We start from the raw sequence: 72,089 nt of genomic DNA on the forward strand, positions 1-72,089 counted from the left end.
ATAAAAAATGGAAACCCAGACTTAATGTTTTTGAATAAAAAGAAAATGCCTCGCTCAAAAAGAAGGAAGACGCTGCCGTTAGAGGCGGAACGCTAGCTCGGAATACGGAAGGATGGAGAAGGAAATCGGTCATGCCCTTTTCAAAAGAACCATCCCGGCATTTGCCTCGAGCGATTTAGGAAAATCGAGAAGAACGTAAATGTGGATGGCGCAGAGGGATCTGAAGTATCCTCCTCCTGAATACGAGTCCAGTGTCCTAAGCAGTCCGCCAACTCAGTCGGTTAACGGAGGAAAAAGTAGTTGAAAATTGAATTGTATCACATTACGGGTACCAAACATGGGCCAGGAGCAGAAGGTAAAGGAAAACCCTTGAAGACTTTTAGGTGTGACATTGGAGAAATCAGTTAAAAGATAAAATGGACGGAAAGAAATAACCAAGCAGGAAGTCCTTCAAAGAACTGGTGACGAAAGAACATCGAGGAAAACAATCGAACGAAGACGAAGCCACAAAGATTTTGTTGTAAATATTCTACAAAAGTCAGTCTAAGGAACTAAGCGCAAGGAAGACCTGATGGTCATTTTTAACACAAGCCATAAATTATGCGGGAGTTAATAACTGTGCCGAAATGAAGGAGTTAGCTTGTAAATGATACAGATGGAGAGCTGACAACCAATACAAAAAGTGATGATGAAGAAAAAAATCGTTTCCGGAAGGATTGTTCATTTGAAATAAAAGTTTTTACTTTTTTTTTTTTGCTAGCGATCGATTTCGGCATTTGCGCCGTTGTCAAGTGGCCATGGATTAGAAGATTCTTGAACCAAGCCCACGTCAAAAAAAAAAGTCGCGAATGGTTGGTACACCGGCGTGCATGACAAGTGAAAAAATGGTTCAAATGGCTCTGAGGACATCTGAGGTCATCAGTTCCCTAGAACTTAGAACTACTTAAACCTAACTAACCTAAGGACACCACACGCACCCATGCCCGAGGCACGATTCGAACCTGCGACCGTAGCGGTCGCGCGGTACCAGACTGAAGCGCCTAGAACCGCTAGGCCACACCGGCCGGCCATGACAAGTGAAACATGTGCCTAGATGTGCTCACAGTCGAGTGAACAGAGTGGTCACTTCTCCGCTCACATTATAGGTTAACATATTTCGGCGAGTGTGGACTCGTATACATACCTATTATACTGATCGTAGGAACAGTTTGTGGTTTTTAGTTGGGATGTGCAGCTACTGTAAGAATGCTTTAATCCATGCGCGCTTGGCAGTGGCGGAAATGTTCAAACTATCGTGTCTGTTTGTGGAGATGTGTGGGCGAGGAAGTAACGTGTTGCCTGACCCATCTTGGAAAGAAGAACTGCAAGCCTCTTCGTGACGCACAACACATCTCTTGTATCGTCTGCCACTGGACTTTGACGAAGATCGAAGTAAAACACTTACTAAACGTTTTTTTGGATCTTCCCTTTCTCCATCCTACCTGCTAAATGTAGCAGGCTGACGAACGGAACTCAACAACCGGTCGATTGAGTGCTTTGTAAGTAATTTATCTCTTGGATGGATTACATTTTATCCTGACGAAGACTGAATTATATCGCGGGGTCGCGCACCCAAGAGGAATTTTATCGGAACATGAATTAGATTTCCTTAGCAGTTTTCCAATGAAATCCTGCCTGGCATCAGATAGCTAGTTTTGTGTCGTCATTCAGTTTTAATTCGTTATGGACAGCGGAGGTATCAAGAGCTCACCAATTTAGTACTGGAGGGCAGCGTGGAGGGTAAAAATCGTAGAGGGAGACCAAGAGATGAATACACTAAGCAGATTCAGAGGGTTGTAGGTTGCAGTGGGTATTGGGAGATGAAGAAGCTTCCACAGGATAGAGCTGCAACAACCAGTCTCTGGACTGAAGACCACAGCAACAACAACATGGACAGCTTCTGCTATATATCTTAAATGTTACTTTTCCAAGTGCTTTATCGCAAACAGTGAAATAGAACATTAATGGGCACTCCGTCTATTTATTAGAAGTATGTAATTGCGTAGGCTGCCACGGAAATGGTAACTGACATAATTTGTGGACGTTGGGTCAGGCCATATTATAAAGTAACTGTCACTAGAGGGATAAAACGGAAGTTAACGCCACGGTTGTACTGGTCTTCTCATGGCCTCGTGGTGGACTATTTGTATACACGTTTTTCAGACAGTGCAGTCTCTCACAAAATTCTTTGTCAGATTGCTTAAATTATTTTGTGTTACAACACGTTTCGAAATGAACAATATCAGGCAAAATGGTAACATAAAAACTTTTAACACGAATATACGTAGCTCTCAATGTAGTGCGGCGCAATCTACTACACAGATGACTGGTACGTAACATGAGTGTGCCATTCACGGGGAAAGTTGTTGTATTGTCGTTTTGCCTGATGGTTGGGTCATACCTCGAAACATGTTACAATATTAAAATAATGTAAGCAACTTAGTGAAGAACTGTTTGACCAGAAGCAGTCTCTGAAAAACGTGTTTAACGAATTTTAATAAACGATGGAATAACCGATGGAGAAAACCGAATATATGGAAATAGATCGAATCATAAACCCAAATCCTTACTTTGAAATTGACCAACATTCTAAATTCAGAAACGTTCTCCAGTTTAAATACCTTGGATCACGTTTCAACAGTAAAAATATCATAACAATGGATATAAATGAAAGAATAGCCTCAGGGTCAAGATGTCTGTACTCACTAATCAGCCCACTCAAAAGTAAAGCTTTGTCAATCACCACAAAGATGAAGATATACAACACTGTTATCTGCCCCATAGTACTGTACGGTTCAGAAAGTTGGACGCTTACAAAGAATGAAAGAGAAAAACTGAATGCTTTTGAAAGAAAAATAATGGGAAAAATCTGGGGACCTGTGTTGGAGAATGGCGTATGGAGAATTCTAAAGAACAATGAAAATTACCACTTAATGAAGCAACCCACTATCATCCAGAAATTAAAAAGTAGGAGACTACAATGGGCTGAACATGTGGCCAGAATGGAAAACAACATAATCACCAAGAAAGCATTTGAAGGAACTCTCCAGGCAACAAGACGATTGGGCCGAAGTCGTACAAGGTGGAAAGATGACATAGAGAAGGACATCGCAGCATTAGGAATTTCCGCAGGGTGGAGAGAGGCTGCGAGAGATAGAAGGCGATGGAAGGAGATCGTTGATGCAGCACATGGTCTACAGGGCCTGTGATCGCTGAGAAGAGAGAGAGAGAGATATGGAATAACAACTGATTACTAGTGGAGAAACTTCTCCGTAACATCGTGACGCTGCTCCACAAGGAGAAAACTTTTCTTCTGTGCGCAACAGGTTACCTCTAATTTCCAGTACCGTAATCAAAGCCGTCGCACCGAGGACTAAACGGGGCAGAGATCAGGCGGTTGGACAGCTCGAGAATGAGTTTCACCGAGGGCGGATAACCGCAGAGGGAAACAAAGGCGAGATAAGGGAGGGGGGATGAGGGTCGCGTCATTTGTTGTGCGCGGGCGCTGAGGCGCGGCACGCATAGCGGGAGACTTGTTGAGTCTCCCCATTGAGGGCAGCAGCAGCGCCAGCGGAAGAGGGTGGCGGGGGCGCCGGAAGTCGGGGGCGGACGCGCTCCGCTGCCCCGTGCCGGGGGCAGGGGGCCGCACTCGCGACTCGCCGCTTTGTACTCCGCAATTACGGGGGCCACGCAGGTTATGAGGGAAGCAGCGTTAAGGGGGTGGCCATTAACGTCGACTCGATACCTGGTGGGAACGTCGCAGTCAACATATGGTGGAACGGTGCCCTCCTGCTGGGCTGTTCGTGAATTCGTCTTCTTACACGAAGCAGTTCGTTGCTGGAAGACTGCTCGTATGTGTAAAGCGTGATGAAAGAAGCAAGCAGGGGATAAGAGGAGCACCACAGGGAAACAGAGTATCCCTCAGCAAGACAAGTTTATTATTTTCAAACAGTCTTAATTTAGAATGTCATACGTCAGAATATACGTGTGGAGCACAGCACTGAACGGAAGTGGAGCACGGATTGCGGGAAAATGGCAAAAGAAAAGCACCGGAGGGACTGAGATGTGGTGTTACAAATGGGTGCCCAAATTTCAGTGAAACGCCAAGTGAAGAGGACGTTTTCTGCAGTACGAAGAGGAAAGAAATATGTTGAAAACACTGACTGGAGGAAGGGACAGCGTGGTAGATACAAGAAATAACTTCCAGGGTACCAGAGGCAACCGTAAAAGGAGATGTAACATCTGTGGTGCAAGCTCGTGACCGGAATATTGGCCTCATTGCCGATAAAGTGCAGCGCCCGACCCAGAGAGAAATGTAGAGCGCAAGTGTAGGGGAATTCTGAGATCGGAATATATAGGCCTACAGAAAATTAGTGAAAATGTTAGATGTAGGTGCTACTCTGCAAAATTACCGGAGGGAAGGGAAATCGTTGCTGCCGTCATCAAGCCAGTCAGAGGACTAATGAAAAACAATAATAATAACAATATATAAATAAATCAATAAATTACTGTAGAAGACACTTCAGCATGAATCAGTGGCGTATTTTGAGCATTCCGAAGACGGTCAGAACGAATGTTGCAGATGATTTTCAAAGATTCGAAAGAACAGAAATTTTTTTAAGGAAGATGACAACTAAAAAAGTGTGAAATTTCAATTGTTTCATCAAATTTCGGGAGAACTGCCGGATGTTGATAACTTGCTTCACAATATTTCGAAGCAGAGTCTTCTCATCATCTTCCGTTGTATGCTCTAACAACGCGGGCGCTGACGGGGTTTCAAATGGGTGGGGAGTTCAGTGGACTTTTGTTGTTACACACCTGAAAATGGCCAGAAGGTTCTGCACTGAAATATCGCGGTAGCTCGTTGTTGACGTCCAGCAGTTCGCATGAAATGTCTTGGAACAACTGAGAATGTATTTAGGTGAAGAATCACATTTCATTGGATGTTCTAGGAACAAATTGCAGTACGAATATTCTGCTCCGACCGGTATTGGCAAAAATGTATACCTCACTTAGAAGCTTATTACAGACCATCCTTCTTACTGTTTATTTGAAAGACAAAAGAGAAGAAACATTAAAAAGTAGCTTTATCTAATGTAATTTCATAGGATATTACTAGTCTGGCATTCGACAATAGCTAATTCGAATTTGTACTAAAATTTTAGATAAAGAAATAAACGAATTCTTAGCACAAAGTTCACTAGGAACGAAAGGAATGCTTTAAGTGAATAGTTAGACTACGTATCAAACCCGTAGAAGAACTGAAAAGAGAGAAAAATTATTTATTTTTCGTTTAGGGGTATACTATAGGACAAGAGAAACAATTGTTAGCAAATCAAATGTTGTTTAGTTCTCTCAATGTAGTGGTCCAAAACTAATTCACGAAATTAATTGTGTAGTATTTTTTCAGATGGCGACGCCTCTGGTGCCTTTACCTTTTTTTAAATTTCAGAATGTAGATGACGGAAAGAAATAAGTCCATTCAAAGAAAATCTGTGGAAACGAAGATACTAAGTTTTAAGAAAACCTCACAAATTTTATATAAGAATTAATAATGAATTTACATGAAACTAGTTATCAGGAGTACTGCAAGAGTTAAGCGCATACGATGATGAGAGGAAAACCACCACAAGGAATATCTTTGATACAACTGCAGACTATAAATTATGAACACGATAAAACCTGCCTGAGTGGGTTTGCTCACAGGTACTACGGTAGTCTGTAAAGTGTTCGACCTTTGTAGAGGCAGAACATCCCGCGTGAAATTCAGTGCGCTTACAAATCGTCGAGGCAGACTAAGACAATTTGCCAGAGTGGTACTCGAAGCCGAGTCTCCCCCTTACGCTGACAACGGTTACCAACCGAAGCACCCAAGCAGCTATTAGTAAGCCACTTCCGGCCTTACCTGCTCTATAACGCTGCAAGCGCTGACGTTTGCCGAAGTACGGATCATATTTTACCCCGTACAGAAACAACTGCGCTAAGTGTAATAAAGCAATAATCTCATTTATAGAGATGGAATATGTAAAGTTCATACTTAGCGTGATTATGAAATACATGCGGAAACTGACACCAGTAGATTCGTCGATAGCTCGCTAACCTCAATCACTCCCCAAAGATATAAAAGGAAGGGGCCATGATGTTTCAGGTGCATCGTAAACGACATACGTATTTAAATTTCAATTTCTATTGACTGTTACTATACATTCGAAAATACGTTTTTATAATATGATATGATTACATTAAATTTATTTGTTTTTGTTGGTTATTATAGCCAACACTCTACAAATGAAAATTCTGCCTGAAGCAATGTTCTGTATATTAATTTCATAGCAGGACCAGTACGGCTTGATGTGTTAAGTTTTCTGAAGTGATTCGTGTTGCAACTGTGCCTAATATTGAGGATTTCCTAATTTTGTAATTTAACAGTTTGAAAACCAAAATGAAAATTTTAGAATGGACTTTAATACGAGTAAATCAATTGTTGAATTACTTCAGTCAGTGCGTTCGAAACATTTTGATTCTCTTCATTTTCAAGTGACAGAATTTCACAATGTTACATCACTTTTGGGAGAGTTGTGTAATCCTCGTCACCTGCCAAGCTTTCAGATAAAGCGACTAAAAATAATTTCAGAGTCTGATCCGTAACTGAGCTCGAGTTCATTTTAATCTTATGGTCAGTATAAAATCGTATTTTAAAACAAGGACAATTTATTAAACAGACCACTGCTTAAGACCGTATCCCTCCCATCGCTAAAAAGTTGGCAGCCATTTGAGAGGGTGTCCAAGGCTGTGGATAAAAGGTAATTGTACACACTAAAAACAAATGTATCTGTTTTTCTGATCAACAAGTTTTCAAGGAAGCATTAAAGGGACGACTGATGTGGAAAATCCTATACAGTGAGCCTCCTGCCTGTCTTGGTGACGAGAAGAGCAAGGGATGCTCTGGAGAAATAGCCACCAAATAAAAATGGCCACATATTTCCTGGTTCTGAAGAAGTTTACAATACTGTCTGAGATGTCATACTCAGTGAACACGACTGAATTAGCGTTGCTGCGCTAAAAACTGCAGAAATTATTTTTTTCTACATATCCAGTGCCGAACCGCGGAGAAAATAAAGGCTTATAAGCGTGCGTGCCAACTTTTTGTTATCCTAATTTTATCTCCAAAGTGGGAACGGAAGCGACCAACAGTGGACTGGAGATTCCTCTCAGAAAGCTACTTCTTGGAAATTTCTGACGTCTGAATATTACACGCGATTTTAAGAGCTTTCTTTGAATTTCTGTTGTGGGGAATGCTTATTTCCCTGATGTGCCTGCAATGCCCTCCTGTGTTTAGTATGACTCACCTGATCGCTAAAAGACCTCCGGTGGGTATGAGTCACTGAAATAACTGGACACTTCCCGTCTATGAGTCCAGCTGCAGGTTTCGAATCCCCGAGCGCTGCCGCCGCTGTTCACAGCAATTGTCCACTGAAATTTTCTGCAAATTATTGCACGTCTGTTACCACAAAACCTTGCGCGTACACTTCAAAATGACACAATGTAACAAACAGTAACTGTCTTCTGTCCTACCTAGGCAATTTTTTTCCTCCTTTGGGCTCCCCGTTCGTCGTATTTCACGTGTATTTTTCTTCCAGGCAGAGTTTGTTATTACACCGATAGCCCGGTTTACTAACTGATATTTTCTTCAAAATAAAGGAGACCGTATTTTTTCCAAACCAAACTGGCTTCGCCGACGTAAAGTTTCAGTGGGATGTTCGTTGTTATTTCTATGAATTTCCATAACATTACCGCCAGTGGTGAACGGGTCAGAATGTAAGAATTGCGAACGGGATCTACAAAAAACGTGGTTTAAAACAAACGCAGGAGCGTCTCTCGCTCGAAGTGGCGATTAACCTTTCCAGACCCAGAGATTAATGTGAAATCAGGAGACGGCAAAGCCGTTTTATATAACATCGAAAAGGCTGTGAATAAACTAATGTTCTTAGAAGCAACTTTGAGAATGAATATGATACGAGCTTAAATGTTTTGTCATACAACTTTACTTACGCGTGTTGCTTTTGTTTTGTTTGAATGCCTCTTTTCCCTAGTCGCAGTTATACAAGTAATATCTGTATCGTCTTCTGCGATTGTAATAAAAGTCTTATTTAAAAGAAACGCGTTTCGCTTTATTTTAAAGTATCTAAAATGGTCAGATTTCTTTTGTTTCCTGGTGCCTTCTAGAATAGGTGTTCAACTTTTAGTACCCTGCACTTCACTGACACTGAATACATTTTCGTTTCCGTGTTGCGTAGATCCATTTACAATTCCTGTCTTGAAACAAAGTGAAAAGCGTATGGCCTAAATAAGGCATTTATTACAGTAGCAAAAGACGGTGTGTAACCTATTTTACTGGTAATGTACTTGTGTTTTACAATAGAATAAAACGAAACTCACTGAAGATGGTGTTACATCACAGAAACATGTTTGGGCAAAGTGAGCAAAAAATGGATTATATTTTGCTTCAGGCAGTGTCTTCAGTGTATGGTTAATGCGAATAAATTTGGCGATAAAGCTGAAAAAAATATTTACCCGTGTTCCTAAGTAAATCTTCCTTTCATGTTGATCGTACTGTGAGATGCTGGGTGAGATCCCAACGTTCTTAAAACAAAGGAAACTCTTATCAGAAGCAGAACACCCTATATTGAAACATGTGCATCCCCTCGCTCTAATTTTATTAACACCTGCGGAATATTATAATGTAAGCTGTGGGAAGTATGGAACAGTAAATCTGAAGAAAGAAGACTCTAATGTGTTGTACAGCTGTGCTCTCGAATTCTGGCTGAGCATCCGTCAGATTAAGAAAGACTAGGAGAGGAGTGTCTACCGGAATATGTAGTGTTACTGACAGAAAGAGAATAGGAAAGAAAATTTGTTATTCTAATAAGAAAAAGGCCATCAGCGCTCCAGCCGAACGGAGTACCGCAGCGCCCTAGCATGCTTGGATCTGCTGAAGGTAAAATATCTTGTCTCTTCCTGACTTGGGGACCACTTTATCTGATCATTTACAAGTTGACCAACAGTTACCGTCTGCGTCGAATCAGAAACGTGGTATGGATTAGCATTTGCCGAATGCGGGAAGCTTTGCCAGAGGTGAAAATTCCATTACAGTTAAATTAATTAACTCTGAATTTGTTAATCTTTTGCTCAGTAAGCTAAACACAGGTTAGCATGTTTAGAACAAATGTTTTTTACAAAACATTAGCGCCTACTTCTAAGCGGCAACTTTCCAGAAAATACTATTTCTCGTGTTTAAGTTCTTGATACGATTCGGTAGTTGGTGTGCAGAAAGCTAGCTAATGCGTGCACACTTCTGTGTCCATGTTGAACGCGCAACTGGTGTTGTGATATCTATTGCACGATGTGTTTTGGACTGAGAGTCTCATCTCGGATCGAATTAGCTGTTAAATTCTGATACTGATATTTCTGATTAAATAGAGTTCCATTTTGTGTTATTATATTACCTCATCGAAGTACCGGCTATCGTTGATGTTACACTTGGTATTGTAATAACCTCCACCAAGGTGGAATATTTCCGAAACTCTAGTTAATATAACTATTATTTGAAGACAGATCCACTTGGGTACAATGCACAAAACAAATTATTCTGAATCTTCCGGATATTTACACTGTCGATTTGTAATAACATAACTTGTAAACCATAATTTTTTTAAAATTATTACTGTTGTGATTTTCCTTTGTATAAGAAATTATGTTTTTAATGAAAAATGCTAACTACAGAAATGTTCAGGAAGAGATGTTCTTGTGATGAATCATTTTGTCTGATTTGAAATGTGATTTTGTGCAGATGTAAATTTTTATTGTACTGTTACTGCAAAATATCTGTGTGTGTATTCTGATTAATGGGAGACTTATTGTACACCGAACTTGGTGTGATGGCATTCAGACACTGCGCCATCATGGAAAACTAATCGACCGTCATTTTTAACTGTTAAAGTGTTATTGTTGCACGAATTTGTGAGCTACGATCAAAACGTTTATAAGCAACGAAACTTGCAAGGGGACGAATATGAAATTCGGAAAACGATATTTGCTGTCCAGTTTACATGTGAGGCCAGAACTGATTTTGATAGTTCGTTCGAACAGTGGTTTCGCATGAATGAGTTGTTGTGCGCGAACGGTGTTTGTAAATCAGCTGCAACGATTTCGGTAACACGGTAAAATGAAGTTATCAGAACTTCCGTAATCTGTTTTGTTTGATAAAGAGAGAGTATGAATTCCATACGGACGTCAGTGAACCTCTAAGGAAGGGAATGCGGAACTTGTATAAGAATCTTAAAGGAAAGATGTTTACAATAATCTTATCGACGCCAATTAATGCGTGCGCAACTGTTTTACTACACTCACCTAGATCATTCACGTCATTGAAAAGTATTAACCGATAACTGGTGGAACATTATTATACGCTAAAGTTCTGGAAACATTTAACGTCTAGAAAAGTTAATAAAGAGAAAAAACACTTGCCTTATCCTGCGCAAAGAACTGGCGATTATTTTATCAACAGCTAATCATTGTGTTGGGAGCCTTTTTCAACTAAAAGCGAGACAGCGTATAGCAATTTACAATTTGGAATGTCTAGAAAACTTGATGACGAGAAAAGGAGAAAAGACACTTTCTTAACCCTGCACATAGAATTAGCGATTATTTTGTCAACAGCTATTTGGGGAGCTTTTGCCACTAAATGCGAGAGTGGGTATAGTAGTTTAGCATTTATCCGGCTACTCAGAATATAGGTTGTTGCCAAGCAGTTCGAATTTGCTAATTCAGTAAATACATTAGAATTCATGTATCCCGATCCGTAACACGAGGAAAAAAAAAATACGCTTCTCGCCAACGAAGGAAATTAGTACCTTACTCGTCAATTCAGTGCTACTTTTTCTTTACTACACATGAAATCGCTTCGCTCACAGTAACCAACATTTTAACAATCCGACAACTTAATCACGGCTCAAATACTATGGAGCGTTTATATAAGACCGAAAACGGATTGTGAGAGCTGGAGGCCAGAAATGCATTTCCAGAATCGGCAACCGAAAGGGGAACTGAGAAATCGGCTTCAGAATATCGGTTCCGGAGCCCGTGCAAGTGTAGTGAAAGAGAGATTTCATTACTGAGTTTAGAACGACGTTACGTACTGAAACATTGTACCGTGTGTTAGGATTGCTGAGCCGTCTGGTCTGGCCCGTGTTATGGGGAATGCGACCCCACGAAGACGTCTGTGCACGGCTGCGGGTTCTCCCATACGCCTGCAGACTACTTAAACAGCGGCGCAGGGAAGGCGAGCTACTGGGGCAGTAGGCGTAATTGTCCCGGACCACTGCGGGCGGCGTTACGTGCAAACCGGCTGCCGAGGAGACGGGCAGCCTTCATTAAGGAGGCTCTGTCAACGTCACTAACAACACGGGCCGGGGAAAAGGAGAGGCCGAGTAATTAGCTTCGTTAACCAGTCCTGAATCACAAAGCCGGACGCGAGCGGCAGAAGCGCGGCTCGGGGAATTAAGACCGCCGCGACTCGTTACGCAACAGAATATTCCAGTGTGTCACGCAAACCAGAATTTTATTCTGTTCGCGATCCAGATTCACTACACAGTAGGCTAGAGGCAACACTTTGGCGATGGATGAGGCTCGAGCTACAGGTGAACAAAATCAACAAAATTTATGGCAGTACATTACAGAGACTTGTGAGATGGAGTTAGGATTTGTACTGTAAATGGAATTGTGCTAGCTCATGTTCAGAGGGAACACAAAACACAGAGATTTGCTGAGAGCGACAGCAGAGGATGCTGTTGCAGAAAAAAAAAGAGGTATGTCAAAAGATATCAGGCAAGCAATAGGCACTTTATCTACTTGTCAAAACACTGTACTAGTAGCAACAATATGAAAGGTTGAAGAATATGTCACTGATGACTAAGACGATAAAATAAATTTCCGTCAGATTTTTAATGTTACTCTTGAACAAAAATTGACTTTTAGGGAAGAACAAGACAGAACATTAAAAGAAAAGAATTCAGTTATAGTTTCTCTTAATAGCTGTGTTTGCATCTGGATGAAATTTTCCTTTTCCTTCAAAGAAACCAATGTTTAACCAACCCAACTTATGGTGTACACACCTTACATGTTTAAATATTACTATGTGCTAGTAGCAGGTAGCTTTAGTAAGAAACATTTCTCAAGATAAGTTTTTTGTGAGGTGCTAGAGCCACAATGCGTGTAAAACGCAATTAATTAGCACTGAAACCAATTAAGGTCTAAATGACAAGTATCTAAACCATTTCTGGACCTCTCACTGGAAGAACACCGACCGCCCAGAGAGTTCAACCGCTTCGTTTTCGTACTTCGGGCCTTCAAGTGCATATCCCTAAAAGAGGCAGGACTGCTACGATTCTGAACACGATGGGAAAGCAACAGCGGGTGTCGGATGCAATGTTGTTGAATGATTGCAAGATTCACAGAAAAAGATCTGTGAGCATAACGATACTGTAACGTAGATATTCACTATTACTTCAAGCTTCTCACTTCACGTAAATAATAAAGTAATTTACGGTAGTGTTCATCATTGCTTAATTATTATTGGGAAGGTATCAGATAAAGTAGCATCTTATTATTTCATCCAAAGTGTAGTATTATATGAAAGTTAATCATGGACAGCCAAAATCAAAGAGAAAACATACTTTTTGATACTTCTGGAATGAGGTCGTGGGAAAAGATGCTTAAAGTGAAATGGATTAATAAAATAAATAATGAAGCAGTACTTCTCAGAAAAAAAGGGGAAGGAAAACATGAGACTGGGGGAAGCATTATTGATGGGACATGTAATGTGAATTAAGTTGTCTGTAAGGAAGAGTCGCCGAAGGAAAGATTGCAGGGAGGAGAGAAAGGTAAATCCTTGGAATGCTGGACTACAGTTGAAACCGAAATTAGCAGAAAATCAAGGAAGAGGCACAGGGAAGCGGAACGTGGTTAACGTGCAGTCGATAGTGGAACGACTAAGCCCGAAATGACGGCTTTACGTGGAGATTGAGGAACCGCTCGCGATTTAAGACGTTTCAACGGCGTGATTGCTGGAACATATGTTTGTCGGTGTCGAGAAGGGATGCTGATTTTTGCACAGACAGGTTGGAGACGAGGCGCAGAACGCATTTATATGAGAAGTAGAGCAAGAGGTCGTTAGTTGACACATTATGCATAAAACTGGCTCCGAAGACCCGGCTGCACTTCTCATAATATAGCTGCTCCTACCTCTCATTTCTCTTGTTAACTTGGTAACGGCTATACGTCCTGCCGAACAAGTTGAGTCTGCTGTCAATGAAACCCGTGAGTAAGTGTAATAGTGGGATCTGGACATCAGAATTAGAAGAGGGTGAGCAGGAAGCTGGTGAGTTGGGCGTTGTTCAGATCTGCACGGCGTTTAGGAGGACAGAGAGTGTGTCCTCCTTCAGTGGCGGGGTCAAGCAGGGACTCGGCGCTGCCCGCTGCCCCCCTGTCACCCGACACCAAACACCCGAGACGGCCACGCCGCGCCTCACACCTGTTGCTGTCAGCCGGGACGTCCCAGCACTCGCCAGCGGAGGCCACAACAAAGAGGGCTGTACCGAGCGGAGCTGGTCAGTTTCCTCTGCAAGGCCGAAAGCGGTACGGAAGCGTTGGAAAACAAGGCGAAAGCTATAGTCTAACAGGGAGATTCCAAAAACCTGTCCCCAGAGACGACCCAAAATGCATATTCCTGTCTCAGCATACACAGAAAGGCCACGATGGACACAACGACCGCTTTTCCGCCTACGACTCGTGAATGGAACAAGAGTGCGGCTAAAATGAGGTGGTGCCGCGAACCCTTTGTCGCGCACAGAGTGTAGACGTGCAAGATCAAGTTAGGGGAAGAACTTAAAAAATTAAAGAAAAATACTGCGTCTGCATCTTTTAAGATGGTAAACCACAAGGAACAAGTTAGAACGCATCAACGCAATTCAGAGGAAACACAGGTAGCCCTACAGAGAAACAGGTGGTCGTTGTGGTTCGCTCTTAATTGACTGGCAAAGTATCCTGAGTCTTGGGAAGGAAGATTTGAGTCGAATCGCATTTCAAGCCTTATGCACAGTGCTGCGTTGGCAAATGGATCGAGCTGCCATCGTGAAAATATACTGAGCAGTCCGTGTGGATATGACACACAGTAGATCCTTGAAAACGATGATAATGCATATCTGCGAACCCGTGGGTAATAAGTACGGTCTGTTAAGTGAAAAGGGCTGAATGATAGATCATTCTGAAGGGCATTGATTGCCTAATTTTGTGGACCAACGACATTAAAGAAACTTTTCAGTAGGTGATGCTACACGGGCTGTAAACATTAATTTAAAATCATATGAAGTCGCACCATCTCCGGCTACGACGAGTCACTTTCATTTTGGCAACAGGATGATTAACGGACCGTCATGAGAAACGAATAATTTTTTTATGATTTAGCATTTGTGTATGATTACAACCAAGATGTCAAAAAAGACCTAAACGTTGATGAATAAGTTTCGAAAAAAATTGCAGAAGAGTCTGTGACGAGTTTGATAAGTTATTGTACAAGGCTTAGGAGATTTTTTTGGAGTAATGGTTGGAATGATACACGAATGCGGAGGTGATATATGCTTTTCGTAGTTGATGATCTGCTACGATTGGATCTGGATGCAGAAATAGAGTCCTAGCAGCAGAGAGTGGCTCTCAACTGAAACAAACACTCGTGTTTGCTGTACGTCTGATTACACAAGGCGACTGTTTACCTATAACACGGTTTATTCACAACGAAACAAGTAGAACACTGATTTTGTAAATCCTCGTAAGTTAATTTTCATTTTTCCTCTGACTGGCTTTGTTCAAATAACTGCCGTTTTGACCATTGTCTCGTTCTCTTTCGCTACCGTAGGTCTCGCGCTAGTGCGATGCTTGAAATGATGATCTACTGAGAAGTGTTATATTTCTTTAACAGAATGAGGACTCCGTTACCACATTACAATATCATATATATCGTTTATACAACAAAAAACAAAAATGGTCAAATGTGTGTGAAATATTATGGGACTTAACTGCTAAGGTCATCAGCCCCTAAGCTTACACACTACTTAACCTAAATTATCCTAAGGACAAACACACACACCCATGCCCGAGGCAGGACTCGAACTTCCGCCGGGACCAGCCGAGTTTATACAACAGCTCGCTTCTAGAAAGATCTGTACCCAAAGACTGGAAAGCTGCACCAGTCACACGAATACCTAAGAAAGCAAACAGGAGTAATCCACTGATTTACAGACCAATATATTAACGCCGATTTGCAGTAGGATTTTGGAACATACACTGTGCTCAATCTTCATGAATCATCTCGAAGAAAACGACTGGCAAATAGGCACCACGGATTACAGAATTATCGTTCTCGTGAAACGCAATTAGCTCTATATTCTCACGAAGTAATGAGTGCTATCGACAGTGAATGTCAAATTGATTCTACATTTTTAGATTTCCTGAAGGCTTTTGACACTAGTCGTCACAAGCCAATGTAGTTAAACTGCGTGCTTATGCAGTATGGTCTCAGTTGTGCGACTGGATTCGTGATTTCCAGTCAAAAAAGTCACAGTTCGTAATAACTGAGAAAAAGTCATTGAGTAAAACAGAAGTAATATCTGGCGTTCCCCAAGGAAATGTTACAGGTCCTCTGTTGTTCTTGATCTACATAAACGATTTAGGAGACATTCTGAGCAGTCCTCTTAGATTGTTTGCAGATGATGCTGTCATCATGTAATCAAAATGAACTGCAAAACGAATTAGACAAAATATCTGTTTGGTGCAAACTGTGGCAACTGAATCTAAATCATGAAAAGTGTTAAGTCCTCCACCTGAGCACTGAAAAGAAACCGATAAATTTCAGTTACACGAAAAATCATACAAATTTAAAGGCTGTAAATTCAAGTAAGTGCTTAGGGATTACAATGACGAGTAACTTAAATTAGAATGATCACATAGCTAATGTTGTAGGGAGAGCAAACCAAAGGCAGCGATTTATTGGTAGAATACTTAGAAAATTTAACAGGTCCACTAAAGACACTGCTTAATACTCTTGTCCGCTGTCTTCTGGAGTACTGCTGTGCGGTGTAAGATCCACATCAGATAGCATTGACGGAAGATATCGAAAAAGTTCAAAGAAGGGCAGCTCGTTTTGTATTATCGTGAAATAGGAGAGAGAAACAGTGCCACGGATATGATACAAGAATTTAGGGTTGCACTCATTAAAACAAAGGCGTTTTTAGTTGTGGGAGGACCTTCTCGTGAAATTTTGATCGCAAAATTTGTCCTCAGAGTGTGTAAATATTTTGTTGGCGCCCACCTACTTAAAATGGTTCAAATGGCTCTGAGCACTATGGGACTTAACTGCTGTGGTCATCAGTGCCTTAGAACTTAGAACTACTTTAACCTAACTAATCTAAGAACATCACACACATCCATGCCCGAGGCAGGATTCGAACCTGCGACCGTGGCGGTCGCGCTGTTCCGGATTGTAGCGCCTAGAACCGCTCGGCCACTCCAGCCGGCCCCACCTACTTAGAGAGAAATGATAAAATAAGAGAAGTCAGAGCTCGCACGGGAATGTTTAAGAGTTCGTTTTTCCCGCGCCATATTCGAGAGTGGAACGCTAGAGAAGTAGCGTTAAGGTGGTTCGATGAACCCTCTGCCAGGCACTTAATTGTGAATTGCAGAGTAATCATGCAGACATAGATTGAGATATTCGTAAATCATATAAAATTTGTTCTGTGTGCTTGTGCTCTTTTAAATGACTTCGTCACAGTTCCGAGGTAAGGATCGGGAAGAAGCATAGTGTTCTCTGCGTTGGCAACACACGCGGTTGCCAATATAAACCGCGGAATCTGCTATCGTTTCCAGCATTTTGCCCCGAATCTTTTGCAGAGCCCCAAAACCACATGGCAACGGTTGGGAGCAGCTACGCATTCAGACGAATAACGAGCTATGTAAAGTGGAAAATTGGTAGGACCATATGGAAACAACGGTTCCAATGCCGCCACACTAGTGAAATTCAACAGAAGCCGTTGTTAACAAAGTCATCTCTTTCGAGTGAGACAGACCTCGTTTGCGGTGGGGAGAGGAAGGAGTGGCAGACGCAGCAGGTGGGACGAGCGCCACGTGCGTCCACACTTTGCGGGGTGTCGGCGTTCGGACGGTCTCGCCCCCGCTCTGCGCCGAGCCGCGGCAGGTAGGCGCACAGTGCGGCGGGCCAGCGGGCGGCCGGCCATTGTCCGCAGGCTCTGCCAGCGCCGGCGCGGCCGTGACGGGCATCGCCGGCCGCCGCTTTGCATACTCCGAAGACTCCGCCGTCATAATAAGCGCTTGTTTACAGCGGCCCGGCGCTCCGCGGAATGAAAGAACAGCTCCCGGCTGATACCCATCGCCTCGCCGCTAAGTTATTCTCTCAGCTCGCCAAAGGCGCGGTACAGAAATCCTAAAGCCATAGAATAGCTGTAAATGTGATGCAGTCGTCACTAATAAAATGGGAAGTGTTACAAAGTCACTAGTCTCATTCGTATTATACGAGGTGACGTACATGAGGAAAAATAATTTTTTTTTGTAGTGGCACTCACTGAGCCACAAGTAAAAAATAATTTCCCCCAAGTTCCAGCGACAACAAATGGCAATGGAACTAAACATAAAATCGAGAAATGTGGATGAACTTTATTGTGATCCTATGGGCCTATATAAACCAGGAGGAAAGGGTACCTAGAAAGTAAATGTGGACACGTTGCAGTAGTAGGAGCTGTCGGTCGCTATTTCCGCTAAGAGCTCCAACTTGGCAACACATGAACTGTACACTCAGTCATTGTCGGCATCGTGTGGCTCACAAGTTGTCATACCGTTTCTCTGAGTTTTTTACCGCATATATTTCTAGCGCTGCTGGTCCCGGCGGAGGTTCGAGTCCTCCCTCGGGCATGTGTGCGTGTGTGTTTGTCCTTAGGATAATTTAGGTTAAGTAGTGTGTAAGCTTAGGGACTGATGACCTTAGCAGTTAAGTCCCATAAGATTTCACACACAGTTGAACAATCTAGCGCTGGCTTCTATCAATCAGGATTTAGATATGTCATGTTAGGCGTCTGTGGGAGAATAAACATACCGATTTCGAGGTTCTCCAATGTCTCGTTAAATTCTCCGTGTTTTCTGTCTATTTTGTAACCGAATAAGTCTAGCACAAGAAAAAATAACAAGTGTTCTTGATTTATTATGCACACCAGCAAGCGGTCATCGCAATATTTTTCTGATTTAGACTTACCGTGTGTATATAAATTAAGGATTTGGCTCATTGTCTTACCTGTAATGTGCGATTGTTTTATATACGTCGCTGTTATCTATGTGCAAGAAGTATTCGTTAAGGACTACGGCTGCTATGTTCAGTTAAATTAGCCTCCAGTGAACATTGGCACCTAGCTCTTAATGTTCAGAAATTTTTACTTGACGCTTTATAGAGTATAAAATCATTGACTTCGCTACAGAAATCTGACCAAAAATCTTTCCACAGCCACTTAGTAGTATGAGACGTTACTCACTGGGGAAATACATTGACTGCAAATATTCCAGTTGACGTACCACGTAAGTTACACTGTGACGCGATATTTGTAACCCGAGCTGTTTCCGCCAACATTGTCACTCGTTAAAGATCGTTCATTTTTGTGCATCCTAATGCAGAAACTACGTGTGAGTAGTATAGCAGCTGATTTCGACTCATGTGTTTTGAAGGCAGAAGCATCTAAAGCTGTCTGAGGATGAATTTTGAATATTAGAAATTAGTACAAACGTATTTTTAGTTTGTATTTTATAAAAAAAGCCACTTAGAATGAAACTGAATTTAATCTGTTTGCTGCTCTATATTCTGCAAAAATGTTGATTTTTGACAAAATAGCCATTTGAGCTATTCATTATATGACTGGTTTTGAGCTCTCAGTGTCACAGTTTGAAATGGTTCATAAACCAGTTATCTAGTAGCAGAAATCGACACTGTCGAACAACTATGTAATATATTCAGAACATCTCTGTACACGCTTTTCTTAGAGGTAAGTATATATTTTAGCTACGAGGTAAGTAGTTTACGATGCAATTGAAAATAGGGCATCAGGGTCTTGTAACCGGTCATGTAATAAGTTCAAAGTGGTGAGAAGAGATGTTTGATCAAAGCCGTATAATATACCAGACACGTACTAGCAAAATGCCACTTCAAAGTAAAGTAATTGTTGTTTTCACAACACTATTAATGAGGCACACCTCTTATCGGTGACGTCAGCTGGACTCAGTTAACCGTGACGTTATGGAGGTGATCAATGTCACAGACTCAGTCGTTCGTAAAGACAGCGCTGTGTTTCGAATCTCGTGTAGGAGACTGGGAAACAACACTACTTCTTTGAAAGGTGTCGCTTACGAAACGGTTGTACGAACTGTACTAAAATACTATTCAAATACGTGGGCAGCATATCGAGTCGGAATACAAACCAGCAAATGTCGAGCTTATACCCAAAATACTCCCAGACGTGTTTGAATCGAGAGGGAGTGTGACTGACAGCAGATTGTGAGTTGGCATGTATTCGACGAAACACACGTTAATTTTGGAAAAAAATCTACGCAGCAAATGGCAAGAACTGGTTTCCAAGCCTGCTCTGAATATTTTCCAGCTCTCTGTTTACGGTGTCTGTAGCGGCTGTGAAGCTGAAAGCACAGCAATAGTCGGTCGCAGAGAGGCATCTAAGTGATTGTTCACCCAACGTTCTAGTTATGAACTGAACGGAAAAAAATACCTTACCAGTTTCATGTGGCACACTAAACAGTAACATCTGACATTGCTGTAGTGATTTGCAGCATCTGATGTGGAGATAGGAACAAAAAAGTGATACATGGGGAAACAAGTCTTAGTTTCTGTTTTGTTGGAAGAAGTGAGGAGAATGATAGCGCGAGCTTTGGTAAATACTGACAGAATAAAATCTTTTGGAGAGACAAAAAGTTCACGAAAGATTAACAGACAATTTTGAAGTAATTTTGTAGCATTTGATTAAGCTAATGCCTTGAGAAGACATCATCTTTCTGCTGGCAGAATAAGAAAGAACATTTCTCCGTTACTCTACCAAAAAAGATGCAGTCATACAATTTGGTTTTAGAAATTCCATACAGAAAGCCCTGGGATGAGCAACTTTAGGTATGCTTGACATTTTAATTGGTTTGTTTTACAATCTGCACCTCCAAGGAAACTTGTTTCATATTTGTGACGTATAGAGGTAATACTGAGCTCGGTTTTTACTCCCACACACAGTGCCCATCTACTTAGACGAACCATTCATCTACAACGCAGTGGGATGTTCTGACGGGTGCATGCTATGAATAGAGGTGACAGATGTCCACCGTCGGTACATCTGAAAGTGCTTGTGTAACACGTACGACGAAGTGCACAAATTTTACAGTTTGTGAATAAAATGGAAGTGCGGGAAAGGAATAGCAGCAATAGACCAAGTGTCCCTGACAGCAATATTGACGAATTTGACGTGGGGTTGAAGGTAACAATATTTTTCCGATAAGTAGCCGGTAGGACATTAATGCTTACGGAAAGGGAAACACAAACTCTTTCGGTTAATGACCACTTTCAGCAATATCGGAAGGACGAAATTTACTCTGTTTATAAAATATCCGCGTCACATATTTTTCTTAAGTTTGTACACTTACAATGTAAACGTTTATCGATAGATGGTGTTATTTGGTCACATATTTAGGTGTCATTCATATGTTTTCAATGATGTCATTCCTAATGTACAATCTCAAAACTTTGCTACTGCTGAGGCATCATAGTTCTGTAAATTTTGTGCCGCAGCGCATTACCCGATCTGTCCCAAAAGAGTGTAGACATCTTTCCCTGAAGCCACGAGGTTATGAAGCCAATAATAAAACATGAAATTAATTTTCACTCTAAATATTTCAGTTTGAGACACGTCTACGCAGCTAGCCACTGCGAGAGATCGCACTGTCTTTTGCAGACAGCAGCACAGTATTCGGAAAAAGAGCGAACACGCTAACCGATAACAAGCCACTGGGTAATTTCACACTAATCCACCAGAGCTTTCGAAAACAGTTTGGTTCTCAGCGTTTCTATAGCGGGCTCCCACAACTCTACGTTGTATTGGAATGGAGCTGCTACAGCCACAGTGACCAGACCGTAAAAAAATTCCCCTTTGTCCCTCTAGCGTCATTACTTAAGAAAGTATTTTTGCCAGGACGTGGAGCAAGCGTAGGGAAATCTAAAAAGCAGTGGGCGGCAGTTCAGTGACACGGGTTTGTTGCCTTGTCACGCATCGCAGGCTCCAGCTAGAAAGTCAGCCCGTGACTCACCGCCGCTAAGTACGGACCTCTGATTTCTACGCGCAACTAGCGAACCCCAAACAGACTAAGTTTTCAAGTGGACTCTGCCGCTCCGATGCCGAAGCGTTTCATTGTTAACTACATACTATCGGTATCATATGACACTAGCTAGGTTTCAGTACAGCACAACATAACACAGGCATAGACGGTAAATTTTTGTCATTATTATTATTATTGTTATTATTATTTTTCTCCTTCCTTGAAAACCTACCGCTAGACCACATAAACTCTTTCAACGACAGCAATAATTGTCAACGAAGATAATTCTATGCTGTTGCTATGTAAAAACAGATATCGCTTCCGGTTTTGAACAAAAGATATGAGCTTCATTATAACTTGACACGAGCTATCAAGAATCATCCTGTTAAGCGTGTGTTCACCACAACGGTTTCGAAAATAATCACTTTTTGTAGAGCACACGTGTGGTGTCGGTTTTTATAACAGCAATTATACTAGCCGTTGACAGTAATTGCCCGGAACCTCTGCTCCTGTCGGGGCTGCAGTGGCACGCTGCGGTTACGCTTTCTAGCCGGCGCGGGTCCGGGCGGAGACCGCAAGCGCTGCCCTGGGCCTCTGCTATTTTTAGCCTGCACCATTCTGGCGGCGGCTAACCTTCGCGCCTCGGAGAGCGGGGCAAACCGGTGTGCTGTCAAGTGCATCTCGGCGTGGTCTTCAGTCGAGCACGCAATGCGATACTCCGCGCCGTCTCGCCTAGGGTCGGCCAGGCGGATAAGATAATGGGCGGGCAGCGCTGATGCGCTAAGTGTTGCTGTTCCGACCACGCGTCGGAGTCTCCACTGCGGAGCGGCGACCACCTGTAGCTACGAGTTCGGCCCAAACTGGGCCTGCATCGACGCTTGCTGAAGATGTGTCACACGGTTCGAAACACGTATTATATGCATATACTGCGGATGATGTCCTTGTACAATAACGGGCGCAGCCTCTTGCGTTTGACAAATATTTGCACAGTGACAAAGTCAGACGCTATTCTTTCTCACGAAATTCGACCCTACAAGGTCTGCAAAGACAGGTAGTACAGTAATTGGAAAATCTCACTCGTAGGTCAAAGTTGACGTCGGCACTCAGGTTCATAGTGATACATATAATGTGAAAAAAAATGAATCACCTGTGTGACAAATCCAGATCAACGATCCCACAAAACTGATGGCTTTAGGCACAACAAACGCTCCACTTAGAAGGATGCATCACTGAGAAGAACGCTCCAGCTAGAGCTATACGCACCACTGGGAAGCCACTCAGACACAGATCTCGGTGACCACCCGCAACAGCACGATCCACACACAACACTCGAAGAGCGCAACAGCGCGCGTGCGTCTCCGCAAACACTGTCAAAGTGCTTACCTTTTCGGAAAAGCGCCGAGCCGCCGTGGATGAGGCACTGGGTCGGCGGTTTGGTCGTCACGGTGGGTATCACTGAGTGCTGGGCGCGGCGAGACGCTCCGAGTCACATGAGGTGCGACGCGACGCGAGCGAGTAGTTTTTCCGGTTGCCCGAGCGCGCGCGCGCGCACTGTACAGAACTACACACGCGACTGCTGGAGCGTAGTGGCGCGGCGTGGCGCACCTGGGCCGCACCGCCGCCCCCACCGCCGCGCGCGCGCCCCTTCCCCCGCGGCCCGCGGCCTCCCATTGGCCGACACCTGCTGCTGGCCCCGCCCCCCCGCGGCCGCCGCCGCCCACACACCCACACAGCCGCCGCCGAGCCGCCGGGAGGACGCGCCGCGGCAATACGCAAAAACCTCCGGCCCGGACACCTGTTGCACCGCGGCGCCGCGGCGGCAGGCGTCGGCTCCGCCGGCGACGCTGGCCGAGCTGGCGAGTGCGGTCCCGCGTGGCCAGCCGGTGGCGACCGTCCGAGGGCGCTCCGCGGGCAGAGGTCGCCGGGCTTCCAACTGCCGTCTAGTGCCGTCCGTTCTGCGCCGACCCGCTATTGGTAGCTCTGCTTAGTTACCCCAGTTCCAAGCGACGCGCTTGAAACAGCCTGGAAACCACGCACTGTGATACGTAACGCGCTATCGGTAACTGTGTGATTTCTAAAAGTAATTATCAGTTATGTTTATTTGTATAAAAAACTGTGTCTTGCATTGTTTCCAAGAGACAGTACGGACTGTGCATGTGACTGTGAACTGATGTAGGCCATCTGGACGAAATAACTGTGAGAACTCGTAGCAATTGAAAGAGGAGAAGAAACGGGAACGATTGAGGGTTTCTTTCTTTTTTTTTCTTCTTTTCTTTAATTTTATAGTTATCACATATCGTTTCGAACTCTGTGCACCATTATCAGGTGATGAACAAGGCTCCCTGCTTCCGATCCAACACGGTAACTCGTAGATGCACACAGAACTCTGCACTCTTTTGTGGCCGAATACGTCTACAAACGAAGCTGGAAAGACTTGCCACTATTACCAAAGGCTTTTTAGTCAAGAAAAGGAATGGGAGTTTGTGTCATTCAGAACAATGTAAATGTTATGGTGGCGGGAAGTGAAGCTGCCCGACTTGGGTATCACTTCATGATGAAGCATAGGCTCTGAAAGGTATTGTGTTGCACTGAACTAGTGAGGAATAGTGATCGGTTATAGTTCTTTTTCTCCTTCGCTATCAGTTGATATACACACAGCAACGTAGTTACTTTCAGAATGACAGACATGACTCGCACAAATTCACAGTAATCATTAGCAGCTACGAAACGTTTAGAAGGGAAGTTCTGTAAGATGTCTGCGGAGAGCTTTGGTCATTACGGAGGCCTGCTGTTATACGCAGCCCCTGCAGTAAACAAAACTCAGATGATTATCTCCGCTAGGTCAGAAAGGTAATTTAAAACGAAGGACATCCAGTTAACGATCTCAACAGACGGGGTACAAATGTACAAAATAAGTGATAACTACGTCAGAATCGACTTGTTGACTATAATGAAGACTCGCATGAATCCTTAGTCCAAGAAGCAAACTGTAGAATAATTTTAATAACACGACCTTCACTTGCCAATTAATGCACGTGCCTAGTAAAACACACATGTAGTTCATTACGAGACACACAATTTGAGTTAACGCAAAATATAGAGCAGATCGATAGTAAACAGCTTCTTGAGAGTAACTGCTCTTCTCCGTTGGAATGAAGTGTAACTTCTTCTTTATTTTCCGATCTGTGAAAGGGGTACACACTTCTATTACGGGGAAAGGTTTGCTCTAAGATGCCAACGACGTGCCCTTCTGATCAAATTATGCTTTCACTTTCTGCGTTGGAGTTCGAATACCAATGATCTGATGACAGTCTGAAAGTGGTGTGTGCCGGAACGTAACACGTTTATTGTGTACTCTATAATAAAACAGATCTTTCACGGCTCTCTGCCTATTTGTAGCGTGTTATGGAATAATTACTATTAGTTAGGGCAACTAAGAAGTTTAAAAAGTCTGAGGGCAGAAGACGACTAGTGTTAACAATGACGTAATTGTCACAACAACACTGGGAGAGACTCTTATTCCGTGGACGAAAGCTCCATTTATTTAGTAGCGAATGACAAATTTAATTATGTGCAAACATTCATCCTATATATTAACTAAATCTATAGGAACTTAGCGTTAGAGACCCATACGTAACGCGCTGTTGGCGATTAATCTCCATTTTCTGACGAGTCTCTATTGTGTCCTTTGGAACAGATGGTGAACATGTTGTTATGAAATATTGTTTACCCATATAAAGGACTGTCTTGCGTCAAATAATACTGAATACGTTCAGTGTGTTTTCTGCAACGCTTCAGTGCAGTTCGAGGCGGGTAACTTTATCCTACAAAATATCTGATAGTAACGGATTTGGTAAGAAAGCTGTCCAGGTGTGATAAAGTGTATCGTGTTTCCAGATTTTTTAGAATATTTTCCCGTTTATGGATACACATTTCGGAGCGAGGTGTTTTTGTAGAAAATGGATGAATTCCTGATTTTTTTTAAGAGTTGGAAAACAGTCGGTAATCCCCTTGCGAACTGTACAACAGAAAAAAGTTACCGAATTCCCCGATGGCAGAGAGAACAGCAAAGCAAGTGCAGACAGTGCGAACAGCGGCTGCGCGTCTGCTGCGAGTCTTAACGAGGGCCCTGCCGCCCGACTTCCAAGGCCGTGTATACGGCAACTTCCTTCCACGAAGACGACGCCGGGCAAACTAATTAGCTACCCTACTGTCCGCCAGTCCTTATGATAATCGTTGCAAAGGGAGGAGAGGAAAGAGGAGCAACGACTGAAAGTTAAGAATAATATCCACTAAAAATGAGACTTTTACCTAAAGTAGTCGGATTGTAAATAGTCATGTACATAATCTAAATTAACATCGGATACAAATCGCAATTGGTTTGCTGTCCGTGACTATCCACTCGATCTGTAGCACAAGACAAGTGACGTTAAATTCACTTGTTTAAACACTCACCGCCAGCTTGCATGCGAATCTCTTGATCGTACAATGAGTTTCGATCTACAAAGTGATTAGACTACAAAATTTTGCATTAATGTATGTATAATCTATCGTAATTTTTATAGTGCGCGTTCTGTCTCAAGTTTAAAATATGTAAGGTTTCATTTGATCGTAAATTCCTGGCTTCGAAATGTCATATATCAATAAAAATCACAAGCTGAACATGTGCAATGTACTTCACAGCTTAATTTAAAAAGCCGACACCTCCTCACACACTTCTCTGCTGGCGTCAAATGCCAGAAACTGTGGAAGAGCAAGATATGCATGTCAGTTTTGTCATAGTTTGAACTGTCTGACGTTCAAATCTAGACATCATCGTTACAGCGTCCAGCGTTGCATGTTATCACATCGCGTTTTAAAGTATAAACAGAATGGTCGTTATCGAAATCGCGATGTACTATACTTACAGACGGTAACGTGATATTTTGTGATCTGATGATTTCCTTGTAGACTGCTCGCACAATAATGAGATTCACTTGGCAGCTGTCAGAGTGTTTTCCAATGCGACTTTTACACAATGAAATACTCCACAGCTGTGGAGCACCGTCCATCGAAAATATTCCACACATGATGCAGTTTCTGTACTTTGATTTGATGTTTTCTGATAGGCAGTGTAATTGCTTTACAGTCACAAGGACGACCAGTACTCAGATATATGCATTTGCTGGTTTCCGGTAGTATCACTAAAATTGGGGCGTGTTTAAGAAGTACCATTCGTGTCAAAAACAGTTGACTGTCTTCGTCCACCTTATGCTCCCGAACAGGTGTCAAAAGAGAAAAGCTACACCACGTCTTCCTGGATTTCAGCTTTACTTTCAACACTCTGCCGACTAACATTCATACAGTCATATTAACTGTCTATTCTTAACTACTTTCGACACTTTGTCGGCTGACATTCATACAGTCGTATTACCTGTCTACTCTTAACAAAGGCCAAGGCAGGTGCCTGCGGAAGTAGGAAGACAGACAATGGAGTGCTATTCGGAAGGACGATGGTTCAGATTTACTCCCGGTAATCCAGATTCAGGTTTCCTGTGATTTTCCTAAATCGCTTAAGGCAAGTACCGGGATGAATTCTTTTAAATGGGACGGCCCATTTCCTTCCCAACCTTTCCTTACCCCGGATTGTGCTCTTTCTCTAATCACATCGTCCTCCACGGAACACTGGACGATAACTTCCTTTCTTATTCTTAACGGACAAAACGAGTGATGCTGCGATGACTGGTGTTCACCAGACATAGAGAAAGACTTGCGTGTGGCCCAAGAACGAATGAGGCTGTTAATCAACCTAAGAACGAGTGAACCGCCTGCTACGCAGTGTGAGATATACCTACGTGTAAAGCTACCAAGTCGTATGAGGTTCAATACGAGAAATTAATAGTAGCAAGGTCCACAAGAGAGGGGAGAATGTTACGAAAGTGTAGCGTATATACGAAAGTGTTCGCCTCTACTATGACTTTTTCTAAAGTCTTTGTGCAACATTTGAGATGTAGTGAGATCGATCTAAACGGAAAAGTGGGAAAACGACAGAGTCACCCAGATGGGAGCGAATCACAGACTGGAAAAATGTGGATTTACGGAGAAAAAGTGAGGTTATTGAGAAGTAGGAGGACATTAATATTGTGAAGTCGTTGGGTAAATTTTGTGAATACGTATTTACTTCTCAGACTAAAACGACTGTACTGTGTCCATCTACATGTATACCCAACCGCACAAGCTAGGTGTATGGCTGAAGGTATGTCTGGTACCACAGTTATTTCGTCCCTTCCTTGTTGCATTCGCGAGAAAAGAAAGACTGTTAGTAAATCATATGAGCTGTAATTTCTCTGATACTGTCAACATGATCGTTTCGCGGGACGAATACGGAACGTAGTAATACGTTGTCAGACTTTTTTTTGGAATCTACACTAGCGGAATTTCAACGACTCTGTGCAATACGTTACGCTTCTTTTGTGCACCTGTTGATTGCTCTACATATGAGTTCTATTTGCGCTGATTTTGTCGTCGCAGTCATTTCGCGAGACGTACTTGGTAGAAAGTAATATATTGCGTAACTCTTTTTGGAACGTACGCTGTCGGTATTTCAACGTGTCTCTCCGTGATACAGAACACCTCTCTGGAGTTCGTTGAGCATCTCCGCGACGCTTACTAAATGATCCCGTGGCGAAAGGTGCCGCTTTTCGTTGGATCTTCCCTATATCTTGTGTTTATAAAATTTCGGAAAGGTGCAAGTCTGACAAGCAAGAGTCAAGAACTGCTCGAGCGACGGTTCTGTGAACCACTTTCTTCGTGGATGAGCTACATTTCCGTAAGATTTTTAAAATTAATCTCAAACTGGTATCTGTGTTTCTGCTATTAGTTTTATGTGATCTTCCCACTTTTGATCGCTTTGGAGATGTAGTTCCAGGTATTTTACGACTTTTTTCTTTTTACTGTGCTTTATCGCCTGTGGTTTAATCGAACAGCAATAAATGTCTTCGGTGTTTTATGTGCTATACTTACACTGTATTTATTTAGAAGCGGGGTCAGTTAGCAGCCCCTGCACCAATCACGAACCTTCGACCCTCTGCGAGTCTTCTCGTACTTTACTGCAGTCGTTTATCGCAATCCTGCTACAGACTGCAGCATCGTCTGCGAACAGCCTCACAGAACTTCCGAAGCCCCACTGAATTATTTACTTATATTGTAAACAATTTGGGCTTATGATACTTTCTTTTCGTACCCCCGTTATTATATTATTGTTTTCATTACAGTAAGCCTCGCTTGAGTTCTACGAGTAAACGATTGATCTACGTTTTTTATTTTTCATTCTATGTTTGAGAATGGAAAACACGTTATATATACTGTGGCTTGAAGAATTCGGTGTTTGTAGATGTTGACCATTCAGCAGCTAACAGCACGTAAAAATCAGTGGTATAGAGTAAGCTTTTGTAATTACCTGGCACGGCATGGAGGCGTGTTTGTAGATACTGGCCATTCAACTGCTAACAGTGTGTAAAAGTCAGTTGTAAGGAGTAAGCTTTTCTAATTACCTCACATGGCATAGAGGCACGTTTGTATTAGTTGACCGTTCAGCTCTTATTAGCATCTAAAAATCAGTGGTATGGAGTAAGCTTTTCTAATTGCCTGACATGGCATGGAAGAAACGGTCTGTAAAATTGAAAACTGTAGATTTTTTACTAAAACCTTCAACGTCAGTGATTGCAATGTAGAAAAGAGCGGTTACTGTTTTCTAGATTGCAATCGTGGCGAATTATTGCTTTAATAAAAAAAAGTCTGTGTCATTCGATACAAGTGTTTACATGTGAGACCTCACACTGAACTACAGACGATTCTTCTGACAGGGTTGTTAACGAACCCAGTAGTCTTAAGAGCATTACTACTTTAATTAAAGGCCTTAAAAGACGTAGCTCAATCTTGCGGACACTGTGTGTTACGGTAACATTTCAAACTCAAAGAATTTGAAAATCATAAGACTCGTAGGTATCTCCTAAATATTTTTCGTGTTCTCCATAAACAGATGTTCGGTCCTTAGTGTAAAATATTTCGTCATTTACTATTCTTTAAAATACATTTTCTTAAAACAAATAAAGGTATTGGTTTTGCTTTTGGGAATTCTCTGTGCTGAAACTGCGATGTATGAAGGTGTTTTGTGAGCGTTCCTTAAAACCACGCATCAGAAAGTCGCGACATCGTTAAACGCGGAACGAACCGCGTTTAAGTGCGGCGCAGCGCTACGAAAGCGCGTTGTTCGACTAGAACACAGATAATCCGGTAACTGCACTTTCCTGCGGAAGACCGCCGCGTGAGTCAGCCGGGCTTTCTAGAAGCCACAAGCATTGCACTCTGCGCTCCGCAGGGGCTGGCCGAGTGTGTTCGGAGATAGACGCTCTGAAGTGACTTGCTGTCTTGGAAGAAGCTCCGCTTTGATAGTGTTCTTGAAACAAATAAAGTGCTGCGACCTCTTTAGATTGCTTGGAAATGGCAAAGCCATTCTACGGGATATTATCATCACCAATACTCTGTATCGACCGTGCGCGTTGTCTTCAACATCACGAAAAACGTTCAGATGTGTGTGAAATCTTATGGGACTTAACTGTTAAGGTCGTCAGTCCCTAAACTTACACGCTACTTAAGCTAAATTATCCTAAGGACAAACACACACACCCATGCACGAAGGAGGACTCGAACCTCCGCCGGGACCAGCCGCACAGTCCATTACTGCAGCGCCACAGACCATTCGGCTAATCCCGCGCGGCTCAACATCACCTTAGCATTCAGAGTCATGAGGTGACGATAGGTGACGCCTTTCATTTCCGTATCTTACAACAAGAATTAAAAACGGAGAGCACCGGTATCAACTGATCGAGAGCATGAACAGACGACGTCCGTCTGAAACCTTTTAAATTAATTTTTCAAATAAAGCTGCTACCATCTGTGGGCTGAGGTTGATGAGTCTGTTCTACATCGACACATATGTGAAATCAAACTCAGGTGCTGGGTAACCGCGTCGTTTCACCGCACACGCTTGGATGTTCCTTGGTATGGTGTCCAAAAGGTGGTCTGGACGTCGATTCTCTGCGCTTCCTACTCCCCCCCCCCCCGCCATTCCGTCAGCACACTGATTACGCCATCCCTCCTCCCCCCCCCCCCCGGCCCCAGTTCATCGAGTGTGAGAGGGAGGGTCGCTGCGACGCGGCACTGCTAGTTCCAGCTGGTTCCAGGCATACTCAATCGGCTTAATGTCAGAAGGTAGAGCAGACCGTTCCATTCGGCTAATTCTTTCCTCCAGAAAGACGGCGTGCGCTTCGTGGACGTGACGTCGTCTTGGAAGACGAACCCATTCCCAAAATGTTTGCTTTAAGAAGTTGGACATTAGGTTGCAGGATTCCGCTCCTACCGCACCGCACAGCCCTCAAATTATCATACACAGCAAGGAGAGGCGTCTGAAATTCATGCGTGACAGCGTGACAAAACATAACTTGGTTATCTCCCTGTGAATCGGAGGCACTGCACGCCTGAGCTGTGCAGTGGTTCTCGGCCACCTCCACGCCCTTTTACGACTCTCATCAGGTCCTTTCGTTGAAGTGAACCCAAAGCTACAGATCAGTGTTTCATCCCAGGTGCTCTTCTGTACACTTCGTCGCGCACCTTGGTGCTGCGGTTTGTACTGTTGGTCGCAATGGAGGCCTAGGGGTTTGGAGACGGTTGCGTACTGTCTGCGTCGACACAGCCCCACAAGTTGCCTCCCAGAAGGCAGTGCATAGACCCATTCTGCTGATCTTAGCTACGAGCCGTATTTTGTAGGTAGCGGCCATCAGATGCTGTTGCTGACAGCGGGTGTCCACCAAGAGACAGATCTTCAATGTTTTGTGTATCACGTTTAGCGGATGGATGCTCTGTGTCTGTGTCACAAGGCAACAGATGGACTCCACATTTATAGATTTCAAGAAAGCGCTTGACACCGCGGCTCACTGCAGACTATTAACGAAGGTACGAGCATAAGGAACAGGTTCCCATATATTTGAGTGGCCCCAAGACTTCTTAAGTAATAGAACCCTCGGCAGCGAGTGTTCGCCAGAGACAAGGGTTCCATCAGAAGTGCCTCTTATTGCGTGACTGGCGGACAGGCCGAGCAGCAGTCTGCTGTAGTTTTCTGATGACGCTGTGTGTTTGGGACGGTGGAGGATGATACAAGATAATTGAGACAAAATTTTTGTTCGGTGTCATCAATGGCGCTTGTTCTAAGTACAGAAAAATAAAAGTTGATGCAGGTGAACAGGAAAAATGATTCCATATTGTTCGAATACGGCTTTACACAACCATGTCGATTAAATATCCAGGCATAAAACTGGAAAGCGACATGAAATGGTACGAGGACGTAAGGACGGCAATAGGGAAGGCGAATGGTCCACTTCGGTTTATTGGGGCAAATTTAGGAAACTGTAGCTCATCTGTAAGGAAGTCAGTGTACAGAACGTTAGTACGAACCACTCTTGAGTACTGCTCGAGTGTTTGGGATTCCCACTAGGTCGAATTAAAGGGACACATAGAAGCAAATCAGAAGCGTGCTGCTGGGTTTGTTACCGGTACGTACGATAAATGGGCGAGTATTACGGAGACGTTTCGTGAACACAAATTGGGAATCTGTGGAGGGACGACGATGGCCTTTTCGCGAAACACTCCCAGTACTGAGAAAATTACGAAAACCGGAATTTGGAGCTATCTGCAGAGCGATATTGCTACCGCCGACGTACATTTCGTGAAGTACCGGACCTCAAAGATAAGAGAAATTAGGGCTCTTACGGAGATTACTCTTAGACGAAAAGGTTGAAAGGTTGACACACGAGAGAGTCAGAAGACCGATGACTAAAAAAAAAAAAAAACCAAAGGCATTAGACAGGTAGTTTTTTCCTCGCTCTCCTGCGAGGTATGTATGTACATAGGTGTAGATGCACAAGCATATATAGAAACTCTCAGAATTTAATTATGTGACCCGTGCATTTACAAAAGCCGACTGGCATTTACAAAATTCTATCAGCTGGCTGCGTGACACAGTTTTCGAAGTAAAACTTAAGAATAAAATAGGAGGAAAGGCGTGCCTAGTCCTTTGCTAAGGGCTGATGAGTGCCACTACGTACGTTATACAGTCGAAAACAAGAACTGGCTACATTTTAATTTTCGTCCTTCGAACTAATGCCTCGTTCTACAGCCGCAGTAAATTACATGAAAGAAGTCATTTTCCTGAATCTGGATTATTTCTTATTTAAAACTAACCCTTTATTTCTTTGGTGATTTGCTGGTTCTGAGCATTTGAGCTTCATCAGCCAACATCAATCAATAAAGTTTTGATACCGGAGTTTTGTTCCCTTTATGTTAACTGATTTTGAGGCGTTGACTACGGCCTGTGTGTTTTCATTTCAAGTCATATCGTTCCCCATTTTACCACAATATGTTGTCTGTGATGGGTGGCACTTTTCTGCGCTTGAAATAGAACCTGATGTATGATTGCTAGACATTACGCCATTAGACGAGAATGTGGAGCAATGTTACATATTTAACTATTCAACACTGCTGTGTGAATCATGACGTTCTGACGAATCGAAGAATGAAATGTAAGTTTGTGGTGAGTTGCTTGATAGTGCCCAAGGGGACCATATTAGCTAATCATCACTGGAATAAAGAGTTTGTTTCATTTAGAAATGACTAGATGCGCGGAAATGACTTCTTTCAAGAAACTAATTTTATTTACGTTGATTTTTTTTCTCTTTTTCCGTAGCACGTAATCTCACGTTGTATAAGATCATGAAAGCTGACGAGCTAGCATCTGTTCAAAACCAAAATTTTCTGGCAAGCTGACTTGTTCATTATGTAACTTACAGGCATAAGTGAAGCACGTCAACATCTCGATCAGCAAGATACCGCTTTAAAGGTCAGTAAACGTTCTTTCATTATTTGGTGAAATTTTGTTATAGTGCAATTACGGTTTCTGTTACGTGGAAATGAAATAGGGAAAATATTCATATTTGTAAAAAATAGGGTGTGTTGTAAACATCAATTACTCTGTCGCCAGCGTGGTACAATAGTACAAGTTCAAACACCGCCTTTCGAATGAACGGAGGGAAGTCATAAGAGACGGAACACTGATCTGGACATCCGTGACTTTGCATTCATTCCGACTTCCGCCTCAAGTAGTGTGGACAAACCGGGCGTCTCTCGGATACACACGCTGTAGTTCGTTTACCTTTTGGTAACAATAGATATCCTCCATCAGACGGAACGGCTTCCCGTCTTCACTATATTCTCCCTATCTGTGCATCCTTGTTTGAGGACAATATCAGACAACACTTTTTCTTCGAGTAGATATTTGCATACTGAACAACATATCTGCAAACAATTGGCTTCCATATAGTTACTAATGGAGCCGCGTCCTTTGTATGAAAATACCTTGAGGCCTCACAAAAGTCTAATCTAAAACGGAGTAGCTATTCTTCCGCCCTGAGTATTGATATTCTCTTGTCATACGTGGCTGCTGAAACAATGAATATTTGCTGCGCTGCGATGTTCCTTCAGTTACCCAGTTTCACCTCGTATATTTTAAAACGACTTTAACAGCTAATTTTTGAACTCATTTCTACGAAAACTAGGCATCACGACTGGTACAACGTCACACATCTAATATGATCAACAATTTAAACGCCTTTTACCTTTGATTAAGTTCTCGGAACATTTCTAAACTACCTGCTGAATACTAGACATACTTTTTGCATTAGAAGTGGCTTCTGACTTCCGAGAAAATTGTGACAGATTGTTTGGCGAATCAGAATATTTTGCTACAGTGCTATTTGCTTTGTATTTACACGTTCCCTGGTTTTAAACTATTACTATAGTCACACCACTAGCATACTTTACGTTCTTGACACAATAAAAATGTAGCAAAATACTCATACTTTCCAGATCGAAGGGCAGAGGGAGGCGATTGTAAGAGGGAGCTGGCGAGTGCCACCGTTCCAGCGGAGCATTTACGCGTTCACGCACAACGTATAACTTGAACCAGAGCTGTATCCGTTTTACACTCTTTACACAGTAGTGGGGTTTCATTAGTCCACGTTCGTTTAGTCATTGCAGACGATCCATGTAAACATACGTGAATCTTCCACTGTACATACACAACTCAAGTGGAAGATGTACTGAAATGCCGTCCGTTTCTGAATCTGTCGTTAAGGTTGGCTTCGCAAATCTGACTTCTAGCTATTAATCAAGATAACTGCAGAGTTGTGTGCTTTACAAAATGTAAAAGTGTGGTGTCCTGTGGCTACAGGACTAATGAGTTACAGTCACAAGTTGCGTACAAATATTGCGGAGTAACACTGTGTATAAATACGACGTGGAACGAGCATGGGATCAACTGTAGGTAAAGCAAACGGGATAGGGTACTGGGGTATTACAATGTTTCTACGAAAGACATTGCATACAAATTACTTGACCGCCCATACTCGAATACTTCTCACTTGTACAGAAACCAAACAGACCATCTCATCAAAAGTATAGAGATACCATTAGTGGACATTAATATCAATATAAATAATGACTCTCGATTAGGGGGCCCTGCAGGGTCGATGATTTTCTCCACTCGGGAACCGGTGTATGTATTGTCCATATCACCATTTCATCACAATTGAAGCGCAAGTCACCGATGTGACGTCAAATAAAAAGACTAGTCGAATATCCTAGATGGGATCTCTGTGCTAATAGTACCATTCAGTATGAGGTGTGTCCAACCTTTTCATTTATGACGGCTGGATCTCTCCTGGGGCCCTTTCAATGTGGAATCTGAATATCTGCGATGGAAGGTCAGCCCACTCTTCCTGAAGACGCGAAACCAGAGATAATGGTCATATTAGCTTCGCACTTTGGAGCGAAGTCAAAGTCCGTACTCATCCCAGAGGTGTTCCATTGGATTCAGGTAGGAACAATGGGTAAGTCGGTCGACTGCAGGGACGTTGTTGTCCACAAAACATTGTCTCATAGGTGCTGCCTTATTACTGACTGGGTGCATTGTCATCTTGATACAAACGGTCATCGTCTCCGAACTATTCCTCTGACGTACTCCGTACACAGTTCTGTAAAATGTGTTCATATACTCCCACAATTAGCCTTCCCTTAAGTGCAATAAGGAGACCACATTTTAACGTAACTCATCCACACTTCACTGTTGCCGTCACGCATGATAGCAGGTACCTTTCTACACGTATTCTCCAAACGCAAACTCTTCCATCGGATTTCTACAGGGTATAGCGCGATTCATCACTCCAAATCACAGTCTCTGACGACCCCGATGACGACGGGACGTTAAATCCTAATCTTCATCCCTACCTTCCTTCACGTCACTCGTTGCTTCTCGTCCGCTGTCCAGTGGCGTCGTTCTGGCTTGAAAAACTTGTGGCTTATTAGGAACTGCTCGACAATTGTACCCTATTATTTTTAACTCCTTACGCTCCTTCATAGAGCTAGACGGACTGTTGGTAGCACTTCCTTCCTCTGAACTTTTACAACCGCCTTCCGAAGGACTCCGCGACCTCTATCCGTCAGTAGGTGAGGTCTGCCTGCTCTAAGTTGAGCTGTCGTTGTTACTTCACGTTTTCCCTTCACAGCCACATCATAAACAGTCGACCTGGGCTGCTTTAGAAGAGTTAAAATCTTCCTGGTGGATTTGTTACTCAGGTAACATCCAATGACGAAGCCCTGTTCGAAATCAATGAGCTCTCGTGAGTGACCCATATTATCGTTCCTGCTTCCCCACTGACAACGCACTACTGTCGGGTCTAGTCTCACCACATCTAGTGGGCATTTCTGCATTACGCGGTGCTATCCGGATACGTTTGATCAGATAGTCTAAGGCTTAGTCCTCACGATACGTGATACGATACGTGATACGACCCAGGAGCAACCCGCGTCGGTGGAGCGCGCGGACAACTGAATGAAGCGACCTAACTTGGTTCACAGTAGAACGACGGCAATAAAACACCGATTCGATTCTCTGTCGCATTGCCCAACACGGTAAAGGGTGGCGGCTGCGAGTAGTTTTATCGCACGATACGCTGGCATTGAAATTTCAAGTCATCCGGCGTCCCTATAAAGAAGTGTTTTATCTAGATGAAGCAATGCAACAATGTTCTGCCTACGTCATCCTTTATCGTCCTGCAGTCACACAGCAACGACACTTTCACATACGCTACAGCAGCGACAGCAGACAGCTGCAGACAGCTGCTCACCCTGTCCCACAGATCGTTCATTTACATGGAGAAGAAGGTCACTCCTGTAAGACTTCCCCGGGGCACACCGGAGATACCCCGGTCTCTGATGAACACTTGCCGTCCGGGACAACGTTCTACGAAGTGCATTCAAGTTCTAAGGCCTCCGATTTTTTTTCTCCGGACTGGAAAGAGATAGAAACATGCGCATTGTTTTAAAATGAGGCCGCGTTCATTTTCAATACGCCCCAGAGATGGCGGCACCGTACGGCAGATGGAATTTTACCGCCAGCGGCGAGAATGAGAACTGTTTTAAATACTTAAAATGGCGACGTTTTCCTTACTTGAACAGCGTGCAATCATTCGTTTTCTGAATTTGCGTGGTGTGAAACCAACTGAAATTCATCGACAGTTGAAGGAGACTTGTGGTGATGGAGTTATGGATGTGTCGAAAGTGCGTTCGTGGGTGCGACAGTTTAATGAAGGCAGAACATCGTGTGACAACAAACCGAAACAACCTCGGGCTCGCACAAGCCGGTCTGACCACATGATCGAGAAAGTGGAGAGAATTGTTTTGGGGGATCGCCGAATGACTGTCGAACAGATCGCCTCCAGAGTTGGCATTTCTGTGGGTTCTGTGCACACAATCCTGCATGACGACCTGAAAATGCGAAAAGTGTCATCCAGGTGGGTGCCACGAAGGCTGACGGACGACCACATGGCTGCCCGTGTGCCATGTTGCCAAGCAATGTTGACGCGCAACGACAGCATGAATGGGACTTTCTTTTCGTCGGTTGTGACAATGGATGAGACGTGGGTGCCATTTTTCAATCCAGAAACAAAGCGCCAGTCAGCTCAATGGCAGCACACACTCACCACCACCAAAAAAATTTCGGGTAACCGCCAGTGCTGAAAAAATGATGGTGTCCATGTTCTGGGACAGCGAGGGCGTAATCCTTGCCCATTGCGTTCCAAAGGGCACTACGGTAACAGATGCATCCTACGAAAATGTTTTGAAGAACAAATTCCTTCCTGCACTGCAACAAAAACGTCTGGGAAGGGCTGCGCGTGTGCTGTTTCACCAAGGCAATGCACCCGCACATCGAGCTAACGTTACGCAACAGTTTCTTCGTGATAACAACTTTGAAGTGATTCCTCATGCTCCCTACTCACCTGACCTGGCTCCTAGTGACTTTTGGCTTTTTCCAACAATGAAAGACACTCTCCGTGGCCGCACATTGACCAGCCGTGCTGCTATTGCCTCAGCGATTTTCCAGTGGTCAAAACAGACTCCTAAAGAAGCCTTCGCCGCTGCCATGGAATCATGGCGTCAGCGTTGTGAAAAATGTGTACGTCTGCAGGGCGATTACGTCGAGAAGTAACGCCAGTTTCATCGAATTTGGGTGAGTAGTTAATTAGAAAAAGAAATCGGAGGCCTTAGAACTTGAATGCACCTCGTATTACTGAAGAAGTCTTCGGGCCACGCCCGTATCTGGGAACCTAATCGGATACTTCTTTGTCTTCCTTAAAAGCGTTATGTGGAATTATCCACATTTAGAGAGAGGTCCTTACAACATGTGAAGTTTTGACCAAATCTATCTACGAGGGCTTGCTGAAAAGTAATGCCTCTAAATATTTTATGTGAAACTCTTGAAGCTTTTAAATAAAACAAACGTTATTAACATTCTTCGTCATTATTCTTCGTGTCTACAAATTTATTTGTTGACATAATCACACTGGCGAAGAACACGTTTCTCCCAACGAGACTCCTGTTTGTTGATAGCGTCAGTGTAGAGTGTCTGACTTTATTGACAGAACCATCCATAACCTCATCTCTGCTTGCACCGCTTCACCACTGTCAAAGTAATACCCTCGAAGATTTTCTTTATGTTTTAGAATGAGATGAAAATCGGCTGGGGTCAAGTAGGGACTCTATGGGGAATGATCGATAACGGCGAACCCAAACCATCGGACTGTTGCAGATGACGCAGCGGCCACTACTTTGTGGTCTGGCATTGTTATCCTGAAGGAGAGGGTGCTGTTTCCAGAATGAGATTTTCACTCTGCAGCGGAGTGTGCGCTGATATGAAACTTCCTGGCAGATTAAAAGGTAGATTTGGAAGGTAGGAGACGAGATACTGGCAGAAGTAAAGCTGTGAGTACCGGGCGTGAGTCGTACTTCGGTAGCTCAGATGGTAGAGCACTTGCCCGCGAAAGGCAAAGGTGCCGAGTTCGAGTCTCGGTCGGGCACACAGTTTTAATCTGCCAGGAAGTTTCATATTAGGGTGCTGTTTGTCTGGACGAACTTTTCGGATTCGATGCAGTAACCACTCACAGACGGCAGGTGGCAGCACTAGCAGTGGAGGATATATAAAGCGTGTCGGGAAGGGAGGGGGGGGGGGGGAGCAGGAAACAGCGCAGTCGTTGTCATAATGTGGAAACGCAGCGATTCATCTGACGTCCAGAATACCACGGTTATGAACTTTTCTTCCAAGGGGGAAGTATTTCCGGAACGACTAAGTCTGTAAACTGTTCGCGGTCCTATTTGATAAACTGTGTAAGTATACTGATAACATTACAGAGACGTCTTATTACGCTTCCTTGGTGCATACCGGCCATTACCTTTATTCGTATCCAAAGTTGCAACAGATTTCGGAGACGGAATTTTTAGCCAAAAACACATTATGCCCATAAGCATTGCGGACTGGTTCTGCCGTAAGCTACAAGTTTCGTCGCGTTAAATGCTGCAGTTATTCCGACCTGAAGATGTTTGCTTGACGCTGCGAAAGAAATCACACCATTCCTATTCTTGACGCGGCATAAGTTCGTAAAGCCATCGACAGTTAACAGTTTTGCTATTCGCAAACAAGTAGCATATGCTGTTGTTTTGTGGACAGACTGACAGACTGAGAGTGGGGAGGCAAACACCAGTTTCCACGTGCCTCGCCTCGCCTCACAGGTTGAGAATTCCTGCTGCGTGTACGACGGAAAACGTCCTCCCGTCTGCGTGCCGAGATGTCGACACGGCAGCCGGTAGAGGTCGAGTGATGGAGTGGAACAAAACGTGAGGTGATAATTACTCTCGCACATAGCAGCTCATCTCGTCACTGGTTAGTACTTGTCAGCTGCACTTTCCGAATTGCGATAATTGTCACTAGACCGCGTCCCAAAAATGGTTCAAATGGCATCAAGCACTATGGGACGTAACATTTGCAGTCATCAGACCCCTACACTTAAAACTATTTAAACCTAACTAACCTAAGGACATCACACACATCCATGCTCGAGGCAGGATTCGAACCTGCGACCGTAGCAGCAGCGCGGTTCCGGGCTGAAGCGCCTGGGACCGCTCGGTCACAGCGGCCGGCTACCGCGTCTCAGTTTCTAGACATGTTCGGTTCGGTGGCCCATTTCTAAATTATCAGAGTACGGATGCAACATTTGTACTTCGATCTCCCGTCTGGCTTATCGCTCCTCTCAGCCCTACGACGTTTATTAACAAAAAAGGCCGAGCTGCACTGTGCTTCGGAGTCCACGTTCAGCTATAGTTGGCTGGGTGAGCCAGTGCAAACACCGGAGTGCCACTTCCAATGGGATCCTGGCTTGTAGGATACTTTGTGGTGTTCGAACCAGCATTTGGCTTGATGACAGCTTTTCTCATGTACATTGACAGCAAAACCTTCGGCCACTGTTTGCCTCTGTGCAAAATTGGTTCATTGAAACCTCGTCGCTCCATTATTATCCCGCTTCCTTAGGCTCACGGGGGTAGTAAGTTTATATTTGTCGTTTGTAACTCTGTCATGAGCAAAAACAATGATTTATGATATTGCATGTACAGCCTGCAAATAAATCTGATGTATTACAAGGGTAGAGTGCGTACCGAATTTATGTTCTTTACTATTAAATGGACTGTTATTTTTAACTAAAAAGCCCATTAACTGCACGTAACAAATGGTTTCTTGTGACAAGTAAATGTCAAGACAATTTAATCTTTTACTAACAACAGATATTCTCCACCGTCTCTGTTCATCCACTACGGACTGAAATAAAAACTGCGAAATTTCTGAAGTAACTTGTTGTCTGATTGTGTCCTACTAAGCCGAAAAATATTTTAGAAAAGAACATTAGCACGGTAGAAGATTCACAGTTCATGTGTTTCTTTGGTAAAGATGAATTTCTTCTATTACATAGCGGTGAAATAATCCATTAATGCACAATGCATTCGTTCAAACAGTCTTTCTTCATTAAATTTTTTTTTTAGTCAGGTCGTCATGTCGTTTCGGTTACTGTTGCAAATGCCCTTAGCCAGTGTGATACATTTTGGTGAAATGTTCTAACGGTATAATGGAAAATCCAGTAATGTGAATAGTAAGTTAGTATTTATTTCTATTGGCAACAGGATTTGTCTTTACGAATTCATTGTCAGGGATAAGTTAAATACTGTCATAAAAAATGTTTATGTGCGAGAGGCATTGAGAGAAATTTGTAAATAATACACTACAACTAAAATTATATCACTCATGTTCTGGAAGTGCATACAAATACCGTAATTTTACAATGATTTAGAACCGTCCTTTTACTTTGGGTATGAATACTGACAGAATATAGCTCGCTCTGAACAAATATACGTCCAGTTATTAATTTCTCCATGTTAAAAGTTATTCAATTAATGGAAAGCCGCTTCATTAATAAGTATGCCAGCCGGAGTGGCCGTGCGGTTCTAGGCGCTACAGTCTGGAGCCCAGCGACCGCTACGGTCGCAGGTTCGAATCCTGCCTCGGGCATGAATGTGTGTGATGTCCTTAGATTAGTTAGGTTTAAGTAGTTCTAAGTTCTAGGCGACTGATGACCTCGGCAGTTAAGTCGCATAGTGCTCAGAGCCATTTGAACCAAGCCAATATGTATGCTCTTCTCCTAGAATGCAACAATTTGGGTAAATAATGAGTAAGGCCCACCTCTCCAAAGGTCATTTTCCGATTTCTTATTTATATAACGGGAACTAGTTACGATACGTGAAGAAAATATTCAAGACAGCGCCTCTTATTTTCTCTTCATGTAATTAAGTGTGCTTCTTTACGATGACATACTCACCTCATCCCAACTAAAACACATGTCGGATGGCCGCGTGATTTAATTTCTTTACCAAATGTCAGAAAAATGTGTCTAGGCATTCTCTTGCTCTGTATATGACAGAGAAGCAAGGGAATTTATGTGGGGAATTCTAATAGCCACATGACGCAGTATGTACGCAGATAGTTATAGAGAGCATTGCAAACAACATCCCAGTTTATGTGCTGTTTCTTTGCTAGGTAACTACAGCAAACTCAAGAAAGTTTAATAAGTGAACTCACTAAATCTATGTTGTAACTCTACAACTACATGTACTCTTAATTAACACCCACCCACAGAAGGTATTAAAAAATTAAGCACAAGACTGCAGAGAAATTATCAGCGCCGTACTGCAATAGAACACATTTATTCCGTCCAAGTGTTTGGCTGTAACTAAAAGGAGTGCAGGTAACAAATAATTATATAATGCGATAATGCATGAAACTAAGTCGTGAAAACGTCTTATCTTCAGTCTGAGGTAGTCAGATAAATTTCATTGCTGGATGAATAGTGAACAATAAAACTCTAGACAATAACAAAATTTCATCTTCCGTTATTACCGGTGAGCCTTTTTTATTTTATTTTTATCAGATTCAGGCAACGTCCATTTCACCAATTTCGATTATGTGACATAATAATACAAATAAGACATTTGTCTAACTAACTACAAAAAGTAAACAATGTATTATTTGGGAACAAGGTAAGCAAACAATTATGTGAGGCGATTAGTCTAAAAAGTATTTTAGTCTTACTGCACAATTACAGTAAAAACATACATTTTGTAATGTAACACCTACGATCCTGCTATCAGTGTAGGAAAACGCACGAGCAGGGTGATCCTACACACGCGAAACTATTTACAGCAGTGCTCGACACAAAATTATTTGGAAAGAAAGGGGTCTCGAACTAATGACAAAACAGTCAATAACCTGAGATTCGTAGATGATATAGTAGTCTTGGGAAACAATATGATAGAACTGCAAGCCTCTATGAAGGAATTATCCGATTTGTGAAAAACTGGGCCTTAAGATAAATCTGTCAAAAAAAATACTATGCAAAACAACTGGATAACTGCAAAACGAATAATATTGATCACAACTGTCTAAAAATGTTAAGGAATGCGTTCATCTGGGGACAGTTAATTGATATCCAAGAAGACTTAAAACAGAAAATTTTCGCCAAATCAAGCTAGGTTGGAAGGCTTGTGGACGAAACGCTCTCGCCTTTAAATCTGTTACACCAACAAACATGAAAAAGTTTATTTTGAATAGAGTGTTCTTCCCGTGCTAACGTAGACCCCTTGGCTATGAAACTTGGACTTGAAACGAGTTTTTGAAACGAAAACTAAGAAAAAGTTCATAGAGCTATGGATAGGTCACGGCTACGTCACATCAACAAAGATGAGAAAAAAACTGAAGACATAAGAGCAATAACAGGAATTCAGGACGTTGTGGAAAGGGACGGAATGACGGGAGATGGACAAAAGCAGTACTAGAGTGGTGTCCCAGAAAAAGAAGAGTGCCCGCAAGGCAGATCCCGGACATCTGGGATGAAAAGCTGAAGAAAGTCTCAGGCTTCAACTGGTAGAAGACGGAAATAGACAGGGAGGCGTGGAAACAGCTATAGAAATTATGCTTGTCAGTGTAAGATTAAAGAAACTTGTGACGGTTGAATTATCTGAGCTATAAACAAAGTTTTCTTTTACAAAGACAAATGAAATGGAAAATACATTTAGCAACGGTCTTTTCATAGAACTAAGAAAAATAATCCTTAATTTTTAAAATATTGTACAGTGTATTTGCACCTCGATGACTGTTGTTATCGCATTCTATTTGCTATATGCAGTTGGTGGGCATTTTATTTCTTCTCTTTTTTTCCAATTTTTTCTAGAATGAGTCGTAAATATTCTATATGCATTACTTATTAGTTTACAAAAAAATCCATCAACAGGCATTCCACATCCAGTACTGAATAAACGCCGTCTCTAAATATTTGCATGCACTACTGTCTAAGTTAAACGGATGGTGTTCCTGCAGGTTTTCTAATGCCATCTAACCATCGTCCTTTAGTTCATCGTACCCATATACTTTTTTGTAATGTCTTGGACTCCAGCAAAGAACTTTCGTGCTACAGCTAGCATCCTTTCAGTTGGATATCCGTCCCATCTATTTCCATTACATTTCTATAGCCATCATAATTAAATCTTCCATTCCAATCTGTTCCCTGACCAATTTTTCTTGTTTTACTGCCTCTCCTAGTTATTTTCAAAGCACATCTTTTCACTGGTCGCTCAGCACTCTAAGTTTTGGAATGATTCTCGCATTGACATTGGCGCAAGACACAACTGGTGACATACACCTGTAAGTTATATGTGTACCTCATGTGTTCCCGTCTTTTGTCAGTTTATTGAATGGTGTACCTGCGTGTGTGAGTTTTCTAAATTATCTACTGTTGTGAGAGTGTAAGAGTACAATGATATTTGTCTCTGGTCTGAATCGAGGTTCTGGTTTGGCGCCCACTAGCGTGCAGCAAGTGTTGTGCAGTATTGCGCGATGAAATGAGTCGCTGTGTGGACGCCAGTCCAGAGGGCCGCCGAGTTTACTGAATAGCACGATTTGTACGCCGTGTAGGGCTGTCTACATAGTCGTGGCACACAGTCTTCAAAGAAATTAACAACTATCTTGATGGATGCTGTGTGGAACCGATAAAATAAACATAGTCTTTGTGTCCATATTTGATGACTTACGTGTTAACTAGTGATCGTCGTAGACCTTTCCTCGGCTGGGCTGTATAGGATCTTACCAACAATGTTTGTGAGATTCCTCCCTTTGCAGCCTGCACATGATGATGAGGACCAATCAAATATCCAGGATACATAGGGTAGAAACGTACACACTGATTACGAACGTTCCTATTCGGACACATAAGAAGCTGATTTATGAAAACTATATTTTATTTACAGAAAGCACTGTGAGCTCTTCTATTTACTTCTTTTCTTGTCCATACAATCATTATTGTCAACTTCTGTAAATACAAAATCTCATCCACTGCCTCTAGTGTTCATTGTTGATTTTCTTTTCAATATTTTGGTGTACATTATTTTAGTCTTAATGTAATTGATTTTCAAGTATACTTTCAGTCTTATTCCACTGAGCTCTTACATTTTCTGTTCAAGTTTACCTGAACTGGAGGCGACAGTACAATGTCTCCAGACGTTGATCGGGGATACGAAATTTCTAATGAAAATTGTGTAAAAAATCTGTGGAACAATTGTAAGGTCTCTAATGTGAACGACACACTAAGAGCTGCACAAGACCTGACGCCGTTATTAGTCGGCTGCCCATCGACTTATTGCGTGATTGCTAAGTTTGGACGTCATGCCGATAAGTCTCAGTTTCCGTGAGATGGTATCCTGGCAGGGTCACCAGTTTTCTCATGTCCCACAGCGTCTGCGCAAGACGGTGGCGTCTAGCTGTGTGCTGCTCGCCACGTAGGCCTGGCTAGGTCTGTATCTGGGCCGTTTCGTCCCGTCTCGCTCCTGTCGTGTCGTGCTGAGCCGGCGGCAGCCTTCACGACACGCTCCACCCGCCCTACGGTTTCTTTTCTGCGGAAATCTATCCGATTGTTTCGCTACCGCTCTGCATAAGTGGCGCGGCTAGTCTTGAGAAATTGCTCCTCTTTTTTATGACGAAGAACTCCAGAGCGAAACGAACTACAAATCACGGCATCACGCGATTCTTGACGTTGATTAAGATTTTGCTTAGGCAACAAAACACGGCATCGTTACTGTTTTCGGGTTCAGTGGCAGGACGTGCTGAGATCAGTGTACCGCGCGAATAGGCGGGCACACTTGAGATGTCGGCGGAAACAGTTGCCGACAGCTATTAGTTTAGGTGAGGCTAAACCAATCACTGGGAGTGATTTGTAGTAAACAGACGACGCTTTTCAGAATTTCACGTTTTGCGATCGTTTGCCTCTGCCGGAAGGTGAGGAAAGAAACTGGAGCCACTGGCCGAGCAAACAAAACGTTGAACGCCAGCGTCTCTTAAGGACGTAGATGTAGGAGTTTAGCACGTTGTGCATGGCAGGTTCAGAGCTGATGAGAGACAATGAAGTGCACAGCTGCATAGTGCATAATTTTATCATGGTGCACCATTCATCTCAAATTGTTGCAGATAGGCTTCCCATTACAAGGGTCCGCAGCTCGTGGTCTCACGGTCTCGCGGTCGCATTCTCGCTTCCCGAGCATGGGGTCCCGGTTCGATTCCCGCCTCGAGATGACTGGGTGTTTGTGTTGTCCTCATCAGTTCATCATCATTCATGAAAGTGGCGAGATTGGACTGAGCAAAGGTTGGGAATTTGTACAGACGCTGATAACCGCGCAGTTGAGCGCCCAGCAAACTAAACATCATCATCATCATCATCATCATCATCATCATCATCATCATCATCATCATCATCCATTACCAGGCAGAAAAGCAGAATTTAACGTCGTATCGACGATGAGATCAGTAGCGACCGAGCGAAATGTTGGACTGTGGAAGGAACCAGCCTGTGATTTACCTTAAAAGATTCTGAGGATCTATGGGAAACCTACATATGGACGGTAGGGCGGGCATTTTAACGCCAACCTCCCGGATGCTCACCCCGTGTTTTAAACACCGCGCCGCCTTTCGGCGTTTTAAGTTTCAACATCTCACTGTCTTACTCGATTCACAGCAGAAGATCCGTCAATTTGACGTTGCTGACTGCATGACACTGTCAGTTAAGAACGTAATGGATGTAGGACCGTCTGGGAAGAGAGTGGACTGCTGGCTACCAGAGCGTCAGGATCAGAGCCAAAACTCCATGGTTTAGTGCTCCGTGTTTCCTAAGAATTATATTTTTGGCAATAACGTGAGATATAGGTCTGCGAAAATGGAGTGTGTATATAGACAAAGTACCGAAGTGATACGAACACGATCTCAAAATGTGAGTTCCATCACAGTTCACCGGAAGAACCGGTCGTTAGGTAAAAGGAAGTTGGGACATGGCACTGAAAGTGGAGCCAAGGATTGTGAAGCAGTGCGTTTTGATAACTGCTTCGTTTTACTCAAGGGACCACGGAACTGAGATCTGAGCTCTCAGAAATACAGGGTGGGTCAGGAGGAAAGGTACATGCATTGAGGGATGATAGGATTACTTATTCTGAATTAAAAAACTTCACATGGGCAAATGCAATGTTCCGAATCGTTCCGAGATAGAACAGTGTAATATCACTTTTTTACGATTCCTTGAATCACTCAAAACCCCCACCCTCCAGCGAAAACATGTCGCAGTACAAAATTACATTGAGTTTCCAACAAAAAAGGACCAATTCATGTTTCTCTAGGACTTACAGTTTGCCCAAACACTGCGCGAGATATTGAAAATCTGGCGCGACGCGCATGCGCTGTGGCTTAGGTGCCCTTTGCAGCCCAATTTGAAGTAGTTTCCCGACTTGATGGAACGCTTGTGTCCTGTGTCAAACCGTTCATCTCAGGTTCCTCTACACTACCGTCGTATGATGTGAACAATAACGATGTTTGAATAACACAGAAAATAAGGAACAAAGTACAGGGTTATTACAAATGATTGAAGCGATTTCACAACTCTACAATAACTTTATTATTTGAGATATTTTCACAATGCTTTGCACACACATACAAAAACTCAAAAAGTTTTTTTAGGCATTCACAAATGTTCGATATGTGCCCCTTTAGTGATTCGGCAGACATCAAGCCGATAATCAAGTTCCTCCCACACTCGGCGCAGCATGTCCCCATCAATGAGTTCGAAAGCATTGTTTATGCGATTTCGCAGTTCTGGCACGTTTCTTGGTAGAGGAGGTTTAAACACTGAATCTTTCACATCACTATGCGTGAAACTTGCCCGCACGCGTTCAACCGTTTCTTCGCTCACTGCAGGCCGACCCGTTGATTTCCCCTTACAGAGGCATCCAGAAGCTTTAAACTGCGCATACCATCGCCGAATGGAGTTAGCAGTTGGTGGATCTTTGTTGAACTTCGTCCTGAAGTGTCGTTGCACTGTTATGACTGACTGATGTGAGTGCATTTCAAGCACGACATACGCTTTCTCGGCTCCTGTCGCCATTTTGTCTCACTGCGCTCTCGAGCGCTCTGGCGGCAGAAACCTGAAGTGCGGCTTCAGCCTAACAAAACTTTATGAGTTTTTCTACGTATCTATAGTGTGTCGTGGCCATATGTCAATGAATGGAGCTACAGTGAATTTATGAAATCGCTTCAATCATGTGTAATAGCCCTGTATTATTACATACGTTCTATCTCGGAAACCATTCGCAATAGGGCATATGCCCATACGAAGTTTTTTGTTCAGAATCACTTACCCTATCATTCCTGTAACCCTGTACCGTTCCTCCTGGCTCACCATGTATAATAGGGGTCGTGGTGACGAAGCAATTAGTGTTTCAGGTGATAACTATTAAATAGTTTGCAAGGTATGAAGTACAAGGTTGTCTGGGGCAGTGTTGTTCTGTAGGAGGGGTGGCTGTCATACGCACATCACTGACCCCTGCAGCTGCGGCGGGAGGCGCCACGATTACGCAGTTGCCCAAAACTTGAAGAATACTGTCATCCATATAAGAGGACCAGGTTTTGCCACAATAGTTCGATGAGCGTGCCGACGATTTTCAGGTACACAGCACATCTGGGAGCAGAGCTTATGGACCACGATATCGTAATTACAGGAATAGCGTGACCTGTGAACACGCATCTGTTGCCACGTACTTGTTTTCATTTCAGCTACATCTGCGTTAGTTGACAGAAGTGAACCGTTCACTACAGTTAATGAAGCTAGTCTACCGTAATTTCCTCTCTGTCCTCTGGTAATCTAACAGCACCTTTGAAAGGAAGGCAGTACCTAGTTTTTATCGCGATTATTTAAGAGCATAGACATCTGCGTACTGATTGACTGTGATAGAGTCACAATTTCAGTTACTTTACGTTCCTTGTTTCATTTTTTTTCCAAGACTGCTTCATTTTCTCTCCACGTCGCATTTTTTCTATCATCCATTGTTTCTGTCTTCCTTGTTGAAATTTTATTTTTCCTGTCTTGGTGGCCTTCTAAATCGAGGATCTTAGTGCTGAAACAATTTCTTTTGTGTTATTTCTTTCCAGTTCTTTCCTAATTTATTTGATCCAAGTTACCTTCGGCTTCTTTTGTTTTTTTTTGTCACAGTGTGTCATCCTTGTGGCTATTTAGGTCCCTCTCATTAGTTGAAACCTAGATATTTAATGAGGATTATCTCGTCTCAGTTCGGTGAACAATCAACTTCAAAACTCCTCTTTATTAACAAAGCGTATGGTCACGCTATCTGACATAGACTCGAAGCTCTCGCACTGAAACGCACTCACAGGTCCAAACAGCTATCGCAAACGACCTTGGCTGCGCTCTGTGTTTGCGTTTCCTTGCAGACCGGCTGTCGCAGCGTCACAGGGAACCGGTGGCCGGCCTGTGAATCATTTCTGGCAGTGTCTACGCCGTATCATTCATTGCCTCTATTCTGTAGTCTCACAAGAGATGCTTCTCTCTTTGATGCAAACGAATGTGGCCATACGCAAACACTCATAAGAAACAAGTTCTTTTAGGTCACAAAGGAACAAAATGCACAAAGAAAAGATATTCGCACAGATTAAGAGTCTTTAATGTGACCTAATGGAATGTTCAAATAAGAAAATTGCGTTATATCTGCCATAAAATCTGAGGTGAATGTTTTGAGATGCAACAGAGTGACTCACGGAATGGACATCTCGAGTGTGGCTAAAGACGACATTTATAAGTTTCGACTCCTGAATCTGCGATTAGGTTTTTTCTGTGCTCTACTTTGTCCTCTGTAAATACGAATCTTTACTACAGCGCCTTCAAATCTTTCATTCCTACAGTTATCTTATTTCTCGTAACTGGAGTTCTGTCTTCCACTTTTGGGACACAGTTCGTCTTTGTTTCGTACCCCGTCACTTAATTTATTATAGTCTTCTGTAGCGCATTACAATCTTTATATGATGCAAATTTTCTCCCGTACAACTTCAGAAACTGACGTTATACTTACTTTTTGAGGAAATCCGCTCTGCTAATTGCATGTTTCTTGTATCGATGTTTTACAGTTTCTGAAATGTTTTCAAAAACTATAGTTTCGCACAACAGCTTCTTTCTTGAAACACTGTTAGCTCCGGTCAAACAACAGACCGTCCACCGACTTTAAGAACGACGTTATTACAGGCTGTGCGTCCACCATGACCATTTGAATCTAGATCTCCGATATCCATTTGCTGAGTCTATAAAATGTGAGAAGGCAATAGAGTTACACACAAGGTGGCATGTCACCAGGCCAAGTCACGAGGCCATACTGAAGTGCCACATTCTGTCGTACCATAATTATGATTTCTATAAATTATATTATCTCGTCCCTAGTAATTAGAATTCTGTAATTTGTTCTACTGAAATTTTTCATTCTTTGTGTGCACCTGACAGTTATCGTTTCTGTATCTCTTCATAGCGTTTTTCATTATTTCGTTTATTCTTAAACTATGCACCACATAATCCGTGTGCAGTCAGTATACTGCTTTTTCTAATTTCTACTTACTGTCAGCAATAATCTGCTGTAACATTAACATTTGTAGCTGTGTCCCTCGCATTTTGTTTCCAGTTCTGTTTCTTCATCTCTTGTCCAGCATACAAACAACACGGCAGTGATGAGGAGTTGTGCCGGTGCTGAATAGTAGGGACGTTTAAAATGGGCTTCGCATTCTTAACACCATTTGTAGAGTCATGTTGCAAATTATTAGCACGTCTGCTGTTTCATCACTACACTTGCCAAAATACCAACACTAACAGGCGAAAGAATACTGTAACTCCTCAAATAATTATCGAAATTATTCGTGAATAAAGCAACCAGCCACAAATGGTTTTAAAATGATTTTATTTCAAGGTTGTAACCGGTTTAACCTTTCTAGTTACATAAATATTTCCATCAGCAGAATGTTGCTAGTCCAGCACTGCACAAGAATATTTGAATATTTATCCCCCCTTTATGTTATTTAGATGGCAGAAATATGCTAATATATCTGAATTTAGGTATGTATAGGATGAAGCAGTTATATGTATAAGTGACTGCAGGCATATTAGCATGATTTTGCTATCGAAACAACATAAAAGTTACACTAAATATTCAAATATTCTTCTGCAGTGGTGGAGCTGACGACATGCTGCTGGTGAAAATATTTATGTAACTGGAAACACAAGCCAAGTGAAGATGGGCATGAATGTCGGAAACCGGTTACGGCTATGAAATAAAAGTATTTTAAAAAGGTATTTGTGGCTGGTTATTCGCCAAAAATCATTAAATGTCGCGTAGTTCACAAAATCCGCGAAAGCGACTTTTTTTTTTTTAAACTGGTTCACACTTTTGCTTACAAGGGAAGCACCCCAGTTAGAACGGCTGAAATGGTATAAAGCGATTTTAAAATACGGAAATATGTCTGTTCTGCTAACCATGAGAGATATTTACTTGTGAACGCTACCGTCTAACAGACAGTAATGACAAGAAGATTCCCAGTAATCGGAAAAGAGGTATTACGTGACAAGAAGCAAAGCATTTGCTTGAAACAATGTTTGTTAACAAATACTACTTGTGGACTCAGATTCCCCAAAACAAAATCTCTGTGTTGTTATACTTATTTGTCATCGAAGTTCAAATGTGGATTTTCAAAGTAGTTACTGAAACGCGGCTGAATAGAAGACTATGTACACTCGAAAAAGGCAATGTAAACGCCCTACATGTTTTACGGTGTATTCCCACTGCGACAGTCCAAATTCAGAAGCCAAACTGCTCAAATTATCAGAGGATCAAGCAGGAGTATCGATATCGGACCTTTGTCATGCGTTTGTGAACATTGCTTTGTATATCGGTGAAGACGGCGTGAACACAGATGGTGAAGTATAGATCACGTGTTAATATACAGGATCATACAACTGCACGTGCCGATGTAGTATTATGCAGCGCGAATTGTTACATCTGGTCTTCATAAACCACGCTCGAGATTTTCATATTCTCTCGCTCGCTACGCGCAAACTATTAGTCCTACAGAAAAAACGAACAGGACATTTAACGTAGTTAAATTTTGTACTGGAATATGTTTTCCCTCCTACTACTGTACAAAAATTTGCGAATGCACGAAATATTTCCCACATTCGACATTTTTCCCCTTCGTTGACTGGTCTTATTACGTCACCGGTTTAGTCTAACACTTACAAATTGTAGAAATGACGTTTGCGTCAATTTTACCTACAATTTTTATGAATTTTACGGAATAAAATAAGCAATTACATCGTTGTTTTCGTAAGGTCTTCTGACTTCTGACCTACCGTGATTGTAAGGGTTAAGTTTGGATCGAACTGTCACCGTAATTAGTTTTAGAGTAACGTTTACGAAAGTCGTTTGTCTTTCGTTAGTGAGGGGGTGGAGGTGTGTTTGAAGGTCACTTGTGTACGTTTTTCTTGAATAACTCAAAAATTGTGGCCTCCAGCGAAAACGTATCCCGACACAAAATTTAATTACATTAAATTTCTTACAAAAAGGTCACATTCTTTGTTTCTGTTGGATTACTATTTTGCGCGTAGTCATGCGAGAGAAAGGGAAAATCTCTCGCGTGGTTTATGAAGTCCAAATATAACGTTGAGGAAAGCATAAAACGACCCCGGTAGGGGCAGCTGAATATCTCTCAATACTTTTAAGCAAACGTTGATCTTTTGACAATTAAGCATTTATGAATCTGCAGGCCATAAGTCTCTGTATTTTTTCCTCAGCGATTCGTTATTTTACAGTCTTCAAATTTGTCAATCTTCGAACATCGATTGTACGCATATGCAGAGTTTGAAAGATAAATTACCTTGACGGGTGGTAGAACGTGTTTGAAAGTCACTTTTATTCAGTTTGAGTCGCTCGAGTGGGTCACTGCCGCCGTTAGGCGCCTCGCAGCTGTTGACGCCAACTCCGGCAAGAACGCGGACACACCGCCTCGTGGTCAGCGGACGAGGCTGTCCGAAGTGGTGTGCTGTGTTGTGCAGAACAGGGAAACGCCGGCCAGCGCGGCATAGCGCACCGCGGGGTCCGGCGCGGCTTTCTCCGGCCGGCGCAGCGCGGAGCAGAGCAGATGTAATCAGGGCCGGTGAAGGCGCGCTCTCTCCCCCTAATATGTGCCTCTCCTCTGCTCTGCTCTGCGCGGGTCCCGCCGGGTTTCCTGCCGGGCGCAGCCGACTATGACCGGCCATACATTTCCTCATCTCCATCTGCGAGTTCCTCCGTACTCCTCCTGTAACCCAGCGCCACAAAGGCTCCAGACTGTGAAGACGTCCTAATGTCCATGTTCTTCCTTCTAGTGGTGTTTTTTGACTTCCCTATCTACATCATTAGAGACACGGGACTCAAGCGCAATCTAAGATAGGTACGACATTGAAGCGACAGTCACTTCGAAATCTTACAGTAGATTAAGTGCACTGTTCGTTCGGTAGGCCCAGAACTCAATCAGCATCGACATAAAGAGTCTGTAAATATATGTGAAGTGTGTGACAGAGGGAATTTCCTTTTGTACAGCGTATTATTCCTCCTTCCCCGTCCATTCACCTATATAGTGCTGCAAAAATGACTCCCTAAATGCCACTCTGAGCTTTTCAATTAGTCTAACGCTTTCTTCACAGTCCACAAGGGAGTGGTACACGGGAGATTGTAGTACGCTCCTAGATTCTTCATTTAACATTAGTTCTTGAACCTATGTAAGCAGGCTTTCTCGGCACAGTTGGCGTCGAAAATGAAGCATCTGCTAATGTAGGGTTTTCATCATTTTGGTAAAACTCGCCGGTCAATCAAAAAACCTGAGACTTTCATGTCATTCTTCTTTATATACATTCAACATCCTCTGGTAGTCCTCTGTGGATTGTGTTCCACAATATTCGAGGATGGGTCGCATGAGAGCCTGTTGTGAACTAATTGCATTTCCCCGGAAACCTAGCACTGAAGTCAGTCACGTCTTTTATCTACGCTGAAGAGTTGACTGATACCAATTGTCTGTCATTCATACTGTGGTCATAGCATTATAAGTTTTCTGAAATTAACAATTTAATATCTAGGTACATTTAAAACAAGCTGCCAATCCTTCCACTACATTGAGAACTTGACGAGATCGTCGAGGATGTGAAACGTGTCACACAATATTTGCAATGGAACTGATATGAAAATGTTCCTTTCTATAGATCCTAACTGAGACGGTTTTCAAAAATGTGGACAAAAATATTCGTTGCTACATCAATTAAGAAACATTTATGTTTATGTCCTACAGTACGTAAGATGATTCCAAGGTTATTGTACTCAAAAATCGTAAAGAAAGTTACAGAACTCTCCTATAATAACTGAAGCTATGCCACACTCAGACAGTAGAAGGCCTTAATGTAATGTGACGTAGTCAGTAATAACTAAATCAGTTGATTCTGGTGAGAAATCTATTAGTGGAATAGCAGCAGTTGCCCACCAATAAATCTTTTAAACTTCAATCTTCTGCTGCCCTTTATCAACAGCTAAACTTCTTATGACTGCTGGAAAGCTACCAAAAATCTGTGTTCCTGAATGACGAAAAGCTTTCTGGCGCAAACTGAGCGACTATTCCTTCATGAAAAATAGTCTTCTTCCTGTTAGGAATTCCGTGACAGAACTGTTGCTCTATAAGACTGTATTACTATAATACATTTCATAAATGAATGAATATAATAAGAAGCTGTAGTTAGGGTATCCAGTTATTTCAAAAGGTTTCTGCAAGACGTCCTTGAATTTACGTCATAAATAATCCGTATTAGGCGCTTATACATTTATATAACTTTATCTTTCGTTAATGAGTTGACCAAAAATATGATACCATGTCACAATACATAATCAAAGTAAGCGAGATTTTTAAATTTTACACTACCTATAAAAAGGCATAAAATAGGAACTGAAGCAGTTTATTGAATCGATTGATCATCAGAATCGGGATCTTTTGAACAAAATATTAGAATTAGTCGGCTATTTCCCGTATCAAAAAAATAATAATGATCATTTCTTCATATAGAGTTAATCTTTTGGTGCTGTCTATCACTTGTTGGTATGCTGAAGTTAATCGTCGAATAAACACAACGCGTCAGACGGCTACTCATTCATAGACGTTACCAATCGTAGACAATGCTATGGCAACCAGCCACGTTACATTTGCCGACTCAAGTTCATTTTTAATATGTCTGGAGGCAGCCCTTACATTCAGACTAATAGTGTATCATTTGTCATTTTCTTACGAGAGTCAGATTGCCAACTTTGTTAAATTTCATGTATGCGATTTGGGAAATCACGGTTCCGATAGTTGAAATGGGATTCCAAGTATCGTCACACCCACCCTATTTTCCTGACTCGGCTCTTTCTGACTACCATCTCTTCCGAGTTATGAACTTACCTCGGCACGGACATCATTTTGCAGACTTTCAGTAACTGTTGTCTTTCGGTGACTGCGACAGATTCCAAAAAAGAAGGTCCTACAGAAGTTAAAGGGAGCGAGTCAGGAGAATTTCAACGGTGGAAACCGCGGATTTCCGACTCGCATACGGACGAGCACATTTCGAAACAGTGTACAACCCCATACAACGCTACTAATCGCCTATGAATATCCGTATTGTATACGCCCTCCTTCCACAGAAACTCCGTCGTCCAGCACTTTGATGTGATCATACTCCATACTGTCTGCTGACGAACTGACAGCAGTTGGGAAAATGGGCTGTAGCGTGCAAGGATTACACTTTCAGTGCTTGTCTTACCACCTACGCTTAGACCAAAGTACTACATTCATGTGTCAAATGGCGCACCATGAATGATGGAAAATGATGAATATTGAAAGCCCCTTGAAGACGAAGAGAGAGGCGTCAGAGAGTGGGTACTGAGTTTTCTTTGCAAATCGTATACGTGATCTCATATTTCGTAAGAATGTGTTTTGTTTATAAGGCAGCAATGTGCAAACCTTTTGTAAAATTTCTGGTAGTCGAGAAAAGCAGCCAGTTTTTGGGCTTGCTCGTCGTCTACAGTCTTTAGAATTTCTGTAATAGAAAGAGTTAATCGTATTTTCCACGACCTGTCCTTGCAGAATCTGTTTCGCTTCTGACAAAGAAAGTGTTCAGGCTGCTATACATTATGAGTGAGCATAACACTTTCCATAATTCTACCATGAAGGGGCGCGTAGATTGTGGATCTCTAGGCATGGGCGTCTGTCCTGCTGCGAACCTGGGGAAGAATTAGCAAACTGGGAAGAAGAGAAAGGAAGAGAGAGAGAGAGAGAGAGGAGAAGAGAAGAGAAGAGAAGAGAAGAGAAGAGAAGAGAAGAGAAGAGAGAAAGCTGTTTTACGAACGAAGTCCAGCTGCCCCCAGTGACCTGGGGCGTGCGCCGTGTGCTGGCTGGTGGCTACACGGCGCACACACTGAGGCAGGCAGCCCGCACAACACGTCGCCGGCGACACCACGCATGAGGCCCACACAACACACGGCCCCGGAATGTAGGCGCGCCCGCCACGCACGCCGCCGGAGAAGCCGAAAACTCTACAGTAACTCATCACTGAGGTGACAAGTCATGGGATACCGATGTGCACATTCGTGAGTCAAATGGCGCTCCATGAATGGTGGGGGTGGTATCGGTAAATAAGGTATAAGAGGGCAGCGCTTTGGGGAGTTGTAGTTTGCATTCAGGTGATTCATATGAAATGAGTTTATACTTATGGCCGAACGAGGGGAATTAACTGACTTTCAACGCGGAACGGTATTTGGATATAGACGCATGGGATATTCCATTTCGAAAATCGTTAGGCAATTCAATGTTCCCAGATCTACAGTGTCAAGAATGTGGCGAGAATACAAAATTTCAGGCATTACCTCTCACCACGGTCAACGCAGGGGCCGACGGGCTTCACTTAGCCCAGTAATACACTATCAAATTTCTTTGTCAAAGATTTGATCAAAGATGTGATCCAATAATTCGTCAAATATATTTGACAAAGATCTTTGACGTAAGGCTAGAAGGGGTATTATACTGTCATCATATTTTTCGTCAAAGTTCAAGATGGCTGACAACAACAACTTGTTATTAACCGCAGCAGTTGCATGTACCACAATTGCACTGTGTGCACAAGCGGAAAGAAGCGCGGGAAAAAAGGTAAACATACCTGGATGAAGCCGTGGGTTTTTCGACGACACGATAAAAGCATTCAACAAAACTTGTTACGTGAGCTTATAGTGGAGGACGTCAAGTCGTACATCAAATACTTAAGAATGGATGAGCATACATTTCTGTATGTGCTCAATGAAGTGTATTCTCATATCACAAAGCACAATATTCACTTAAGAACTGCTACATCTGCAGAAGACAGGCTCACTGTAACACTCCGATTCCTTGCTACAGGAGAAGGTTAGGTTAGGTTAGGTTAGGTTGGGCCAGGCCAGGTCTCCAATCTTCTTAATCTATTTTTGTATTCAGCGTGCCTCACGTTGTAAAGCGCCTCATGAGCTTCATATATCTCTATTAATTTTGTAGTTGTCTGCACACATCAATTGTATTTACTGGCAATGTATATTAAAACATTACAGACGACAGAATGCTGTGTGGTAACATGTCACATTGCAGTGAACAGAAGACAAGCGACTTCTTTGATCAAATCTACAGCGAGGGCCTAGATTTGATCAAATATTGGACGACATTTGACAAAGTTCCCTATTACACCATCAAATATCTTTGACAAAGATATTGGACAAAGATATTTGACAAAGAAATTTGATAGTGTAATACCGGCCTTAACGACTGAGAGCAGCAGCGTTTGCATAGAGTTGTCATTGCTAACAGACAAGCAGGCTGCGTGAACAACCACAGACATCAATGTGGGTCGAACTGCGAACCTATCCGTTAGGCGTTTGGCGTTAATGAGCTATGGTAGCAGACGACCGCCGCGATTTCCTTTGCTAACAGTACGACATTCCCTGCAACGTTACGTACAGGCTCCACATTACGAAATACACTAATGCAGAAAGGGAAACTGTAAACAATGGCTCCTCAAAAATTAAAGATTATAAATTATGACAGCTACCCCGTCTCCTCTGCTGGTTTCATCTCTGCTGTGTCAGACAGACCCATTCGTTGATCGGGAGGTGTGGGGTCAAATGCTTACGTACACTAACTGAATGGTAACAGTCTTCCACGCTGTCTACTACTGGAGAAAGAAAAACTTCCCTTCATTTTGTTTCAATTACTGTACACTTTCAGCCATTTTCAGTTGTATGTACAGTGCCTGACAATCCAAAAATATATGAAACCATGGATGTAACTGTACATTCATAAGCGGTACTCTGTTCTAGATAGGCTTGTTGTTGTGCCCTTTACTGTGAAATATGACCTATTTCTCACGAGTATTTATGAATCGGGCACTCGCACGCTGACCTTAGAATGGCCGTAGTTATGCACAAATTTGAAAATGGCTCCACGACAGACACTATATAGTAACGCAAACAAAATACAGGGAAGTTTTGGTTCTTCCAGTGACAGGAAGCGCGGTGAAATGGCGTCACTGTGATAATTTTCTTTGCACATTTTCAGTACGTTCTTCGATTCAGACACACAGACATCAGTCTGGTACTGATTGATGCATAGCGTGTCATGTGTTGTACAGTTCGTTTCGTTTCCAATGCATTTAACTTGCCGAGTTATCGTCGTAATTGGTAACATTCCTTGAATGAGTCGTTGCTGGTAATGAACTTTTGTTACTTCGTGGGTAGTGTTTTGTGACAAAATTCGCTGATGACCTCCTCACACTAGTTGAAGCGTTTATCGGACTAGATTTGTAATTTTTATAGTAAGACAATGTATTACTATTTGCAACTGACGCTTGTTTTATTTGTTTCTGTTTCATATGAAGGTGTGCGGGCGACGCAGCGGAACACAGGCGAACCAGCGACTGGCTGCTGAGCCCGTCGCCTGGGCAGCCACTCGAGAAGACTGTAAACGTGACGTCACTGAGTACTGCATGGAGTATAGCAGTACAAAAATGTAGACGAAGGAGGTGGTGGGGGCGGGCGATGCAGCGTCAGACAGAGAGTAGAGTGTTCAAAACGTTATAGGGGATGATGAGTGTAACAGCTACGAAAGGATGAAAAGACAGGAAAAGATGGACGATAGTAGGAAACCAGTAGAAATGCTGAAGAATAAAAAAATAAACAGTGTAGTTAGATTCTCAATATACTTTGTTTCTATGTGCCTTGTTTATGAGTCAAGTATGATATGAATTAGTGGTATTTGGTGCACAATGTACCAGTTATTGATTCTTGCATCTTTTATTTATATCGAGAACACATGATTCATTTACAAGAAGTTGCTAAGAACGTGTCCTATGAGGTGCCTACTGTAATATGTTCCACAAAAATAAAATAAATAAAATAATGATGATTTTTGGATGTTCATTGTTCGAGAAGTGAATCACACACGTTGACGACAGCTAGAGTACAGCAATAACTTGGAACTATAATTTTCTATTATTAATCATAAAATTCGACACTCCTGCGTGGGATAAAATTCCGATACCTGAGACTTGTAAAAGTCTGGTGCAGAAGTCGTCGCTGGAGAGCGGAAAAGCTTGCTGACGCAGGACCGTGACAATATTAAATTTCAATGTAATAAATAATTTTCATGACAATAGAGTAGACAATCTGACTCCGTAAAAAGAAAACTGGATTTCAGTTTCGACTTGTTAAAATGTAAATCTACCTCCGACAGACAGCTCGGTGATGGCATGCGATCGTCGTGACACCAAACTGACCACTTCAAACGGCTTGATTTATTGGAAACGAATAAATGGTTCGGGTTAGTAGGATTCGAGAGAACTAACAAGGAGCAAAAGAAAAGAGTCGAAATAAGATCAAGTTGTATGTCAATATTTTGAAAACAGTTCATACTTGATCAAAACAGAGATTTTATGATATAAGCTACTGAAGTATTCTCTGGAGAATAATTAGATCCTAGAATTTAAATAAATTTTCGTTACAGTACATACCACATTTCAAGAAGAGAGAGTGAACGAAACTGATTAACCCAGTGCGTCAACACAACAGTGTTGTCGTCTTGCAGATTCCTAAGCCGATTCCCTACTCCTCCGGGTTAGTCTGGCAGTGAATCGCCATCTGCTTTTAGTTCTCCCCTGCATGATGTAGTTTCTTCCAGCCGTGTCTTGAAAGTTTGTAACACATGCAGAAAAACGCAGAACACACACAGTAAATATGAATTTTTAATATGAAAACCATTTAAGGTGTAATTAAAAAATAAATTATTATTTATTCCATATTTACTGTAAACACAATATATAAGATATATAAAGGTTGTAATTCCAAAAATATGTAGAGATACACTGAATGTTCATTGGTTCTTATAAAGGGATGAGGTAATTACTAGCTTTGTAATATAAAAATAAAATATCACTTAAGATTAAAAACCCTAGTTAGGGTAAGCTTCTTACGGAACCGGTGAACTGGGCTTGAGAAAGTGGCAAGAATCTCTAAGGAGAAGAGCTGAACTGTCTAGGTTAGCGGACGTGGACTGCAGACCCTCGGGTACTGTGTGTGCTTTCAGGACGAATTTAGTTCATACTGGAGATGGATATGGCCACGATCGACACTGGCTCAAAGTATCGACAGCTGAGTGGAACGATCGATGCAAGCCAGTCTGGGAGGAAATCATCTTGCGTATACAGGGTGAAGAAAAATACACGCACTCGGACTTCGCAGTGCGATTCCTCCTGCATTCTCACCCAAAATGCTCCTACTGCACCAACAGCACAGTACCGTTGTATTTGCTGATAGAGTTAGCTACCGTGGGTCTAATCCCACACCTTACCCCAGAGAACAGGTTGAAGAACACGTATTGACAAATATCCAAAGGTTTTATAGAATAAGAAAAGGATTTTGACAGTGTTGGCTGTATCCTTTGCAATTATGAAGCTGCCACGGATAAACATTGGGAACGAAAGTTTATCTACAACTTGTTCTGTACCAAGGCTGCAGTTATAGGAATTCAGGAACGTGAAAGCGCTGAAGTATTTAAGAACAGAGAGAGATGAAGGCATACTCTATCCCTCATCCTATTCAATCTGCAGATAGAGCAAGTAGTCAACAGAATCACACATAAAATTACAAACGGAATTAAAGTTAGGATGTCAAATAAAAAAGTTTTAGGTTTGACAATGAAGTTGTAATTCTGTCAGAGATGACAAAAGAATTGGAAGATATGTTGAACAGGACCGATAGTGTCTTGAAAATAGATTTTAATGTGATAATCAACAAAAGTAAAACAAGAATAATCGAATGTAATTGAGTTAAATGAGTTTATGCTGCAGGGGATTAGATTAGGAAATGAAGCACTTCATGTCGTAAAGAAGTTTCGCTATTTGGGCAGCAAAATGGTGACAGGAATGAAGCAGATAAAAAAAAATTGAATGGTAACATCAGGACAAACTTTCCTGGGGAAGATGAATATAAGTATGTTTACATCGACAGAAGGCGGACTGAAGATGTAGACTGGCAATACCAGGCAAAAAATTTAATGAAAAAAGACGTTTGTTGACACTGAATATAAATGTAAGTTTTAGGGAATATTTTCTGAAAGTATTTGTCTGGACTGTTAACGTTATAGCGAAGTGAAACGTGGGCGACGAACATTGTACACAACAACATAATCAAAGGTACGGTGCTCCGGAAGAATAATGAAGATCAGATGGATAATTTGAGGAGGAGGAGGAGATTAGTGGTTAACGTCCCGTCGACAACGAGGTCATTAGAGACGGAGCACAAGCTGGGATTGGAGAAAGATGAGGAATGAAATCGCCCAAGCCCTTTCAATCAATGCCCTTTCAACAGAATCAAGGAAAACCTAAATCAGGATGGCTGGACGCTGGTTTGAATCGTCCTTCTCCCGAATGAGAGTCCAATGTGCTAACAACTGCAGCACGTTGCACTGTAGGATAGTTTGAGGAACTAATGTAGTGGTACTGAATCGGAGAGAAGAGAGATTTTTTGAGCAACTAGAATAAAAGAAGCGGTAAGCTGATAGGAATTGTAGATGGTGCTAAGAGTTGAGTACAGACAACAGATTCGAACACATCTAGTTACTCAGATATGGAGAGACTTGTACAGGTTAACGTTAGAATGCAGATCTACATCATACCAGTTTTCACTCCGATGGCGACAAAAACAGGAACAACAACACAAACAAGTTAAGTCTCGATAAATTGCTTCCATATGGAATCATAAAACTGGGTCACTGTTACAATCCTACTTCTCATTATCAATATATACTGAATAGCTGTAACTCGATTAAAAACTGATTATCTTGTATCTGAAAGTAATCATTAAGTTTCTGACAGTAACAGGTGTCTGGCACACAACACTGCATAAACGGTGCATAATAATTTCACACTACAAATTATAAGGTACTAGAATTGACAAAAGTTATGTTTCAGTGCTACACCGAGTCGTTTCTGCATGAATCTAGGTTTTATGGAGTATGAGTGTGAACTGAAGCTGTTGGCTTATTCCACTTTTTAAACACATCCTGTTTACTACTCTCGCTGTTGTTGTTGCTGCGCTGCTGTGACCTGCAATATAATGATTCTATTTATACCATGGATTTTGTGTTGTTCTAAAACATACCTTTGTTTAGAGAGCCTAGGGAGAACATTTAGGGACATTTAGTTTTAGGATGTTGATATACGAGAACAGGGTTGCTGTAACTGAACTTCGACTAATTGAGCCAGAGTAAACGGAAAACTATCTATCGTAAGGATACTCAACTCATTAAGAACGATGTTCAGATTGTACGCAGCACCATTTGCGTTATTAATAAAGTCAGTGTAATGACTTACCGTTAGACGTCGGTACCTATAGTTGAAACACAAGCAGTGGCGTGCATTACAGTTGCAGACAGTAACATGGCTCTGGACAATGTGAGCAGGGCTTTACTCGTAAAGCTGTTGTGTCAAAACAACAGCAACATGCTGCTGCTATTCGCGGATATTGACGAATCAAAGGAATACCGTGAGGTCCTCTTTCCGCCCTGGGGCTGAAGAACATACTTCGGAAGTTCTAATTAACTGGCGAATTGGGAAATTGCTACTTTGCGCTAAAAGTAGTTTGTAACCGTTTAATACAGATGTATGTATATAAAATTTTTACCTTCGTATAGTACAAATACTACATTTCGAGTTTCTACTAAAACTTAAAAGATTTTTGTAAGTGTAAAGAATGTTTATTGATCTGTGTTAATGATACTGCAAATAACTGTAATCCGTAATGGGTCAGTGGTGTTAGGGAAATGTTAGGAATGGCGCACTGTGCAGCGAAGTCACTGCTAAGTAAATCTGTGCTCGCAAATTTTGTCTGGAAATACTGCAGCATTGTCGACGACGGCGGCGGCTTCTTCTCTTCAACTTTAAGACTGTTCCACTTCGATCATGTTTTTTAACAACTATGTAACGGCATTACCGAGTGATATTGATAAACATTTAGTTTTAATAATAATTACTGCAAAAACTTAGAAACTTTAACCTAGTAATTAACCCAAGTCATTATTAACAAGTAGGTTCCATGTTCATTCCTGGTACTGAAATAATCCAAGCATTGTTATTTGAAAGGAAAGAAATATACCAAATTTAATTTCAGAGCCACCTTATTTCTATATTTATTAATATGTTGAAAACCAAAGTAAAAGTATTTTTAATCCGCCTCAGTAACTTCACTGCTGAGGTAAATATTGATTAGAGGCAAAGTTATTCTTGCACATAAAGTAAATTCAAAGAATCTGAAAGTAAATTGTATTAAGACTAGTGTTTATTACATTTAGCTTAGCTTCGTAAACACTGAAGCAAATCATTTATAAAGTCTTGAGATGATAAAATAGATATTTTTTTTAGTGTTTATGAATGGTGCAGTGGAGAAGATGAAATTGTGGGCTATTTTGGTAAACAGCTCATGTTAGGGCTGGAATTTTTTTCTATGCAGACAAGCTGAGACATAAAGAAACCGAACGTAAAGTATTTGTGGGACTCTATACAATTTCCTAGAGTTCAACTTGGTTTTTATTTTTACATAGCGATGTGACTTTAATATAATATTGAGAACCTTGTTAGATTCAGCGATGTGTCAGCTACACGTCACGCATGTCCCATTAGAATTGGGAGCAGTGGAGCAGATTTCTATTGCGCAATCTGTGACATCAGTATGCGTGGATGGGCTAGATGCTGTGACATCAGTATGCACACACACAAGCTAGACATGTCACGCATGTCCCATTAGAATCGCGAGTGGTGGACCAGATTTCTAGAGTGGGCTAGTGCAGGCTAGACACATCACATGTGTCCCATTAGAATCGCGAGCAATGGAACAGATGAGAGAGATAACAGTGCCCTCTGGTGGCAGTGCTGTGTACTAGGCCTGGACCTCATGGCGAACACACTGTTTTCCTCCATTTCCCCCACCATATTGGATTACATCTTGGAACAGAACAGATGACAGCACCCTCTGGTGGTGGTATTGTGTACTATGTCAGCTAGACTCTGAACCTTGTGGCAAACAAATTGAATGGTGGTAGTGCCTCAAATTGCTTAAATAAAGATTTTGCAAGTTGACGATTAGCAAGAATGTTTGCAGAGTATTTTAGATGGATTATTATTTTGATGATTTACGAATTTTTTGGCTCTCTGGACATAAATGTATTGCATTATTTATGAGTGGTTTGCAGATCTGTAGGCTGTGCAATGCATTATTTTGACAGTTTATAGAGCATTATACATGGATTATTTCGGAAATTTAGGAGTTTTTTACAAGTCTGTAGGCTGTGTGGTGTGACCCTAAGCATATCAGAGAGTGTGTTTTGTATCAGTGTCATAAATATACTATCTCTCAAAATACATTTGCTCCAAAGTAAATCAAGTACACTCCTTCCTCTCCAGCAACCCATCTTCCTAGGAAGATGTGGCAGTTGGATGACTTAGGTTAGTGGAGGTAGCCCAAGTGACCTATTTTCCCATCATTTTCTTAGGTTAGTAGAGGTGTATTGCATTGTCCTGATGGATTTGAACTTCCCGCCATTTTCTGGGGAAGGGGAGGGGGGTTGGTTAGTGGAGGTAGCTCAATTGAGCTATCTTCCTGCCAAAATTCGAACTTTCCACCAAAATCCGCCATCTTTTAATGGTGCAAGGTGTTTGAAATTCTGAGAAAAATAAAGGTAAGCTGTAGGTAGCGACGGGTAATGTACAATTGTACAAGAACCAAGAGGGAATGTCCGCAGCTCGTGGTTGTGCGGTAGCGTTCTCGCTTCCCGCGCCTGGGTTCCAGGGTTCGATTCCCGGTGGAGTCAGGGATTTTTCTCTGCCTCGTGATGACTGGGTGTTGTGTGATGTCCTTAGGTTAGTTAGGTTTAAGTTGTTCTAAGTTCTAGGGGACTGATGACCGTAGATGTTAAGTCCCATAGTGCTCAGAGCCATTTGAACCATTTGAACCAAGAGGGAATAATAAGAGTGGACGATCAAGAACGAAGGGCTCGCATTAAAAAGGGTATAAGACAAGGATGTACTCTTTCGCCCCTACTGTTCAATCGGTACATCGATGAAGCAATGATTGATATAAACGAAAGGTCCAGGAATGGGATTAAAATTTAAGGTGAAAGGGTATCAGTGATACGATTCGCTGATGACATTGCTGTCCTGAGTGAAAGTGGAGGAGAATTACATAATCTGCAGAATGGAATGAACAGTCTAATGAGTGCAGAATATGGATTGAGCGGAAATCGAAGAAAGACGAAGATAATGAGAAGTATCAGAAATGAGAACAGCCAGAAACTTCACATCAGGATTGATGCTCGAATAGTCCACGGTTGTACTGCCGGTCCACAGTGTCCGAGGGGCACAATATTTCGGCGATCAGACATGTCGCCATCGTCAGGTGCGCTGACGAACTGAGCTTGTGAGGCCGGGCGGCCGTCTTACATCTCCTCCCCCTACGAGGCGTTCTCTCCGCGGTCCGTGGCCGCGGGTCGGCAGTCGCTGAGGTGCTGGCGTCGGCGTCGCTGTGATTCTCTCGTACTCCCTGCTCGCCCGTTCGTTTTCTTTGCTGAACGCCATCAGGACTGATGGTCACGAAGTAGATGAAGTTAAGAAATTGCGCTACCTAGGTAGCAAAATAACCAATGACGGACAGAGCGAGGAGGATACCAAAAGAAGACTACCACCTGGGCAAGAGAAGTATACAAGCATCAAACGTAGGCCTTAATTAATTTGAGGAAGAAATTTCTGAGAATCTACGTTTGGAGCAGAGCGTTGTATGGTAGAGAAACATGGACTGTGGGAAAACCAGAACAGAACAGAATCAACGCATTTGAGATGTGATGCTACTGACGTATGTTGAAAATTATATGGATTGATGAGGTAAGCGATGAGGAGGTTCTGCGCAGAATTGGAGAGGGAAGGTATATGGCGGAAACACTGACATGGCGAAGGGACAGGATGATAGGACGTCTGTTAAGACATCAGCGAATGACTTCCATGGTACTAGAGGGAGCTGTAGAGGGCAAGAACAGTTGGGGAAGACAGAGATTGGAATACATTCAACAGATAGTTGAGGTTGTAGGTTGCAAGTGCAACACTGAGATGAAGAGGTTGGCACAGGAGAGGAATTAGTGGCGAGCCACATCAAACCAATCAGAAGACTGATGAACCAAATAAGAAAGGCACTGTACAGTTTTTAATTTCTCAAGGATGGCGTCGCTTTTGATATACTTCCATAGCCGATTGATCACCTCATCCGACTCTCATATAGAGGACACTGTTCAGTTCCCGGTATTACCACGGGTTTTTCCTTGGTAGGAGCGTTCCAACGTGATGCACACAACCTCATGACATTAAATGAGGAACTACTTGTACGAGAAGTTCAAATGGCTCTGAGCACTATGGGACTTAACATCTATGGTCATCAGTCCCCTAGAACTTAGAACTACTTAAACCTAACTAACCTAAGGACATCACACACATCGATGCCCGAGGCAGGATTCGAACCTGCGACCGTAGCAGTCGCGCGGCTCCGGACTGAGCGCCTAGAACCGCTAGACCACCGCGGCCGGCTGTACGAGAAGTAGCGGGTCTAAGGACTGGAAAGTCGAGAACGACCGGAGAGTAGCATACTGACCCCATGCCCCGCCATATTGCATACGCAGGCCGCTACAAGGCAAAGGGTGACAGCAGAAACCAGACGACATCGTGTGATCTTCTACCGTTTACTTTTTAGACGTCATTTTTTAGGATTTTACTTCATTTTTTGCATGTTTGCATTTAAAGCCCATTTATGACGCAGCTTCAACAATTAAATCTTTTAATGTTGGTAAGAATGAACAATGCACATGCCTCCAGAAAAAACACAACAATGATGCACAAGAATATATTTTTAGATGCAAAAAAAAACCTACTGATTCATCTGCGTACTGTAATTGTTGTATCATTGTTGTTAAGTTGTACCAGGTAATGGGCACTGAACGGAAAATATCCCTATTGTACCAAACGTATCGTCCATTTGTGTAATATCGATATTAATGTGTCATTTTTTTTATCCGTTTGTGAACCTAAAGGAAAAATTAATGTGCGCGTACCAACGGTTTCAGCAAATGTTGGAAAAATATGTTGTGATATCTAAGGTTTTCTCGAAGTGATTGATTAAGGGTAAACTTCTGGGTACCTGCAGTTTATACACAACAGTTTGGATGGAGGCGAGGCAGCGAGTAGACATAACAGCAAAACTTTCAGCACCTGAAGAAGACAGCTGGTCTGACGTCGAAATATTCTGTATAAAATATAAGCAATAACTTGGCAGAACACCCGGAAGCTCACCATTAACCAAGCACTTGTTATGCGACAGCAGATGTTCCCTCACTCTAGAGACCCTCTGCATGCTTACCGTCACACACTCCAACAGCTCTAACATGGTTACACAACAATTTTCGTATATCTTCACAGAAAGCGATTTCGAAAGGTAGGACTTTTAAATGAATTAGGCCTCATCTCTTTGTAATTTCAATTCCAGTCTCCTATAAAGTTCTTCATTATTCTAGTTCATTTTACAAATATTTACACTGGCCAGTGTTGAAACTCGTTTGACTGATGGGATGTGTTTGATTAGAGTGTGACGTGTTAAATCACTGCAGGTGAATAAGAGACTTGCACGTAACCACTGGCACCGCAGCCGAGAGAGGACGTGTTCCAGTTTTACTGGTTTCCGCCACAAGACGGACCGCAGTGAGGGCAGCCCCGGCGCTCCTTGACCGTCCCCTGGGGACACCAGTCATCGCGGTGCTAACTAGCATGGCCGGCTGCTGCCGCAGCTGTTCATCAGTAGCCCCTGGGACGGATGCTGGAACCAGTCGCTTCCAGCGGGCGGAAGCTGGAACCAGTGGCAGAGAGGACGCTCTCTCGCGCGGCCCGTTTTCCACGAATTATTATTGGCGGCCAGCACGAGGGGCACATGGCAACCAACAACACCTCTGACAGGTGCAGGACTGCTCGGCAAACCGATAGGCGAAGTCATAGCGGCGAGGCTGTGTTACCCAAAAGTTAAAACCACTCTGCTAAACCGAAAAGCAATTTTGCGAGAAGAAGCAGTTACGTTTATTTAAATAAATCTCTTTATAGCTAAAGTGTTTGAGAGACTTGGCGGAAGTACCATGCTGCTCAGGTACCCTGCGTCTACCTTGCCTCTGGTCACGTCGTTGGGTTGTCAGTCTGTTGGAAGTTATGAGGAGATATGGGGTGGTTTTTAAGGGAAGTTTCATTTAGGATAGATGCTCTGCAACTTGGGGGTGTTTTGTTATTTCTTTTGTTTAAATTCGGACAGTGATCCACGAAACAGAATTCAGAATTAAGAAAATACGAGACAAGATTCAACTGAACTACATCGTACGCAGCACATTAACCTACTGATTTTTTAAAAACTTATCGCTATATACTTTTCCTTTCAAGAATTTAAAGACACTGACGAATGAAGAAGTAAGACGGTATGAAGTAAAAGCCTAATTTAACGTTCAAGATGCTTTTTACAAAATCCAAAGAGACCGCGTCGGGAATGTACTTTCTCAGTGAGGAAAACGCAAAGCGTGTAATGTCGACAGGAAGACGCACTTCGGTGGTTATGTAACCAGCGAGACAGACGTTGGCAAGGCTTTATAGAAGTCAATAAACCTACGCTTCTCTGCGCACATTTGCTATGAGGAAAGCACAACACAGTGCCTAAAATTTTTTTCACATAATTAATTCCGTAGCCATACTGTAATTGTGTTGTAATTTCTGCCACATGACCTTTTATTATTTTATTGATTTTGCCATAATTAAATGTCAAAGAATTAATTACAACGAACTAATTAAAAAATGTAATTGTTATGTAAAAACGCAGATCTGGTCAGGGACGTCTGCTACTGTACAGAGCCGAAGAACACTAAGGAGTGCTGTCGCTGGGCGGGTAAGCAGGTAGTCAGGCATAGGTAGTTGGCGGAGGGAGTTGTTAGCGACAAGCGGTCAAGTGTAGACGCGATGCGTGGGAATGTAACAAATAAACTGTAAGATTTTTAATATATGGCCAGGCATATTATATGGTTGTAAATGGGAACAGTACATCGTCATGAAGAGGAATTAACATTCAAGAACAGCACTTCGCGCTAAAACTTGATGTATGGAACAACGATAAATAATTTCCTGTTGACATACATTGTCAACCAGTAATATCCTATACGGCACCAGCAGCAACTGAACAATGTAAGATCAGTGCAGTTTCGTCCTCAGATCGTACATCGCTAGCCAACGTAGTAGTTTTTCGTTTCCAAATGCTCCGTCGGCACGTTCACCTGATCTCACTAGCTGTCATTTCTGGTTGTGGGGCTACCTGAATGACTGGGTTTACTAGGGAAACATTCACACATGTGCTGATCTCAAACGCAGCATATGAAGAGGGGTAGTCTCCATACCTACTGATATGCTTCGTTCTACTGTGCAGAATGCAGTCCAGCCCTTTTTGTAGGAGTAATGGTACCGGTATGTAATGCTATGATATACCACAGCAGCGCATTAAAACTATTTTAGTTGAATTAATTCGGCATTATTTCTCTTGCTCGTGTCCTTTACATTAATGGTACCAAGCCTGGTCCTCGTACGGTAATTAGTTTCCGTGTTATAACGTGTTAAATACGGAAAGTTTGATCAAAAGAGTACACAGTTTTTCAAATCAGGGTATAATCGGATTTAGTTTCATAGGTAATCCAAATTTAATACCTGTCAGTCTTCATTTTACTGCCCCAAGTTGAAGGTTATGTTCTTGGAAACGTGAAATTGGGTGCAAAACGGTTAAGTGGTAGTGTGAGATGGTCGCATTAAGAGGAAGTGAGTGGAGGAAACATCGGATGTCGGACAGGGTGATTAAGATAAGGCCAGTTTATGCCTGCGGCGAGAATTGCACACAGGTATACAAAACGTTTGTGCGACCCATTCCTGCGTACTGCTGCAGTGCTTGGGATCCCGGTCAACTGAAAGCTTTTGAGGGAGACCAAGGCGGGAATGCAGCAAGCTGGTTCACATGGGTGTCGGTTGCAGAAATGAAACGCGGTTGCTCAGAATAAAGTAGTACGAAGGGCCGCATCAGAGAAGTTTTCGGACTAAATATGTCAACAGAACAGATGTAGAAAAGGAATGGACCGGGTGGGAAACAAAGAGAGAGGCCTGAGATTAGGAAGCATGAGGAGGAGTGGATTAAATTATTAAAACCATTGAAAATCCAAGATTGCACAAAATATTTTTTTTTAAATTCAAGACTACCGGTTTCCTCAGTCTTAGCTGTCATCTCCAGGACTTAAACAATTTTTTTGTGGCAAAACATGTTCATTTTAGGTTGATCTCATGCACAAGATGTCAAGTGGATAAATGCGCTGAGTTTTATCCACTTGACATCTTGTGCATGAGGTCAGTGTAAAATAAAGTAAAATAAACGTGTTTTAGTAGAGAAAATGTTTAAGACCGGAAGATGACAGCTAAGACTGGTGAAAGCGGTCTTCTTGAATAAAAAAAATATTTTGTGCGATCTTGGCTTCGCCCTTCATTATTTCCATAATGAGAAAATTCAAGGAGATTAAATTAGTTAGGAAGGGTAAGTATCGGGGCAGATTTTATTGACTGGTAGGAGTCTACCACTGGAAGAGGGTCTGGAGGGTGTACGGGTGTAGGGTCGATGTGATGTGTTGGTACTGGCTGTGCAGCATGGCAGACGAAAGGGCTGACTTTACACGTTGGTGAGATGGTAAAGAATTCCAGTAGGGGAGAGTGAGCCGATGGGGTAAGTGAAACGGTGTTCAAGAATTTACAGGAACTAATGGAACAGACTGTAACACGTTTCCTGGCCGCTCCTGTGTGCTCATCCTCGGCTTCCATTTACCGACATTGAAGAGAAGGAGATCCTCTGTGGGCTGGAGTGCTGGGGCGGTGTTTCCCTAAACCTCCTAAACGGGTTGTGGGTTTCACGTTGCACTGTAGGACGGAGTTGGCGTTGAAAGTTGCGTCCCAGCGCTGGACCAGAGTCGAGAAGCGTAAGTGCAATGATTATTATAAAAGGGATCTTTGATCATAAAAGACGAGCGAGTGCAATGGTCGTGCTTTAGTCTGAGTTCTTAATATAACTGATTGTTGAGTCTGGCCATTGTCAGAACAACAAGTACAGGTGTGCACCGGGTTGTATTTATTATTAATGGGTTATCAAAAGCCCGCATCTCGTGGTCGTGCGGTAGCGTTCTCGCTTCCCACGCCCGGGTTCCCGGGTTCGATTCCCAGCGGGGTCAGGGATTTTCTCTGCTGGCTGGGTGTTGTGTGCTGTCCTTAGGTTAGTTAGGTTTAAGTAGTTCTAAGTTCTAGGGGACTTATGACCAAAGCAGTTGAGACCCATAGTGCTCAGAGCCATTTGAACCATTTTTGGTTATCAAAACTTGGAAAAGTTATAGGACAATCTTCTCACCTTGGTGACGACTGAGATAAACAGATATTTATTTGCTCTAATCA

The 72,089-nt window shown here is 42.5% G+C and overlaps 1 long non-coding RNA gene across 1 annotated transcript; it reads left to right on the forward strand.

The window, feature by feature from the left end:
* Positions 1–23,296: 23,296 nt before the first annotated feature.
* LOC126163632 (uncharacterized) lies at positions 23,297–59,413 on the forward strand. The gene is made up of 2 exons (XR_007535278.1): positions 23,297–23,590; positions 58,893–59,413. It is a non-coding gene; the product is annotated as an uncharacterized LOC126163632 (long non-coding RNA).
* The last annotated feature ends 12,676 nt before the right edge of the window (positions 59,414–72,089 follow it).

Source organism: Schistocerca cancellata, chromosome 1 (genome assembly GCF_023864275.1).
Source record: "Schistocerca cancellata isolate TAMUIC-IGC-003103 chromosome 1, iqSchCanc2.1, whole genome shotgun sequence".
In the NCBI taxonomy this organism is placed as follows: Eukaryota; Metazoa; Arthropoda; class Insecta; order Orthoptera; family Acrididae; genus Schistocerca; species Schistocerca cancellata.